Source organism: Capsicum annuum, chromosome 5, assembly GCF_002878395.1.
Source record: "Capsicum annuum cultivar UCD-10X-F1 chromosome 5, UCD10Xv1.1, whole genome shotgun sequence".
In the NCBI taxonomy this organism is placed as follows: domain Eukaryota; kingdom Viridiplantae; phylum Streptophyta; class Magnoliopsida; order Solanales; family Solanaceae; genus Capsicum; species Capsicum annuum.
This window is the reverse complement of record NC_061115.1, coordinates 26,445,112-26,517,200: the sequence shown is the minus strand read 5'-3', so window position 1 is coordinate 26,517,200 and position 72,089 is coordinate 26,445,112. Positions and strand designations below refer to the sequence as shown.

General features: G+C 34.5%; 2 protein-coding genes across 3 annotated transcripts; both read left to right on the top strand.

The window, feature by feature from the left end:
• The first annotated feature begins 43,999 nt into the window (after positions 1 to 43,999).
• LOC107870474 (zeatin O-glucosyltransferase) lies at positions 44,000 to 45,890 on the top strand. Its single transcript, XM_016717009.2, has one exon. It carries the CDS (start codon positions 44,114 to 44,116, stop codon positions 45,458 to 45,460), a length of 1,347 nt encoding a protein of 448 aa, XP_016572495.1. The 5' UTR covers positions 44,000 to 44,113; the 3' UTR covers positions 45,461 to 45,890.
• Positions 45,891 to 48,050: 2,160 nt separating this feature from the next.
• On the top strand, positions 48,051 to 56,236 carry LOC124898736. 2 transcript variants are annotated; one of them, XR_007055473.1, is made up of 2 exons: positions 48,051 to 48,366; positions 51,513 to 56,236. XR_007055473.1 is itself a non-coding variant. In XM_047412633.1 (2 exons), the coding sequence occupies exon 2, from the start codon at positions 50,188 to 50,190 to the stop codon at positions 51,037 to 51,039; it is 852 nt and encodes a 283-aa protein (XP_047268589.1). In that variant the 5' UTR covers positions 48,095 to 48,366; positions 50,178 to 50,187; the 3' UTR covers positions 51,040 to 51,504. The 2 variants fall into 2 exon arrangements, 1 of the variants encoding a protein (XP_047268589.1); XM_047412633.1 differs by lacking the exon at positions 51,513 to 56,236 and adding an exon at positions 50,178 to 51,504 and having other exon boundaries at positions 48,095 to 48,366.
• Positions 56,237 to 72,089: the final 15,853 nt, after the last annotated feature.

The following is a 72,089-nucleotide window of genomic DNA, read 5'->3' as shown; positions in this document are numbered from 1 at the left end:
TCTGCAAGCAATTATGGAACACAAAACAACAGGGGGAATAAGTGTGATTATTATCACTTCACTGGTCATACTAGAGAAACTTGCTATAAATTGATAAGGTATCCCAATTATTGGAAGAAAAAAAAGAGGAGGTTACAGTGGTAGCTCAAGAGGATCATATAAAGCTTTTAGTTCTGCAGGGCTCAACAATAAGTCACATGGAAAGCTTGGTGGATATGGTAATCATGGCAATCAATTTGGTGGACAGAAAAGTTCTCAACACTTAGTAAATAACATATGGTAACAATTTCCATGAAGGAATAGGGCAAGTTGCTTCAACTATTCATGAAAGCAATAAAGAAATACATAGTGCTATTCTACCCAAGGAAAGCATTCACAGATGGAGAATACAAGCAAATCACAAAGATGCTGCATAAGGATACATCTGAGAACAAGTAAGTCAACATGTCAGAAGTTAATATGATAGGTAAAATTGTTTGTACATTATTTTATCAAATGTCACAAAGTTGGATAGTGGATTTTGGTGCAATAAATTATATTGCAGCAAATAGAGAGGTCATGCCAAAATGCCGCGAAGTGGATGTTTCAAAGAAGGTTAAAGTGAACCTTCTAAATGGTGTTGAGGTTGATATATAACATATAGTCCTCAACACTCGGTAAATAACATAACTAGTAACAATTTCCATAAAGGAATAAGGCGAGCTACTTCAACTAGTTATGAAAGCAATAAAGAAATGCACAGTGTTGTTCTACCCAAGGGATAAGAATTCACGGATGGAGAATACAAACAAATCATGAAGATGATATTATATATCTGAGAACAAGAAAGTCAATATGTCAGAAGTGAATATGACAGGTAAAATTTTTTTTTCATTATTTCATCAGATGTCACAAGGTTAGATAGTGGATTATGGTGTAACACATCATGTTGCACCAAATAGGGAGGTCATGTCAAAATGCTGCAAAGTAGATGTTTTAGAGAACGACAAGTGCACCTTTCAAATAGTTCTAAGGTTGATATATCACATACCGGAGAAGCATATATTTTCAATGAAGGATCTGTGAGAGATGTACTATATGTGCCTTCCTTTAAGCTTAACCTATTGTAAGTGTCTAAAATGACTAGGCAATTTTTATATTTTGCGTCTTTCTACCCTGACTTTTGTGTCTTTTAGGACCTACATAGTGATAGGGTGAAGGGGATTGGTAAGGAAAGTCGTGGATTGTATGTTTTAAAGGAACATATAAAGATTATAAAACACAACACACACATGTTCAGGGTCACAAAGTTGTAGTAGAAATTGTTATGCAGGATTGCAATCACTGGCACAAGAGGCTTTGACATCCATCAGCACAAGTCTTAAGGTTGATCAACATCTTGAAGCATGATAAGGATGTAGAGGGTTTGAACAATTCTCATGTCTGCCCTTTAACTAAGCAGGCTAGAGTAAATTTCCCTATAAGTAAGACTAGAGTTGCTCAGTGTTTAGATATTGTACATATGGATTTGTGGGGATCTTATAAAATACCTACTTATGATATGAAGTATTATTTCTTGACAATTGTTGATGATCATAGTAGATATACCTAAATTCACTGGCTACGGTTGAAGTCTGAAACTATTATGGCTCTTAAAACTTTTGTTTGTATGATTCAAACATAATTTGGTGCATATATTAAGATTCTAAGAATTGATAATAGCACAAAGTTCTTTAAATCACAATGCATGACCTATTTAGATCTCTAGGTATTATTCATCAGAGTATTTATCACCATACACCTTAACAGAATGGTGTAGTTGAAAGGAAACACATACAAATCTTGAATATAGCTAGAGCTATAAAGTTTCAATCATAGATGTCCATCAAGTTTTGCGGTTTAAATGTGCTAACTTTAGTTTATCTTCTAAATGTTACCTTCTTCTTCTATCGAGGGTAAAGTCATTATGAAGTGATGTTCTCCACATCTCCATCCTTGACACATCTAAGGTTGTTGGTTGTCTATGTTCTGCATCTGTACTACCAAGAGGTGACAAGCTATTTGAGAGAGCTAAAATTGCAGTATGATTGGCTACTCTGCTACATAAAAGGGATATTTGTTGTTGGATTTAGCCACTAACAAACTATTTGTGTCTAGAAATATTGTGTTCCAGGAACATGGATTTCCCTTTGCAAATAAAGACACTGATTAAAATGCTACAGATTTTCTTCAACAACCATCAAGCCTTGATGACTATGCTGATGCAGATTCTTGTATAGAAGTTCCCTCTACACCTGATCTATCAGATGTAATGCTTAATATGTTATCTGCAGATGTGTTATCCTCGGGTGATTCAGTTGATAAATCTGATTTATCTAATTACATTATTGTTCCATCTTTGAATATTATCCTAAGAAGAACATCTAGAGTGCCTAAACAACCAACCTGGATGAAATATTATGATACACCTAGGAAGGGAAAAGGGATAAGATATCATCTTGCTAATTACTTATCTTATTAGAATGTCTCTACCAACTATTAGTGCTATCTGTCTAACTTTTCTGCACTAGTAGAACCTCAATGTTATAGCCAAGTTGTTGAGGATGAGAATTGGATTAAAGCTATGAAGTTTGAAATCAAAGAACAAGAAGATAATAATACTTGGGAAGTTATTGACCTGCCTCAAAGTAAGAATGTCATTGGATCCAAATGGGTATATAAAATTAAATATAAGGCTAATAGAGATGCTGAAATGTTTAAAGAAAAATTGGTAGCCAAAGATTATATTCAGAAAAAAGGATTAGACTATCATGACACCTTTTCTCCAGTAGAAAAAATGGTAACTGTAAGGTATGTGATTGCCTTAGTAGTATACGAAAGAAGGTGTATGTATCAAATAGATATGTATAATGTATTCTTACAAAGATATCTTAATGAAGAAGTATATATGGAGATGCTAGATGGTTTCAAGAAGGAAGGACCTCACAAAGTATGTAGATTGATTAATTCATTATATGGGCTTAAACAAGCCTTAAGGCAACGGAACATCAAGCTTATTGCAGGATTGATCAATGCAGGTTTCAAACAAAGTCCTCATGATTATTCTCTTTTTACTCTAAAAAGGAAGGAAGGCATGGTTTTAGTGTTAGTCTATGTGGATGACTTGTTAATTACTGGAGATAGTACAACGATGATATGTGAGGTCAAAGAAGTAATACATCAATAGTTTAAGCTCAAGGATTTAGGAGAGCTTAAATATTTTCTTGGAATTGAGATGTTGAGATCTGACAAGGGAGTCATATTGAATCAGAGAAAGTATATCCTAGGACTCATGTCTAAAATAGGACTTACTGGTGCTAGACCTGTTACTACAACACTAGAGTCAAATGCTAAGCTGACTTCAATGGAGTTTGATAGAGCTATGGTGCAGCTGCATATGATGTTCTCAAAGATTCTACATCCTATCAGGGATTAGTTAGGAGTCTGATGTATGCCACTATTACCAAACCATACAACATTTATGTTGTGCAGACCCTAAGTCAATTTATGTAGCAACCAAAGAAGTCTCATTTGGAAGACGCTAACAGAGTAGTTGGGTGCTTGAAAGGCACTATAGGTCAAGATATATGGCTGAAGAGTCAGACCACTGCAGATTTAACTTGCATGTGTGACTCAGATTGGGCCGCATGCCCTAAAATAAGAAGATCAGTCACTGGATATATTATACATTTGGAGGATCCCTAATATCTTGGAAGTCCAAGAAATGACAGATAGTATCTAGGAGTTTAGCTGAGCCAGAATATAGAATTATGGCTTCAACATTAGCAAAGATCACTTGGTTAGAAGGTTTATTTTCTAAATTAAATGTTCGTGTTGCAAACCTATCACTATTCTAAGTGACAGCAAATCTGCTATTAAATTAGTTATCAATCCCATCTTCTATGAAAGAACAACGCATATAGAGATAGATTGTGATTTCATTAGAGATAAGATAAAATTAGGGTTGGTGAAAACTTCATATGTTCCTACTCAACATCAGATGGATGATATAAAACCAAGGGTCTTAGTCAAGATCAACATCATCATTTATTGAGAAAGCTTGGTATGCTTAATATTTTGCACCCTTCATCTTAAGAAAGAGTGTTAAAATGTATATAGTTAGTTAGTTGTTATACATTGTTAGTTATTGTACTGTTACATTGAGTTTGAGACTGAAGCTTGGTAACTGTTACATTAGCAATTTGTCAAAGCTGGCAGAATTAGTTAGTAAGGAGAATAGGAAGCTTCTAGAATATGATGTGGTATTCTATAAATACATTATCAACACTCATTGTAACTGGTTTTTTTCAACTCACTAAACTAGATACAATTTTCTTCTTCAATGTAGCTAATCTCCCATAGAATTCTCTGTTCCTATCAATCGATCAAGTAGATTTTAACATAAAGCCCTTAATGTATTTTTGAATCTATCGTAGCGAGTGTAGGTTCCCGACAGGGGAAGCTCAAAAAAATTTGTGGACTAAGGCCAAAATTGAATGAAGGCCTTAAGTTTTTAAGAAAAATTAATTGTTTTTATAAAGTCTACCTTTAAAATTATATAATTGATTTCTTCTATTTTTTTTTAATTAATAATATAGTTAATGCATTAATTTCTTGAGACATAGTTCTCTGGACTAGATATATCAAACTTCTTCTAAATTTCTTTTATATTAAAATTTATTTTTTTTCTACAAATAATAGTTAATATTTTTTAAAAAATTATGTAGTCTATTATTACTAAAAAAATGAGGCCCCTTAAATTTAGGGGCCTAAAGTAACCACCTTTTTTTCGAAAGGGTAGAGCCGCCCCTAGTTCCCGAGAACCCCCACCTATTACTGTAGATCCACCACCCTCTCTGTGTTACCTTTGATAACAACTTTAAAGGTCTCATTTCCATCCATTAATGATTGATTTTATCACTTAAAATTGTTATATATAGCAATAGTTTATTAAGTTACCATTTTTGTTTCACATCAAGTAATCTTAATTTTGTTAATGGTTGATTATATCAATTAAAGATGAATTGATTAGTCCACTTACAATTTCAATTAATTTCATAGTAATCACATGATAAACTAAGTGTATTCTTCCTAAATAGAATAATCAATTAATCAATTTTATTTGAAATGATTCAAATTAAGCAATTATCAGTAATAACTAAATCGATTTAACTAAAATTAATGACAAGACCTTAGACAAAGGGACAAATGTTTGAGTTCTCCTAAAAATATTTTAGCATTAGTATTTTAAATTATTTTTCAGCATATATCCTATCTGTTTGATAACTTTCAACAGATGAGTCATATTTTGCAACAACTTAGTCATCTGTTGCAAAAAATGTCTATATTTGTTTGATAATTTTCAATAAATGAGTCATTTATTACAACAGGTGGTTAGTCATCTGTTACAACAGATGTCTACATTTGTTTGGCCATTTTTGATAGATGTCTTTATCTATTTGGTGATTTCCAATAGATGTCTTTCACTGTTTGGTCATTTTCAACAGATTATTCATATGTTGCAATATTTTAAACATCCATTGATTCACATTAAGCCATTATTAGTAATAACTAAATTGATTTAACTATAATTAAATATGAATTGATAAGTTCAATTACAGTTTCAATTAATCTCATAGTAATTATACGATCAACTAAGTGTGTTCGACCTGAGTAGAGTGATCATTTGACCAATTTTATTTGAAATGATTCAAACTAAGCCAGCATTATAAATAAATATATTAATTTATTAGTAAGTTTAATTACAATTTCAATTAATCTCATAGTAATTACATGATCAACTAAGTTTTTCGTCCTGAGTAGAATGATCAACTTACCAATTTTATTTGAAATGATTCAAGTTAAGCCATTATTAGTAATAACTATATTGATTTAACTAAAATTAAATATGAATTGATAAGTTAACTTACAATTTCAATTAATATCATAGGTAATTACATGATTAACTAAGTGTAATCTGCTGAGTAGAGTGATCAATTGACCAATTTTATTTGAAATGATTCAATTTAAGTCATTATTAGTAATAACTAAATTGATTTAACAAAAATTAAAGATGAACTTACAATTTTAATTAATCTCATAGTAATTAAATGATCAACTAAGTGTATTCGTCATGAATAGAGTGATCAATTGACCAATTTTACTTGAAATGGATAAAATTAAGCCATTATTATTAATAACTAAATTGATATAACTAAAATTAAAGGTGAATTGATAAGTTCAATTACAATTTCAATAAATCTCATAGTAATTACATGATCAACTAAGTGTATTCTCTTGAAAGGAGTGATCAATTGACTAATTTTATTTGAAATGATTCAAATAAAGTTATTTCTAATTATGGGTTAATTTGAATCATTTCAAATAAAATTAGTCAATTGATCACTCTACTCAGGACAAACACACTTAGTTGATCGTGTTATTACCATGAGATTAACTAAAACTATAATTGAACTTATTATTCATATTTAATTTTGGTTTAATCAATTTAGTTATTACTAATAATGGCTTGTTTTGAATTAATAGATGACTAACATCTTGTAAAAGATGAGTAATCTATTGGAAATGATCAAACAGATAAAGACATCTGTCGAAAATGACCAAACAGATATAGACATCTGTTGCAACAGATGACTAACATGTTGCAATAAATGACTCATCATCTATTGAAATTTGTCAAACAGATATAGACATGTGTTGCAACTAATGATGAAGTTGTTGTAACAAATGACTTATCTATTGGAAATTATCAAATAGACATGATATATGTTGAAAAACAATTTAAAATACTAAAGCTCAAATATTTTTAGAGAACTCAAACGTTTGTCCCCTTGTCTGAGGTCTTATCTTAAAGACTTGTCTTCAATTTTAATTAAATCAATATAGTTATTACTAATAATTGCTTAGTTTGAATCAACAAATGACTAACTTATTATAAACATCTGTTGCAACAGATGACTAACTTGTTGCAACAAATAGGACATTTATTGGAAAACAATTAAAATACTCGTTTTTAGGAGAACTTGAATGTTTGTCCCATAGTTTTAAAGATTTGTCTTTAATTTTAGTTAAATCAATTTAGTTATTAATAATAATTGCTTAATTTGAATCAACAGATGACTAACATATTGCAACAGATGATTCATCTATTAAAAATTATCAAATAGATAGAAAATTTATTGTAACAGATGAGTCATCTATTAGAAAGCAATTACAATACTAGGAAACTTAAACGTTTTTAGGAGAACTCAAACGTCTGCCCCTTTATCCTTTTGCATTTGATGTATGATATACTATTTTTGTCTTACTTTACCTGTTTCATGAAATTTTTCATGTGTTTCACTATTCGTTGTGCCCCTGTTGAAATTTTAAGAATTTTTTTAGGTCAAAGTTTGTTCGAATATCACTTGGACATTACTTCATAGGTGATTTTATAAGTAAAATTAAAATTTTTGTTGAATTTCTTATTTGGTATATCTGTTACTGCTATAATGGATAGAACCTACAACATGAATTCAACATATGAGTCATTTGTTGCAACAAGTGAGTAATTTATTGCAGCAGATGATTCAACTGTTGCAACAGATGACCCATATGTTGAATTCATGTTACAACACTATAATATGAATCCAACAGATGAGTAATCTGTTGCAACATTTGACTCATCTGTTGCAACAGATTATCCACATTTTGTTGCAACATATGACTCATCTGTTGAAACAGATTACCCATATGTTGCAACAGATGACTTATCTGTTGGATTCACCTTACATGTTTTATCCATTATTGAAAAAACAACAATAGCAGATACACCCAGATGAGAAATTCAACTAAACATTATAATTTTATTTACTAAAATCACTTATGAAGTAACACACACCATGAACATCAATATTTACCAACAACATCAATATTGTACAAACATAAATATTAACAACAAAAAAATAACAATCACCAATAAATCAATAGTTGTTTGTTAGATTTGGTCGTAATAGATGTCTCTGAAAAAATTGAAATTCAACTCTCGCTATTTTTACAACAATGTTCGAGAACAAGAACTACAGTAACAATAAGAAATCACATTTTACTCTAAAAGGAGAAGAAAAAAATACCACAAATTAAGATATTCTTGAGTCCCCATTGTAAATTTAAGCAACAAATATCAAAATTGTTAACTCATACTAGAAGAGAAGTTAACTCAAGTACCTTGTTTTGTTCATAACTAAAAAGCTCTAATTTTTTACCTGTGAAAATCGAAAAGAAATAATGAAGAACTCGAAGTTGTTGTCGCCGTAGAATGCTATCACGTCTACTGACGGTTGAAAGTCAAAAAGGAACGCGCAAGAACTCAAAACTATTTGTCGCCGAAGGTTGAAGTTGCAGAAGATTGAAGGGAGAAATTTGAAAAGTTGTTGGTAGGGAGAAGTTAGAGAGAGAAACTATCGAGAGAAAAAGGAGAGACGATTTATTTGTAGTGAGGGGAGTTTTGTAGATGTGGATTGACTTGTATTCTTAAAAAGTTTAGAAAGTTTCAAAAATATTAATTAAGTCTACAGTTAACTTAATCAAGTTTTCTAATTTGGTTTGACCCTTTAAGTTGGTCAATATCACCAATCCTTCATTCAAGATTTAAAGGACATCTTTCCTTCAGTTTTCTATAGTGACTGGTGAGTATTCTATTTATTTTTATCGATTTATTTTACTTTTTTTCTCTAATTATTTTTTAGAGTTGAGTTCATTTTTCGTAGTAATTATTGACTAACTTGATTACAAGTTTCACAAAATTTGATTTCGTTGAATTTTATACTGTTGAAGTTTGTGCCCTTTGATTTAATGTGTGAATAGGCAATTCAATTGAAATATTTATTTATAATATAAGATTAAGTAAAATGAAACTAATGGGTTTAGAAGCGGATGACAAGATTAAAGTGGAAAAAATTGGTCTCAGTTGAAAAAATAATTTTATATTTTTTTTAATTATGGAGTATATGCTTTTGTAAATATATTTGATTCTGAAATTTATGTAACTTCTGGAAAATAAGGACTTCAGATTAAATTTCTTAATAAGTTTTGAGATGAAATGAAAGTATCTAAAGGAGATGGGAATGATATTTACTGCTGAAAAGTGAGTATTTTTCTTTCATTTTATACCTTAAAAATTGAATACAAGTTTTCTGACCATATGGAATGAGCTATAGTCAAAAATGAAAAAATAAAAAAACTTTTAAAAATTTATCGCTGATTTTTCCTTTTCTTTTTTCTTCTCAAAGTTTATTAATTGATTCAATTTTTAATTTCTAATAATAGAACCTATATTTGTATATATTATAAAATTTAGGCAAAATCTTTCTTTGATAAAGAAATCTTATTCTTTTTTTTTGTATTTCTTTTAATTTATTTAATTATTTGTTTTAAAAGAAAACCATCTTCATAACTCACGTTTCTCCATCTTCATCTTCATAACTCACGTTTCTCCATCTTCATAACTTCTATTAATTAATATATTAGCAATACACATAACTCACATTATATTATCTTAATTATAAAGAGATTTTCTCATTTTCTTTTCTTTAAAAATTTTAAATTTATAAGAAGTGTGAACTAAAAAAGAGAAGTAAGTTAGCGACAACAAAAAGTATTTTTTCTATTTTCTTGGCCACTATTTAAACGAACATTGTAATTCTCCACAATTTTACTTTGAAGCAAGCTTTGAAATTTTTAAGTTCATGCTTTTGTCACAACTAAGGAAGATATTTGATCAATTTCATGTCTTTCTTTCTTCTTTTCATGTTGACGTACCCTTAATATTATTTTTTTGTGTCTTTTTACTTTCATTTTCTTGAGTAATATTACTTAACTTAACACAAGATATTGTAAGATTGGGATGAGTCCATTCATTAATGACTCCAAGCTAATATTGTCTAAAGACATTTTTGGAGATATATTTTATTTTATTTGCTATTGAAGATTCAGACTAATGTTAACATTTAACCATCAGTTTGTTGTATCTCAATTCAATAATTTTGTACTTTAATAATATTTTGTATGTTATTCAAAAACAAAAAAATTATATAATATCGTGTGAAAGTTATTCCTCCTCAAAATAAAGTTTGTCTAATCTTCACTGAGAAGTAATTCACTATTTTATAATTCTGTTTCATAATGAATAATTTTGAAAATATTACGCTTACATAAATTTAATGCTAATCAATATTATTTTAGTTTATATGCATAGTCACTATTATAAATAATATTACATATATATGATTATTTGATTCCAGAAATAAGAATGTGCATGTAATTTTTAGCACTTTCAAGAAAAAAAAAGACTTTTAAAATGTAATAGCACATCTATGTTATAGTGAAGTCAATAAAATTAATATTAACAATTAATTTGTTAATGTGAAACAAAAAGAAAAAAAAAAAAACATAAGGAGTGTGTTTGGTATGAAAGAAAATGTTTTTCATGGAAAATATTTTCCTTGAAAATGTTTTCCTGGAAAACAAGTTGGTTTCTTACCTGTTTTCTTATGTTTGGTTGGTGGATGAAAAATATTTTTTGAAAAATATTTTCTAGTGTTTGATTGGTGAATGAAAAAATATTTTTCAAAAAATAAATTTTATTGTTTAGCTAAAGAGTAAAATATATTTTAGAAAAATAATTTTTGACCTTGACAAAATACTTTTTTTAGGGTGTGTTCAATATGAAGGAGGAAAAATGTTTTCTAGAAAAACAAGTTGTTTCTTGAGAAAATTGAAGGAAAGGTGTCTTTTAAGTCTTGAATGAAATATTGGTGACATTGACCAACTTAAAGGGTCAAACATCATTAGAAAACTTGATTAAGTTAATTGTGGACTTGATTAATATTTTTAAAACTTTCTAATCTTTTCAAAAATACAAATCAACCCAACTCACACCCATCTTCAATCTAAATCGACAACTCTCTCTCTCCAGCTTCTCTCAACTCTCTCCCAACCAACAGTTCTGCAAAATTTCTCCCTTCAACCTCCGGCAATAAATAGTCGGGCAAGTTCCTTTTTTATTTTCAACCTTCAATCGACGTGAAGACTTCTCCGACGACAACAATTTCGAGTTCTTCGTCGTCCCGTTTTTTTTTTCACAGGTAAAAAATTATGAAGAAACAGAGGAACTTGAGCCAACTACTCTTCTAGTATTAAAATGTGGACAGAATAAAACCCTAATTTTTGGCATTTCTTCTTCTTGTTGTCGTACTATTAATTCAAATTTATTGGTGATTTTTTATCACAGTTGATGTTTTATGTGTGTGTGTGTGTGTGTGATGTATTGGTGTTGCAGGGTTGATTTGTTGCTTGTCTTGGTAAAAATAGTATTGCAACAGATGAAACATCTAATGTAACAGATGAAATATATGATGCAACAAATGAAAATCTGATGCAACAAGTGAACAATTTAATAGATCATTCATCTATTATGACAGACGACTCTTCTGTTTGAAAGAAATCTAAACAATATTGATCCAACAGATAACTGATCAGTGATCTATTTTTATTCTTTTCAATGGCTTACTCTTCATTTTGCAACAAATTAGGACTGTTTTATTCTTTCCAACGGTTTACTCATCCGTTGCAACAGGTCGGTTATATGTTACAACAGATAACATACCTGGTGCAACAGATTAGTGATCCGTTTTTATTCTTTCCAACGGTTTACTCATTTGTTGCAATAGGTTGGTTATATGTTGCAACAGATAAAATACCCGGTGCAATAGATTAATGATCTGTTTTTATGATTTCCAATAGATTACTCATCCATTGCACCGGGTCAGTTATATATTGCATCAAATAAAATACTAGGTGCAATAGATTAGTGTTATTTTTATGGTTCCTATAGATTGCTCATCCGTTGCAATAGATCGGTTATATGTTGCAACAGATAACATACCTGGTGCAATAGATAAGTTGTCTGTTGGAACTGTTATATTATTGTTATGCACTAATCAATTATAATCTATGTTATGTTCCTGTTAATTTAAGATAACATGGCTCCCAAAAGAAAAGAAATCGAATTAAGTCCAAGTAAAGGAACAAGTGCAGCAGCTCAGCTATATCCACTACTCTATGAGCTTTCTTTACAAGCGTTATCTCAATCAGGAGCAGAAGATAATGAACACCGGGAGGAGGAATCTTTCAAAAGAGATGATCCAAATGCTAATATCCCTTCCACCAAAGAGTTGGTCAAAACCTTCAGCATTGATCGTTATCCTGTGAGAATGCAGTGCGATAGTGCCACAGATTTAACGGGTGATCTCGTGGTTAAGTCAGTCATGGGAAAATCTTTCGACACCTTTAGAAAAATACTTTGAGAAAAAAAATTAGATTCTTATTCCAGGGAAAGCTTATTTGGGCAATATCTTGATTTGCCAGAGGACAACAATGCTTGTTTCTAGATGAAAATGGTAAATCATCTTCTCAAGCTTAGGTTTATGTATGAAAACAAAGATAAGATGGATGAGGTGTGGATAAATTACTGTGGCATGCCTGTTTGTTTTGGTTGGAAGGAGTTTGCCATAATTACCGGACTAAAATGTTATCCTTCTTCTCATTCTCAAGTTATACCTACTCTGACCTAAAAAAAAGCACCCTGCACACCCAAAACAGGAAAAAGGCAAGTCAAGTGATCGTGATGACCTGGTATCCATTATTGGTCCAAGCTTCAAAAATAAAAATCTGATAGAGACGTTGAAAAGTAAAGGACTTTCAAAGAAGCATAAACAATAATTGTGCTTGGTTTGCTTTGTACATAATATTCTTTGGGTGAAAGACGTTAACAACAACATAAGCCTCAGTTTAATAAATCTCACCGAGGATCTTGAGGCATTTAACAGCTATCCTTGGGGTTTTGAAAGCTTTAAAATGATTGTCGAATATTTGTTGACTCCGTTAATGCCAAAAACAGTCAACTTATATGGCTTTTCATGGGCCTTCATGGTAAATATTTATTTTATCATGATATGATTCATCATTTTTTTATTCAATAATGCTTTTGATTTATTGGCATTATGTTATAGGCTTGGGCATTTGAAGTCATTCCTTATTTGAGACAACAAGTGAACTACCAAGAAGAAGTTTCCTGTCCAAGAATTCTGAGATGGTTATTGGCCAAAATCGATAAAAATGCAAAATTTCTTGATCTTTTCAATCCTTCCAAGGAAGCAATAAGTCCAATTCTAATCAAGTTTTTGTTTTAATTAATGATTAAATGATTTCATCATCATTCTTAATATATGTACCGATTTATTTTAGATTGTCCATCCGTGGCTTGTTCTGACCAATCGAGAGTTGAAGATATCATTTTTCTTACTTTACGGTCTGTGCAAACTTTATAGGGCCCTAAGGTCGTTGATAGAATAAAAATAGAATTGTTTGGAGCAACAGCCATCACAAGAAAAATAATTTTAGAGGGTGGGGCTAATGATTCTCCTCTTACAGTTTTTGAAACAACAAGCCATTATGATTATGATCATAATGGTTGTACAAATTTTTCTCCAGATTTTGCCGCATCTAGCGAATCTTCTTCATGCAAATCTTAAGACTGCAAGGCGAAACACGATGGAGTGATTAATACTATTAATGCACTAACTGCTTCTGGAAAGGAAATGACATTTAAGAGGGGTGTTATTCCATCAAAGAGGATTTCATATCCAGACACTCCACTGGAGATCAAGGCTTCTAAGAGGATAAGGAACAACACTTCGAAAGCATATTCAATCATCAAAAAAAGCAAGATTACAATGCCTCTGTATTTTTCTTGCACCGATGTTCAGTGTGCAAAGGCCACAAAAGAGCAGCATGAGATAAAGACGGTGAATGTACATCATCTGTTCCAAAAAACAAATAGGCACATATCTATTTCAATAGATGATACATCTGCTGAAAATTAGCAAATAGATATATACATCTGTTGCAACTGTTATCTGATCTGTTGCATCAGATTTGTTATTTATTTCAACAGATAAGTCTTATATTGCAACAGATAGATCATCTGTTCAAAATTATCATACTGCTCTGATTTACCTATTCAAATTTGTCCCAACAGATAATCCATCTGATGCAACATAAGACTCATCTATTGCAACAAATGGAAAATCTATTTTATATCTCTACTTAGTATTGACAATTCTGGCTTTCCAGGTGGATTTCACAGCTACTGCCAAAGAGCAAATATCATAGTTGATAATCCATCAATTGCTTCCAAAGATGAAGAAAAGTGGAGCCTGTCAGTTTAGGAGAGCAGAAGAATTAACCATTTGAAGGGTTCAACATGTCAGACGAGGCTCCAAAAAAACTAACAAAGTTGATCAACAACTATTCAAAATGGATTGTTGATGGGTTGTTAAAGTATCATGCTGGCAGGTACATAAATCAGTTTTATGGATATTGGTTTATACAGTTCTTGTTGTAAGAACCTAACATTAACACATATAAATCATCATGTAGAAAATAAAATGACGAGCGCTACAAAGTGAACTTTGAATCTTAGTTTTGATATGTTCGACTTTGTTGTTGCACATCCCGGAATGAAGAATTGGTTCTATTTGATGTCACAGCCCCAAACTTACTGGAATGATGAGGTTTAAATGTCATGCATATTACTATTAATTAATATTTTATTTAATTACATCTGTAAGTTGATTTTTCATCATGTAATCTGAAATATTTGATAATATGTGCAGCACATCGATGTCATTTTTTTCTACCTCCGAAAGAAGGCTAAGTTGCAAACACAAAAACAATACAGATACACAACAAGCAATTGTTTGTACAAATTTTACATCAATAATGCCTATGATAGGTATTATCAACAGCAGTAGGAAGTTTTCTGAAATGAGGAATGCTTAATCAACATCATCAAAGGTTTTAGCATTCCGGATGGCTTAACTTGGCATTTGGTCAACGAAGTGTATATCCCAATCAATTGTGGTGATGAATTCCATTGGGTGTTGGCTGTCATCATTCTAAAAGAGAGGCACATTCGATTTTATGACTCGATATTGCAAAGGAGATGTTTCGGGCCGTCGTCTGAGATACAAAAGTTGGCCAAAATACTGCCTACTTACCTTGATATGAGTGACTTTTTAGACCAAAAGGTTCGTACTTATTGGTCGATAATTGAAGCATACCAGGATAAAATGGCTAATCCATTTGATATACAATATGTTGACGGAATTGCTCAATGATAACGCTCAAAATACACTCTTGAATGGGTGTAAATAATCATTGTCAATATAAAACCCAACTAAGTATAGGGAATAGGGTGTGAACTTCAATTTGTTTATGAAATGCTTTACTGGTAGTTTACTATTTCCAAAAATGGGGGTTTATGTTTCACAGAGAGTCAATTTTCACTTTCAATATTTTAGTGTTTGTAACCAAGATAAATGGGAGACTAGAGTTATTGTGATGCCTCGAGATCCCATCCCGAGACGTCACACAGTGCTTATGGACCCGAAGGACCACAAGCTAACCCTTTTCTAATATCTTTACCTGTACATTGCATAATATCTGAAAAATATGAAAACTTTCCATAAGGTTTAACACATCTATACATACTAAAAATTGAAAACTAAATACTAATACATCCGTCTAAAAAGCCTCTAACTATCTGAACTGTGGAGTTAATGAGACATGTCCCCAACTAACTCCGTCAACAGAAAATAAATAAATTCTGAAACAATAGTAGTAAACTGAGACTCATCCTCGAAAGAAGAGGACTCACTGCTACTGCTGCTGACTGGGACCAAACTGCTGAGGATAAATTGGATCTTGTGCCTCTGAACCTATGGTGTCAAATAAAACACCATAGCGCAAATGGATCAGTACAAAAATGCACCAAGTATGTAGACGGGGTAGACTAATGCAAGGGTTCATGGATGCACAATATCTAAACTGAATAATCATGAAAATGCCGCATGAGAACACATACATAATGTATAGAACATGAACACAATTATCGCAACTCTAGATACTGAAACTCAGCTACCACTTTACTGCAGACTGAACTCACTACTGACACTGAGATACTGAATCACTGACTCATCTGATATGGATAACTAAGGATTTGGATGTGCTTACATCAATGACTGAATTCTTGGACTTACTGCTTTCTACTGACAGGATTAGAGATCAACCTTTCAAACGGATGAATTTGGTAGCTTTATCAATGATAAGAAATATGATTATATTTGAATTTGACAACCAAAATACTCAATAGAAATCTGATACTGTGATCAAGCTTGTCTAACAGCATGTCTCTGAATATAATATCAAATAACTATATGTGAGACCAAGTCTATCTGATGGGATGGCCCATAAATCAATGGAACTATCTGAGTTCCTCACAATGATAGATGACTGTATCTAACAGTCCTGATTTCTGAAGACTGATTCTGAAACTGAAACTGAATCTGAAACTGAAACTGTGGGAAGTAGTCACTTAACCGACATGCTACGACTTACCACAGGTGGGGTCCAACCTGTGCCCCAGTTGGAAGGGTGTCATTATCGCGCCACTGGTAAAGACAACTCTATGTGGCCCTCATCTAGCAGGTCCTCAAACGAGAATGGTGGAGCCCTCATCTAGCAGGTCAAGCCACCTCATTTACCCTCATCTAGCAGGTATGATGTCTCTCATCCACCCTCAACTAATAGGTGTGTTGTCTCAACCCACACTGGCTACATAGTTCTGGAGCACAAGGATTGCTTCTAAGAATAACACCCTTACTAGTAGGTGAGTTCCCATTCTTGAGCTCGCTCGGTGCTAGTTTCTACTCCCAACTCAAAGACTCAGTACTGAATTCTCATCTGAACACTGGCTGAACTGAATCTGACACTGATTATATTACTCAAAAGGTCTGACTGAGTTACGCTGAGATCACTTGGCCCTTATGCTTCACCTAAGCTCTTTATCAAACCTATGGGGAACGTTCTTCACTTATTCAACCATTTCTACACCCAAAAGTCATGAACACATCACATGGAAAAACAACTTCAAGAGGGTCTATCACAAACATCACATGAATTCCACATACTAGGGTCAAAGCTCATAAATTTTGTAGGCAAACATAAATCAAAACTCAACAACACATTAAACATCCATTTGAACTCATACAAATCATTAACAACTCATAAACAAAAAAATCTTTTAGTTTTAAATAAGGTTCTTGAGCTTCTTGGATGAAAGGGACCCAAGAATCAACATCTACATACCTTAACCTTTGAAATTGGATGAACTTTAGTGATTGAAACTTTATCCACACTTGAAATAAATAAATTCTTGAAGCCCACACTATGAGGAACTTGATTCTTGAAGAAACCTTGAAGATTTATGGATGATTTTTGGAAGATTAGGGTTCTTGATTGAAACCCTAGTTATACTCTCTTGAGAGAGTTGAAAAAGAAAATGATTGAATTAGAGTTTGAATGAGGGTTCCTCATATTTATAGGGTCTCAAAAAGGGTGGGAAATGACCAAAATACCCTTACAAAAACTCCCCTGAATTGCTGGAAAAATATACTTGACGCCATCCGTGACAGGCCATTAGGTTCGTGATAGGACGTCATGAATGGTCATCACAAAAGGGATCCAAATTATTGATTTTCTACCCAGGGATGACGACGTCATCAGAAATATCGTCAGAATGTGATGACGTCGTCAAAAAGGGCGTCAGAAACGTGATAGCCCGTCAGAAACGTCGTCACCATTTTCCAGCTTGATATGCTGGAGTAAAATGGGCATAACTTTTTGCTCCGATATCAGATTTAGGTGAAATTGGTATCGTTGGAAAGATAATTCAACGATATTTCATTTGATATATAGAAAACCACCCAGTTCTTAATATACAACACTTTATGGTCGATTGAATTTGACCTAAATTTTGACGGTCACTAAAACTTGAACGATAGGAAAGTTTTCAACTCGTTCATGAGTTAGGGGACCTCTATGATCTTAATTCATGCTCAAATAGATTCCCACATGATTTCAAAGTATTTCATACTTGGGAGGATATTTCTTAAACATTTTGACTCAAATTTTTGCTTTACCAAATACTCTTTAAGGCTCAGACTGGAAGAGGATTTTGCGGGGCATTACATTATCTCCCCCTTGAGAATATTCGTCCTCGTATGTCGTTTGATAGAAACTGAGAATACGGTTCAACAAAAATTACTCAAGAAATGGAAACATCTCAGATCTGGACTACGCAACTAGAATGACTAACATATAGAGTTCTCATACTGGGCATGCATATATGATGCATGGAATACTCGACTGATGATACTCATAGCTGAATTCTCATAATACACATGCATATCTGATAAATGGACTTATAACTGGGATGATCTCATGAATACACGACTGAACACACGCTGACAAGCTAAACTTTTTCTACTGAATGTGCAAATCTAATGCATGAATGTCCAGCTAAGCTGACTTTTGAAAGCACGACTTGACAATGCAATAATGATTGATGCTAACTTTATAAGGAAAATCTGAACATGCATCGAGATGAATCTAATGGAATGTAACATCATAATACCATGGGTTATCTCTCCCTTGGGACTCTATGTCCCTCCAAAGACACTTTGCTAAAATACTAAAGTGGTGCATGGGGCACCTACAGACTGGGTCATAATTGACCAATCTAGATCTAAAATTTATGCATGACTCATGCTAACATATAAGATCAAAATTAGAGCAAAGGATCTATCAATGCATAACAAAAAGATGAAGGGCTCATAACATACCCGGGTCAATTTCAGGGGATCTTTCCCGATCAAGGCGAGCCTGAAGTGCATACAATCTATTATGAGTTGAAGGATGACTACGCTGACTTCGGGGACCTAGCTTAGGATAGTTTCAAACTTTGTGACCGGTCTTGCCACATCCAAAGAACACATCACTACCGACTCTACACACACCCTTATGATTCTTACCATATTTTTCACACAATGGGTAGGTACGAACACCACTAGTACTACTCGTAGCTTTGGAGCTTGGTACTCCCTCAAATCTGACACCCCCAAATGTAGGTGCGAGTACACTAGCTAAAGATGGAATTGGAACTAAAAATCTCCAACCATATTGAGAATTACTACCACCTTGAGACCCTGATTATGAGAAACCACAACTATCTATCTTGGCTCTCTTACTCACTCTCCTTCTCTCCTTCATCTTATCTGCCTCAATCTGTTGCGCATAAATCATTAGCCTAGAAAGATCCATATATCTATTGAGCATGGTAGCTCTACACTCTTTCAACATATCACTTGATACCCCAGTCAAAAACTTACTCATACTCGCTCTAGGATCAGCTATCAAGTCGGAGCATACTTAGTTAATTGGTTAAACTTAAGACAATACTCTTTCATTGTCATGGAGCCTTGCGTTAGGTTCATAAACTCTTCTACCTTATCTTCTCTTATTTCTAGCGGGAAAAACCTATCTAGAAAGGCACTATGAAACTCTATCCAAGTCACAAGAGCTGCATTCACCCCTCTACTTTTCTCCCACATCACTACCCAATCATGAGCAATATCTTTTAACCTATAAGATGCTAACTCAACACTCTCCTCCTCTAACACATGCATAATCTGGGTGATCTTCTTCATCTCCTTAAGAAACAACTGCGGATCCTCACCTACGACTGACCCAAAGAATTTGGGCGGGTTCATTTTCATGAAGCTTCTAATCCTGGCTGTGGCAGAATTCCCATCTTGCTGAGGTGGGACTATAGCCTGACAGTTACCATAAATATTAGTCACCGCCTAGGCTAGCACTTGGAAAGTTTTCCGAAACTCTGCATGTGACACACTCTCATTTTTAGGATCTACTGGCTAAGGGGGCTGAGCATTAACCCTATGGACAAAGTCTCTGCGAGGAGGCATACTCTGTAAATGAAATCATGAAGTAGATTAGAATGAGGAACAACTTGAACTCATGCTCACTTACACAAAATGATCACTGAAAGAAGAGGAACTGCTCCTAAGAACATTCTGTAGCCTCTTGTACATAAATGAGGCGCGCTATACACCCATGTACAAGAATCTACTAGATACAGCTTTTCAGACTCCCTAGGATACTCTTGAATATTAGGCTCTAATACCAAGTTTATAACGCCTTGAGATCCCATCCCAAGATGTCACATGATGCTTATGGACCCGAAGGACCACAAACTAACCCTTTTCTGATATCTATACCTGTACACTGCATAATTTCTAAAAAATGCAGAAACTTGCCATTAGGTTTAACACATCTATACATACTCAAAACTAAAAACTAAATACTAATACATCCTTCTGAAAAGCCTCTAACTATCTGAACGGTGGAGTTGATGAGACATGTCCCCAACTAACTCCGTCAACCGAAAATAAATAAAGTCTGAAACAATAGTAGTAAATGGAGACTTATCCTCGAAAGAAGAGGACTCACTGCTACTGCTGCTGACTGGGACCAAACTGCTGAGGATAAACTAGATATTGTGCCTCTAAACCTATGGTGTCAAATAAAATACCATAGTGCAAATGCGTCAGTACAAAAATACACCGAGTATAAAGACGAGGTAGGCTAATGCAAGGGTTCATGCATGCACAATATCTAAACTGAATAATCATGAAAATGCCGCATGAGAACAAATACATGAATGCACAGAACATGAACACAATTATCAAACCTCTAGCTACTGAAACTCCGATACCACTTTACTGCAGACTAAACTCATTACTATTACTGAGATATTGAATCACTGACTCATCTGACACTAATAACTAAGGATTTGGATGTGCTTACATCAATGATTGAATTCTTGGACTTACTGCTTTCGACTGACAGGATTAGAGATCAACCTTTCAAACAACTAATTTTGGAAGCTTTATCAATATAAGAAATATGATTATATTTGAATTTGACAACAAAAATACTCAATAGAAATTTGATACTATGATCAAGCCTGTCTGACAGCATATCTCTAAATATAATATCAAATAACTGTATGTGAGATCAAGTCTATCTGATGGGATGGCCCATAAATAAATAAAACTATTTGAGTTCCTCACAATGATAGATGATAGTATGAAACAGTCTTGATTTCTCAGGACTGATTCTGAAACTGAGACTAAATCTGAAATTGAAACTGTGGGACTTAGTCACTTAACCGAGATTCCCCGACCTACCACAGGTGGGGTCCAACCTATAACCTAGTTGGAAGGGTGTCATTATCGCACCACTGGTAAAGACAACTCTATGTGAACCTCATCTAGCAGGTCCTCAAACGAGAATGGTGGAGCCCTCATCTAGCAGGTCAAGCCGCCTCATCTACCCTCATCTAGCAGGTATGATATCTCTCATCCACCCTCAACTAATAGGTGTGTTGTCTCAACCCACGCTGTCTACGTAGTTCTTAAGCACAAGGATTACTTTTAAGAATCACACCCTCTACTAGTAGGTGAGTTCCCATCCTTGAGCTCGCTCGGTGCTAGTTTCTACTCCCAATTGAAAGACTCAAAACTAAATTCTCAATTAAACATTGGCTAAACTGAATCTGACACTGATCATATTACTCAAAAGGTCTGACTGAGTTACACTGAGATCACTTGGTTCTGTATCTGATGAAAAAGATATTGAATCATAGTATCTGACTGATGATACAGAGCTTAAATAGATTACTCGAATCGCTTCTGAGATTAGGATTGAATCACTTAAATACTATTAGAACTGAACTGATTACAGGTCTGAATCTAGGTTACTAGCGATACAGAGATTATAGAGATAACTGAGATTACCGAGCTTTATTAAGCTTCACAGTTTTCTGAGGAAACAGAGTTCGATAGTTCACCTAGTTCTGAGAATAATGGATCAATTGGAATTATCGAGAATCTGACATGTGCTTTAGACAACAGCTTTATTTTCGGGTATAAATACCCCCAGGACTCGATAACATAAAAGTAAGACATAATCATTCTTTATCACAAATCATTCATGCATCATCAGGGTCATCCATTCATCACTACCATTATTCATTCATCATTACAAGCATACATTCATCATTACAATCATTCATGTATTATCACAATCGTTAAAGACTCACTTCAAGTAGTTGGGCATCACAACATACTTTCCCTCTTAAGATCCTTAGGACATCGCATTAAGCGTTTAGGAAACATAGACCTCTATTCATCATCATCTACTAGCCTAGGGAAGACATGCTATTAGATTATACCACATTCAATGAGATCTTACATCAAGTACTTCATACCTATATCAGTCTTGTCATGTATTTGGATATCACTTGATTTGGGGGAAACTTTATACTAACACGTCACTATTTACTTACCAACCACTTGGCATGTATTAAAAGCTTAACATATATCAAAGAGCACAAAATTGGGGAATTTACAACCATCATAAATCGACTTGTTCCTTTGTTCCCTAGGGTCTTTCAACAACCACTAAACACGACCAATTTTACACCTACTTGGGGATTTCATGCTATCTTGGCACATTTCACTCATTAAGGCATTTTATCAAACACTAGGCATGCATGGACTAGCTCACAATTTGGAGTTTCCTATTCAACATACTATAGCGGCCCTTATGCTTTACCTAAGCTCTTTGTCAAACCTATGGGGAACGTTCTTTATTTATTCAACAATTTCTACACCCAAAAGTCATGAACACATCACATGGAAAAACAACTTCAAGAGGGTCTATCACAAATATCACATGAATTCCACATACTAGGGTCAAAGCTCATAAATTTTGTAGGCAAACATAAATCAAAATTCAATAACACATTAAACATTCATTTCAACTCATACAAAACATTAACAACTCATAAACATAAAAATCTTTTAGTTTTAAAAAGGGTTCTTGAGCTTCTTGGATAAAAGGGACCCAAGAATCAACATCTACATACCTTAACCTTTGAAATTGGATGAACTTTAGTGCTTGAAACTTTATCCACACTTGAAATAAATAAATTCTTGAAGCCCACACTATGAGGAACTTAATTCTTGAAGAAACCTTGAAGATTTATGGATGATTTTTGGAAGATTAGGATTCTTGATTGAAACCCTAGTTATACTCTCTTGAGAGAGTTGAAAAAGAAAATGATTCAATTAGGGTTTGAATAAGGGTTGCTCATATTTATAGAGGCTCAAAAAGGGTGGGAAATGATCAAAATACCCTTGCAAAAACTTCCTTGAATTACTGGAAAAATATACTTGATGCCATCCGTGACAGGCCGTCAGGTTCGTGATAGGCCATCACAAATGGTCGTCACAAAAGGGGTCCAAATTCTTTATTTTCTGCCTAGATCTGACGACATCATCAGAAATGTTGGCAAAATGTTATTACACCATCAAAAAGGGCGTCAGAAACGTGATAGCCCGTCAGAAATGTCGTCACTATTTTCCAGCTTGACATGCTGGAGTAAAATGGGCATAACTCTTTGCTCCAACATCGAATTTAGGAGAAATTGGTATCGTTAGAAAGATAATTCAAAGATATTTCATTTGATATATAGAAAACCACCCAATTCTTAATATGCAAAAAGTTATGGTCAATTGAATTTTACCCAAATTTTGACGGTCACTAAAACTTGAATGATAGGAAAGGTTTCAACTCGTTCTTGAGTTAGGGGACCTCTATGATATTAATTCATGCTCAAATAGATTCCCACACAATTTCAAAGTATTTCATACTTGGGAGGATATTTCTTAAACATTTTGATTTGAATTTTTGCTTTACCAAATACGCTCTAAGGCTCAAACTGGAAGAGGATTTTACAAGGCGTTATAGTTATGTTCACCATGGGTTTTGGGAATTGACAGATACTAGGTAATGCTTAAGACTCTTGAAGTAAGTAGAAATAGTAGAATATCCCTGACGATGATACTATATGACTTATCTCTCGACCTCACCAGACAATTTATTATCGAATTCTCTCGAACTTAGATAACTTATCTATTTCTAACAGAATTTTATCTTAGGTAAATTAATCCAGTTACGGCATCAATCATTAAACAGAAGGTTGGTAGCTTCTGAGTCCCTGTTGATAATTCATGTCCTTTAGTTTATTTCTCTGTTAAAAGCAAATAAGCCTAAGGCATAACCTATTATTTGCAACCAATAGATTCAAGTTAAAGAAACAGAATTTCAAGATGTCCTACTACTATTTGAATCCTTTAAATACCTAGCATCATATCAAACCCTAATCCATGGATCCCATAACTCTGGCTAATAGAATTAGTCGCTCATGATTTGATGAATGAAATAGCAAGTTGAATTCATGGTAATATGGATAAACTTACTGATGGATGAAACCCAATAAGTATTTCTTCAATTAAATCACAAGATGGAAACCCACAATAGTTGATAAGTGTTTGAAAAAAAAACAAGAAAAATATCTGATGAAAAAGATGAAGCAATTTTGCGTGCCACCCCCGAGTTAATTATCTGATCCCCTACAGGTCTTTAAATAGTCAACCCTAAATAAGGAAATAAAATTAAAATTTATGGTTTTATTCGGAATAGGTGACGACATTCTTGACGGCGCGTCATATGTATGACAGCGTGTGCAGGATATCATCAAAGTTTCCAGTAAATTACTATCTTCTGATTTTTCTGACGGCGTGTCAAATATGTGATGGACCATGAAAAATGTCATCATATCCTTACTAGAAATCAACATAATCTACCTCAGGTTGACGGCCACTTTTACAGACTGTCCTATGTTTAACGGCACTGGTGAAACGTCATCACATTTCATCTCAACTCCTCAAGTTTTGTCTAAGCTTGATGGCTACTTTGACAGCCCGTCATATGTCTGACGGCGCTTCTGAAATAGCGTCAGCTACACTTTAGCTCATTTGCACCAGATTTTAGCTGATTTATTTTTCTTTTCTTTGGGTTCCTCCCCAATCACTAGTATCTGCATTAAAATAATAAAAAAAAAAAAAACAACAAAAGTTGCTTAAGAATTCGTAATTATTCTAGGTTAAAGGCCTTAAATGTGTTCGCAATTGCGCAAACATCACTCAACAAACCATTGGTAGCCTGTAAGTTTAAGTGTCATGATTTATTTTCATTTCACAAATTTCATAATGCTTACATGCACCGCAAGATATGGATTATCTGTTTTTTATAACTCAAAGATTGCAGTCCTTTTGTTGCCACCTATGTCGAGTATTTGAGCGATGGATTACAAGTACCAAACGATGGACTTGATGCCGGATTACTCCATAAAATATATGCTGCTCTTTTATGGAAATACGGAGAAGCGAAAGCTCAAAATCTGTACGCAACCGACGTTAAAGATCCATAATGACCAAAGCTGAATTTCGTAGCAGCGGATGAACAACAACTTGTCCATATTGATTAGATCTTTATAGCTTGAGTCCGTCAATGTAATAACCTATCCTCCTTGGTTTAACTTGTTGATTTAGTTGTAGAGTAGATCGTTTGTACCCATAATAATTTTTTTTTACATTTCATTTATTTGTTGAGTTATTTCATGTAATTTTTGAAGACTTCGATTTATTTTATTCTGTCTGTGAATATAATTAGTCCTTAGTTTTGAACATATTAATTGAAATATAGTACTAGATTCAAATATCACAATAGATAATACATCTGCTGCAACAGATGACATATCTTATCAGACAGATTTAGACATATGTTGCAACATGAGCTGCAACATGTAGGTCATCTGCTGGAAATTATATAACTGGTCTTCCTACTTTTTTTATTTGCTCCAACAGATTATCGATCAATTGCAATAGATAAGTTATATATTGCAACAAATTGTATCTCTGTTGCGACAGACAAACTGGGATATCTGCATAACGCAACAGATGATCAACCTATTCCAACAGATAATCAATTTGTCACAAAAGGTACTAAATCTGTTATGAAAGATATAAAATCTATTGTATTATAAAAATTTAACTTGGCCAGACATAAAAATTATTGCCACTAATGTAAAGTGAATTGGCTTGAAATGAAAATTTGTTATCCTGTTTGTCTCTGTCTTTGTACATGTTCATTTTTATACACGGGCTTCAACCATTTAGTTAGTACCCCATATGTCCATACCCATTGTGTCTTTCCTGTAATGATATAGCACACACCGGTCATTTGTGTACCGGTCAGCAAATACTCGTGTATGCAAGCGAGTACGGCTCGCACGCTGCACCGGTTGTATTTCTTGGGAGCTGGATGTTCTTATTTCGACCTTTAAAATCCCATGATTCCTTTGCCAAAACTTCAGCCGACAAATAATCCATCGGCTTACTTTGCGTCAACAACTTGGGCAATAACTTTAAGAGTGGCTGCATGTGGGTTAAAAACGTCTTCTCACTGAAGACAGGTAAGTTGTAGTCATAAACCTTAATCTTTCCCTCGTATAGTATTACCTCAATAGTGAGAAAATATATGACATCCACATTCATGACTGCAAGGATTTTCTTTGCCTTGGTCCAGCCTTGCTGTGTAGATATGGCCTCTTCCCTCTAACATATTTAATCATTTCTTCATCCTATTAGAACGTAGAAACTAACTGATCAAATCTTGGGCCACCAGAATCAGCTATCTTACAGAGTTAGCGTACCTATCCTTGAAATTATTATAGAAGTTGAGGTCCATTATCCTATCGGTAGCATCATAAGCATCTGGGTACGCTAATTGCCTGCCCCTCATGAGGCAGAGAATTTCATCAACATACTGTGGTATAAGAAGATAATTTTTAAATAGGTTAGCAATTGTAAGGAATAAAAACACAGTCGAAAGAATCCGATGCAGTGGGTTCTCTGAATCAATTCACAGATTACCTAGCCAACGCAACTTATGCAACAGATGTGTATTATGTTGCAACAGAATACCAAGTTTTTGCAACAGATTACACATCTATTGCATAGATTCTTCTTCATGGAGTAGATTTGAAGGGTAGGTTAGTAAAAATAAACTTACTTTGTTCTCGTACCACACGCACATATTTGTCATATTCGAGAAGTCTTTGGAGGCAAATGAATGCATGGTGTATTCTTTTTGAACCTTCATCTTGATGAATTCTTCTAGTTCCTTCTTCTTCTCCTTGCCAAGCTCCAAGAATATGTCCACCTTCTTTGACGGCCCCTGAACTTCAACAACTATTGGAGCGGGGGGAGTTGCAATTTTTGCTGATTTTAGAATGGAGAGAATTTGTCTAATTTTTCTTCTCTTCCTCCTAACCTCCATTATAGGAGTGCATATCTCCCTCACCTCATTAGATGGTATGACACCCCTTCTGAATTTCAACTCCTCGGCAGCTTCAGCAATTGCCTCTAGCTTTTCAAGGAGTTTATCCTCTCTGTCCTTGCACACTTTACATTTGCAATAAGAATATGAGAGTAAGGAGAGGTGAGAGGGACCACTGTAAGGGTGGGAGATACCGGTGTAGGAGTGAGAGAGAGGACCTATGAAAGAGATATTTTCAAACATATTTATTTTTTACTGAGCACCAACATGCTCATAATCACGACTGAAAGCAGAAGCAGCAGCAAGATAGCTGCCACCATCACAAACAACTCCACCAGCAACACCCTCAGAAGAAGCACCCGGATCTATTGCAGTTTGAGGTTGGTCGTGAAGAGCTTCAACATTAGGCTGACCTTGCCTAACTACTCTTTTTATGGATGTTTCTCCATCCAATTCCTTCTTTATTAACTCCACCGTTGGGTCCTCTTTTGTATCAACAAAACCCAGAGTAAGAAAAAAGTAATCCCCGGCTCATCAATGGTAGGCACGATCCAAGGATACACAACCTATAAAAAAAGATAGGAGGAATTTAAATCATATAATAATAATTTACAGTCAGTTAGGTTACATGGAGCTCGGGTTATGTTAACACAGCCAACTTATGCAACAGGCGATCTAGCTACCACAACAGCCAATCTATATATTGAAACAGATTGATAATATGTTGAATCAGATTACCCATCTGTTGCATAATTTACAATAGATGGGTAATCTTTTGAGTAAGGTTCAGAGACCAGAGCAACATATGGTTAATCTGTTGTAAAATATGGATCGTTTGTCGCAAAAAATTACCCATCTGTTGCACCAGTTGCAGTTGATGGATAATTTGTTACAACAGATGGCCCATCTGTCGCAACAAATGGAATATCTATTTCAATATCTTTCTTTGAGGAAAATTATTTTAGTTGAAAGAAGACATACTGCATCATCCGGAGGGTTAAAGAGATCAGCCTCATTAATATTTTTTTTCTGCTCTCTACTGCAATCAACCACCTAAGGATCCTTAAATGAGGAACCTTATCCAGGTAATCCTTGAAATGCTTTTGGAGGGGAGGAATGGCTTCACATGCCCAAGCCTAAAAATTGTAAACAAGAAGCAAGCAAAAAAAAGTCACAAGTATATCCAATATAAATTAATTAATGAGTAAAAATAGTGATCAATTTTACCATAAAAGCCCAAGGAAAGCCGTATAATGTGGTCGTCTTTGGATTTAGCTCTTTCAGTAAATATTTGACAGTCAAGTAGTAGCTATCGTATCCCCAGGAATAATCGTTGAATTTTGCCAAAATCATCAACAAGCGCCAACAAATCATGTTTTATGACTTTCCTAACGTTTCTTGCCAATAAAATGGAATGGACAAACCAAACTAAGCACAATTTCTCCCTGTAGTGCTTTGGTATATCTTTATTCTTAAGATCCGCCATCAAATCCTCCACTTTATAGCTAGGTCCAACAATGCCCAACAACCCATCTTTTTTTACCTTGCATTTGTTGGACCCTTTGTGGGGTGTTTTCTTGATGGGAGGTTCTTCTGGACAATCACATCTCAAGCCCATCACAATGGCAAACTCTTTCAGTCCAAAACAAACCGGCATGCCACAGTAGTTGATCCAGACTTCATCCATATTTTTTCCGCCCTCCTTCGGACCTCCATCATCCCCTGCATACTTGATCCTACGCTTGAGAATGCCATAAACCATGATCATTAGAAAACGGATAGAGCGGGGCCCAGACAGCTCAAGAAAGTGTGCAAAGTAGCTTCTTAAAAAGTCCAGCAATGTTTTTCTTCTTCATAATACTCCTAAGTTCGTTAAAAGGTTTCCCCAACTGACATTTAAGTACAAGATCACCAAATACTACTTTCGGGATATTCATCGGCATCGTAACTCAAAACTTGTCAATACTAATGGTTTTGAGAGAATCATGCTGGAATTTTGATATTATTTCATGCCCCATTGATGAGGAGGAGTTATCACTCTCCTCGGCTTCATTTTACCCTGATTGAGATTGTTCTGGAAGTTCCTCTGAATCTATCTGTACTTTAGCCTTTTTTGTTTGGTGATCGGAAGTTGATCCACTTTCTCCACTTTAAGTTTCTTTTCTTTTGGGAAACATCTTTTAACTAAAAACAAAAGAAAAATAAAAAATACATTGCATTTAATGTCTGCATAATTTTTTTAAAAAAGGTGAGACAAATTTCAATAAATTATTCTTACCACATAACCAAAAAAAATACTCCAACGGACAACCCATCAGTAGGAATAGATGAGGAACCTAAATCTATTTGAAGACCTATTTAATATCTCCCAACAGATATTCCACCTGTTGTAACAGGTGGACAAATTTCAATAAATTATTCTACCCCATATTACAAGAAAATACTCCAACGGATAATCCATCAGTTGGAACAAATAGGGAATCTGTTTGAAGACCTATTTAATATCTCCCAATAGATCTTCCACCCGTTGCAATAGATAAACCACCACCACCACAACTAATTTCACCACCAATTCCACCAAGACCACCACCAATGCCACCAATACCAATACCAAGACCACTGACATCACCGACAAAAAACACAAATACCAATATCACCAACAACAGCCACCAACGACACCACAAACACCATCAAAAAATACCACGACAGCCAATAAAACACTGAGAGAAAAACTAGGGTTTTCTCGGGTGCTTCCTACTTTTTTAGCATCAAAACTCAAAATTGTTAACCCATTCTCGAAGATAATACAACTAAAAGTCTTCTTTTTCATCATTAACTAAAAAGCCCTATTTTTAGAATAAAGAACAAATGTAGAACTCTTGGCGAACTCTGTTACTTGTGAAGACAGAGAAAACGACGGATACAAGCGGGAATAAAGTCAAAAAAAACAATTATATGTAGTTGTAAATGTGAATAAAATTGATCTGTTTTAAAGGATTGAGCAATATATTGAGTAGTTGTTATTTGTATTGTTGAGAGGGAGAGGAGACTGTGAGAGAGAGAGAGAGAGAGAGAGAGAGAGAGAGAGCGAGAACTTAACATTTGAAATGAAATTTTTTTTGCATAAATGGATGATTTGTATGGGTTGATTTGTAATTTTGAAAAAGAATGACAAGTTTTAAAATTGCTAATTTGGTCCAAATTGATCTTAATTAATTTTAAAAATTTTAAAAGATATAGTTTTTAAAATATTGAGTTGATGAGAACTCATTTCAACTCAGAGTGATTAATCGACGACTAGGGTCAAAATGAACACAATACCAACACCATGCAATTTCAAAGATTCAATTAGATTTGTAGTTGACCCTGCGAGCTCATTCATTCATCCCTAGTTCCACCTAAATCAACTTAAGTACTATCACTATCCTAAAATTGAGTTGATAAGAAATCATTTCAACTCAGAGTGATCGATCGATGACTCGAGTCAGGATGAACGCAATACCAATGCCATGCAATTACAAAAACTTGATTGGATTTGTAGTTGACCCTGCAAGCTCATTCATTCATCCCTAGTTCCACCTAAATCAACTTAGGTACTATCACTATCCTAACATTGAGTTGATGAGATCTTATTTCAACTCAGAGTGATCAATAGATGACTCGAGTTGGGATGAACGCAATACCAACGCCATGTAATTGCAAAGACTCGATTGGATTTGTAGTTGACCCTAAGAGATCATTCATTCATCCCTAGTTCCACCTAAATTAACTTAGGTACTATCACTATCTTAACATTGAGTTGATGAGAACTCATTTCAACTCAGAGTGATCGATTGATGACTCAGGTTGGGATGAACGCAATACCAATGCCATGCAATTGCAAAGACTCGATTAGATTTGTAGTTGACCCTAAGAGCTCATTCATTCATCCCTAGTTCCACCTAAATCAACTTAGGTAATATCACTATCCTAACATTGAGTTGATGAGATCTTATTTCAACTCAGAGTGATCGATAGATGACTCGAGTTGGTATGAACGCAATACCAACGCCATGTAATTGCAAAGACTCGATTGGATTTGTAGTTGACCCTAAGAGCTCATTCATTCATCCCTAGTTCCACCTAAATCAACTTAGGTGCTATCACTATCTTAACATTGAGTTGATGAGAACTCATTTCAACTCAGAGTGATCGATTGATGACTCAGGTTGGGATGAACGCAATACCAATGCCATGCAATTGCAAAGACTCGATTGGATTTGTAGTTAACCCTAAGAGCTCATTCATTCATCCCTAGTTCCACCTAAGTCAACTTAGGTACTATCACTATCCTAACATTGAGTTGATGAGAACTCATTTTAACTCAGAGTGATCGATGATGACTCGGGTCGGGATGAACGCAATACTAGTGCCATGCAATTGTAAAGACTCAATTGGATTTGTAGTTGACCCTGTGAGCTCATTCATTCATCCCTAGTTCCACCTAAATCAACTTAGGTACTATCACTATCCTAACATTGAGTTGATGAGAACTTATTTTAACTCAGAGTGATGGATCAATGACTCGGGGCGATTTGAACGCAATACCAACTCAATGCAATTGCAAAGACTCGATTGGATTTGTAGTTGACCTTGCAAGCTCATTCATTCATCCCTAGTTCCACCTAAATCAATTGCAATAAAATCTGTGGTAACAAACGACTAAGCTATTGAAAATTTTCAAATGGGTCTTCATATCTGTTGCAACTGATGATATATCTGATTTAATTATCAAATAGATATTTGCATCTATTGTGATAGATGACTGAGTTGTTGGAAATTTTCAAACAGATATTTATATCTGTTGTAACAAATGACATATCTGATTTAATTAATTATCAAATGGACATTTTCATCTGTTGTCACAGATGAATGAGCTGTTGGGATTTTTAAATAGATATTTATATATGTTGTAACAGATGACTAAGCTATTCAAATTTCTAAAAAGATACTTATATATGTTGCAACAGATGACATATCTGTTTGAAAATCTTTTTTTCTCTTTTAATTTTAAAGCAAGCTTCTGGCCTGAGTAGATAATATCAAGTAGTAGTACTTACTACTAAAGGCAGTAAAAAATGTTTCTTGGATATCTCAAAAGTGAGTTCATTGAGTAGTCTTGTCTTTTCTTTTCAATGTCACTAGACTTAGTCTTCCTCGTGCCCTTCAAATTATTAATTAAATTAATTTATATTAATTAATGAATATTGAAAACCCCCATATCTACGTACACAAGACATCTATAGAAATCATCTCATCTCGTCCTTCAGCTGTAGTTTATTTTATTCAACTCACTTTTTTCTCTCCTTTTTAGGGTCACAGCCTTTTCTCTTTCTTCTCGTAAATATATTTTCAAATCTAAACCGATCCATATCTTTCCTTGACTAAAATTTCTGTTTTGATCCCCTTTTTGATATTAAGGTATGGTTCATTATCCTCTTTCATTCTCATCTTCTTCTTTGCAAGTTATTTACATCTATTTTTTTTATTTAATTTATATTTACCTATATCATATTTATTAAAAAAATTTGAAGGAACTTTTAAGTGTTGAATAAACAAACTGAGAATTTTTATTACAATATGCAAAAAAAGTCATTTGTTCGAAGAAGTTTAAAAGCCTTATTGGTAGTATCATTTTTTTTGTATGTAGTTTGTTTGTTTCTTTATTGTTGATGCAGTTATTGATGTTGTTAGTGGGGATGGCATTGTTGGACTTATGGTGTAGTGTTGTTGATGGTTCTAGAATAAAAGATGTTGCTTCTATGTTGTTGATGATGTTGTTGGAACAAATGTTGTTGTTTCTTTGTTGTTGATGTTTATGCTATTGTTGATGTTGCAACAGATGGAGAAACTATTGGAACAAATCAAACCACTAGAAAGGCTGGTTTGATGTATTCCATCAGATTCTACATCTTTTGCAATAGACACCATATTTGTTGTAACAGACTCCACATCTGATGCAATATATGGATAATGTTCTTTTTGTGACATCAATTTTTTTCCTCTTCTTTATAGATATAAGGAATTGACAGTTGATCAACTTTTGTCAGACTATCGCATGAGGCTGCAGTAAAGATGGCTTCGGAGGAATAAGCTGCTTATAGATGGAACCACTTCATATGTGGGTGGTATATATTACTAATGATGTTATTGTGGAAACACACATAGAGTGCACTGATTTTGTGAATGCTTTTTTGCTGATTAGTCATAGACCGTTCAAATAAGATGTCTGCAATTTTACAATTAAGATTGGTAGGTCTGAACTGATAAGGCTGAGGGACCATGACTATGGTTCTGATACCCTATTAAGATTTAATGACGGTTGTTGGTCATGTTTATTTGTCAAGCATTGAGAAGGGATCTAGTTTTGGTGTTATTGTAAAGATATTTAATAGCGATTGGAATAACTTTTAGGGTGCATTGGACCCTTAGAAGGCCTTCGAAGCTTAGCATTGCATCTAACAAGAATGGAAAACTAATATAGTTATTGCCTAGGCCAAAATTTATATGGTTAGGTTGCTCGCTCGGGGTGATGATTATATGCTAGAAGGTGTAGTAGGAGAATGCCTTCGAGGAAAAATAGGTGGTTGATGGAAGACTATATCATCTGAGAAATAATTAAAGAAGAGACATAGGGTAGAAAGTAACTTCTAGCGAATCTGGCCAATGGAATTATCTTAACAGATATAAAATCTAAATCAAGTGCAAATATGAAAGTGTATCCGATAATGTAATTTCGTATGTTGTGTCTTTGAAAGAAGAATAATGCAGATGGATACTTTGCTAGGAAGCTACGTGGTCGGGATTATCACCTAGGTAGAAAATAGGAGAAGACTAACAAAGCAGCCTCACGGGCATCAAGAGTTGAAATGATGTTTGGCGAGTCTAGAAAACTTACGCCTACAATAACTACAGTTAAAATAAGGAATCTAAGTAAAGGCGATAATTTCTGAATTTTAAATTTCATTCCATGCCTTCTTGTTTGTATTTTTTATTAGGTCCACTGTTCGTTGACCTTATAGGAACCACAAATGTGATTGAAAAGCAAATAGAGTATCATTGTTTCCTTAGCAATATGGTTATAATTGATTATGCTTGCCTTAACATGCTTTTAACATTCCTTGGAGAAGATCATATGCTTGCTGTAGTATGTGAATCCCGATAATTTTTAAGCTTGCCTCCAGCTTACTGATTCTGTATTCAAGTTGGTTGTTGTCGTCTTCGAAGTTAGTCAAGAGTTCCTCGTCTCTTGTGAGCTCGATCAGGGACACCACCTTCAAAGTTGTGGCATTCTAGAAGCCCTTCAGAACACTTTCTTCAGAATCCTTAAAGGATACATGGAGGGTCGTTGTATTTGTTTTAGGTCAAAATATATTGATGCACGTTGAAGATGTGGTTCCAACAGTTGAACAACACACTTTTATCGAGCATTGCTCAATGCATCTTGCTCAACTAAAACTAATTTGATAAATTAGTAAGCATGGAGTTACGTAGCGTGTGATCTAAACCGGCTCTACAAGCCTATCAAACGTTATGTAACTCTGAGCTTATAACCCTATTAAAAAATATGACCGAGTTAGTGCACAAATCGAATGAGCTTAATATCTCAGCCTTTCTGCTGATCGCTCTTCTTCAATTTAGATGACAAGATATCTGTTATACAAAAGTCTACACCATCACCAGACATGCTTTCCTGGGAGCAATTCTTCTGAAGATATCTATTGATGTCTTCGGAAGAATTTCTCCCAGGCAAGCATGTCTGGCGATGGTGTAGACTTTTGCATAGCAGATATCTGGTCATCTATATTGGAGAAGAGTGATCAGCAGAAAGGCAGACAGATTGGGCTAGTTTGATTTGTGCACTAACTCGAGCATATTTTTTTTGATAGGGTAATGAGCTCGGAGTTATGTAATGTTTGATAGGCTTAGTAGAGCCGGTTTAGATCACACACTACGTAACTCCATGCTTACTAATTTATCAAATTGGTTGATAAAAATGCATTGAGAAACGCTCGATAAAAGTGTGTTGTTCAACTGTTGGGACCATATCTTCAATGTGCATCAACATATTTTAACCTTAAGCAAACACAGCGACCTTCCATGTATCCTTTAAGGCTTATGAAGAAAGTGTTCTGAAGGGATTTTAGAATGCCACAACTTTGAAGGTAGTGTTCCTGATCGAGCTCTCAAGAGGCGAGGAACTCCTTACCAACTTCGAAGATGGCAATGACCAGCTTGAATACAAAATCAGCAAGCTGGAGGAAAGCTTGAAAATTATCGAGATTAACATACTACAGCAAGCATCTGATCTTCTCCAAGTAATGTTGAAAGCATGCTAAGGCAAGAAAACACAATCAATTAAACTATATTGCTAAGGAAGTAATGATACTCTATTTACCTTTCAATTACGTTTGTGGTTTCGATCAAGTCAACAGTAGTGGACCTGATCGAAAATACAAACAAGAAAGCATGGGATGAAATTTAAATTCAAAAATTACCGCCTTTGCTTAGTTTCCTTATTTTAACTGCAGTTATTGTTGGGGTAAGTTTTCTAGACTCGCTGAAATCATTTCAACCCTCGATGCTCGTAAGGCTGCTTTGTTGGTCTTCTCCTATTTTCTACCTTGGTGATAATCCCGACCATGCAGCTCCCTAGAAAAGTGTCCATCTATATTATTTTTCTTTTAGAGACACAATAGATGAAATTACATTATTGGATACACTTTCATATTTGCGCTTGATTCAGATTTCGCATCTGTTAAGATAATTTCATTGGCCAGATTCATTAGAAGTTACTTTCTACCCTATGTCTCTTCTTCAATTAACTCTCAGATGATATAGTCTTCCATCAACCACCCTTTTTCCCTCGAAATCACTCTCCTACCACACCTTCTGTCATATAATCATCACCCCGAGCGAGTAACCCAACCATATAAATTTTGGCCAGGGTAATAACTATATTAGTTTTTCGTTTTTGTTAGATACAGTGCTAAGCTTCAAAGGCCCTCTAAGGGTCCAATGCACCCTAAAAGTTAGCCCAATCTCTATTAAATCTCTACAGTGACGACAAATATTGATCCCTTATCAAAAATTGATACGCATAAACCAAAGCAACAATCACCAGTAATTCGTAACAGGGTATCTGCACCATCTTCATAGGTCCTCAGCCTTATCAATTTCAAACCCATCAAACTTAATGGTACAATGCAGGATTTTTTTGAATGATCAATGCCTAATCAGTTAAAAACTGTATTCACAAAAATATTGTACTTTGTGTGTGTTATCCCGGTGACCTTATCAGTAATATATATTTAACTCCCACATATATGATAGTGGATCCATCTGCAATCACCTTATTCTTCCTAGTCCATCTATGACTTAAATTGAATAAACAGATGACTAGCTAGTTGCAACAGATAGCCCATCTGTTTATGTTGTCAAACAATTGGAGACATTTGTTACGATAGTTGATCAACCTGTTGCAGAAATCAAACAGATATATATATCTGTTACAAAAGATTTCTAGTATGTTGTAAGTTATCTAACAGAAAGAATATATTTTGCAACAGATTACTCATCTGTTAGATTTATTTTAAAGTAATTTTCTTTTCTTTTCGATATACAATAATTTATAAATAGGTCCCTCCTTACAAATATGAATGATTCAGATTCATACAAGAATATTCATATCGAGTCCTTACGTTAACTTCAAAGGCAGTTTGATGAAATTCAGAGAGAATTGGCTGACTTCGGAGCAAGGTTGCCGGATGAAAAATGTTCGATTGACAATAATAATAATAGTAGTAGTAATAATAATTAGGTAATGTTTTTTATTTTAGCGCATGTATGTATTTTCCTCCTTTTGTATATCGGATCTACCCAAGGGATTCAAAAATCTATGAACATTTATTTCATTTTGTTGTCGACTTTGAATTTTTAATTCTTATTTAGTATTTAATAATAATCATTCTGTTTATTCCTTGTTCTCAACATGTCGACGGTTGGTGGTAGAGATTCAGCAGCAATTTATGTCTATAGAGGTTAATCTGCTACGACAGATCAATCATATATTGCACTTGGCGGTTATTAATAAAAAAAGGTTGTTGTTATTGAGAGGGTGAAAAGAAAAAGACATGACTTTCCGATTATTCAATATGAAAAATGTTTTGTAAATAAATAATAAAGAAATAAATGATAAACACAATTTATAACCACAATTTTAATAATTGATCGTGACTTTTCACCATTTTTGTTTATAAATTTGTTTTTTTAAAATTATTTATTATATAACAAAATGGTTATTATTTTATTAAGGAATTTGAAAAGGTATTTTTTTTTAATTTATAAAATAAAAAATTAAGCACATTTGGATTAATGATATGATGATAATTATTTTATTTTTTTTAAAAGTAGATTATATGTTGCAACAAATAAATTATTTGATGCAACAGGTTCACTATTGTTGCAACAGATGATATATCTGTTGTCATAGATGATTTATCTGATGCAACCGATATCGAATCTGTCGTCACAACTCAATAAAAATAGTTCTTGGAAAGAACTAATTTATAATAATAATCTGAAAAGTCATGACTTATCACAATATTTCTTAATTTAATTAAGTCATTACTTTTCACATTAATCAAAAATGTAATTAATAAATGGAGGTGAACAATTAGATTATATGTTACAACAGATAAGTTATCTGATGCAACATATTTTATATTTGTTGCAACAGATAATATATCTGTTGTTACAGATGTGTTATCTGATGCAACAGATATAGAATCTGTTGCCATAACTCAATAAAAATGGTTCATCAAAAGAACTAATTAATAATAATAATCTGAAAATTCATGACCTATATCACAATATTTATTTTCTTAATTTAATCAAAAATATAATTAATGTATGGAGGTATCTAGTCGTGCCTTTTTGCCTCTCATTCAAATTCAATCCTCTATAAATAGGTCCCTACTTACTCAATCATTCATTCAACTACACTCTATTTATTTATTGCATCTCGTCTTTCATATTACACTCTAGAAGATAAGATTATGGTTGACCCAGTCTGGGACGTTGCGTTTCTGCAAGACGCCGTGAATGAACTTCGAAATCAAGTTTGTGACCTGCAATGGGAACTGGGAGGAGTTAGAGCAAGAATGCTTCGCGAGATCCGCAGGCTGGGGAGGGCCTTGCTACTTCCGGTTAAAGATTGGCCTGCTGGAAATAATGATGATGATAATAATAATAATAACTAGATTATTATTTTTCTTTTAGTATATTATATTTATTTTTATTTATTTTTGTTTAATAAATAAATTATGTTTGATATTTGACGTTTTAATCCATATTTAATTTTCATCCTGTCTATTATCTTTTCAACAAACATGTTGATGATTTGACGTAAAAAGAAATAATTTAGAATCCAGTAGTTATATCAAGATTTATCTGTTGGGTTTGTGGCAGGGGTTGATGTGTTGTTCAAAACAGATTACTCATGTTGCAATAGATAAGAAGTCTGATGCAACAAATAAATAGTCTGTTTTAACAGATGACTAGTTTGTTGCTTTGCTTGGCTCTGATGTTTTAATTCATACTCTCTTCGTCTCAAATTACCCATCCCAAATTGAGTTGTCACATTGATTAAGAAAAATAATTAATAACATGTTTAGTTTACAATAACCCACTGATCAGTTGGTAGGATAGTAGACGTGTTTGAAATAACCATTGTTTGCTATTCAATCGAAATTTCATAATAGAAGAAAGCTTTTAACATCGGTCGACGTATAGTCCCCCTATTAAATGATATTTCCATTTTAATTTGAAGAAAAAGTGATCAATGCAAAGGGTAAAACATAATTTTTTTAAATCTTTTCTTAATTAATGAAAAAGGCAAGTAAAATAAGAAATCGAATTAGGAAATTTGGGATGGGTAATTGGACGTAAGGAATAATTTTGAATCCAGTAGCAATAGCAATAGTTGAAACATATTGGTTATCTGTTGGTTTTGTGGCAGAGGTTGATTTGTCTTGTTTCAAACAGGCTAATCATTCGTTGCAATAGATAACTAGTCTGGTGCCACAAATAAATATTCTGATGAAACAGATAATTAGTCTGGTGCAACAGATAAACATCCCGATACAATAGATAATACGTATGATGCAACAGATAAACAGTCTTATGCAACAGATAAATCTCCTGATGCAACAGATTACTTATCTGATGCACCAAATAATTGATCTATTTAAATTGTGGGCACTTATGATAGATTCATGATCGAGGTTCTATCCATTGTTGGAAAAACAGAAGTGTACCCAGATGACAAATACGAATAAAAATCATAATTTTACTTACCAAAGTCACCTATGACAGATAAACATCCTGATACAACAAATAATACGTTTGATGCAACAGATAATACGCCTGATGCAACAGATAAACAGTCTATGCAACAGATTACTCATCTGATGCACCAGATGATTGATCTATTTAAATTATAGGTAATTATGCTGGATTCATGATCGGGGTTTTATCCATTGTTGGAAAAACATAAGTGTACCCAGATGACAAATACGAATAAAAATCATAATTTTACTTACCAAAGTCACTTATGAAGTAATGCCAAAGTGAAAAGTGATGTAGTACATAAAATTTGACCTAAGAAATTAGTTAGATCGCAACAATAGCGTTGTACCAAAAACAACAACAACAACAACAACAAATGATCGACAAGAAGAAGAAAAAGATGATAATGAAGTAGAAGATGATGATAATGAAGAAGAAGATGATGAATAAAGCAGCAGAAACAGAAACAATGAATAAAAAATCGCTAAGAGAGAGAAAATAACAATGGATTAGAAGAGAGAAAAAGACACCTTTTTTCCCTCCATTTTTCGTTATTTTAGGTATACATTAGGATTAAAGTGTAAATTTAAAAACTTTTGGGTTATTTTCAAACTTTCCCAACCTTCTTAATCCATAATAAAGTAATTGTCACCTCCAACTAATAATTAAGACTTGTTTCACCTACACCTTATTTTAAAACTCTTTTGTCACCTGTGGCCCAAACCTCCTTGTTTTCTACGTATACTCTTTTGTTCTTTATTCAAATTGGCTAAGTATAAATTTTCTAAAAGTATTTGTATATATTTAACAATAACAATGAGAACGAATAAGATAAGAAGGCGGGATGAGAAATAAAAATTACTTTATTTTAAAAAAATAAATAAATTAATTAATTTTTTTTTTTGGGAGGGAGTGCGGGTAGAGGTTGCCAATATAGATAGTAAGGGTGGAGTAATAATTTTTTAAACTTTTTTTTAAAAAAATTATTTATTGGGGGAAGGGCTAGAAGGGGGTGGGGTCTAGGTAGGGGAGTAAGGGTGGGATAAAAAAAATATATATTTTTTTAAGGGAGGGCGAGGTTGGTAGGGGTGGGAGTGGGGTAGCAGAGGGAAAGAATTTTTTTTTTTTTTTTTAAAGAATATTTTGTTTGAAGTGAGTGGAATTTGAGTTTTGGGTTAGGAAATAGGGTAAGAAAAAAATTGAAATAGTTTTTTTTTGAATGAGGGTAATAGGGGTTGGAGTCGGGGTAGGTAGTAAGGGTAGGGTAAGGAAGAATTAAAAAAAATTAGAAAAAACTTTAAAAATATTTTGGAGGGGGAAAGATTTGGTAGGGGTGGGCCGGGAAGAGTAGGGAGTAAGAAAAAGTTTGACTTCTATTTAAAAAAATTAAATATTTTTTTGAAGGGGTAGGGAATAGGGTTTTGGGTAGGGGGTTGAGGTAAGGAAAAAGTTAAAATATTTTTTTTTGAATGGGAGGTGGTAGGGGGTGGGATAGGGGTAGGGGATTGATAGTCGGAGTAGAGATGATTGATTTTGAGAGTTGTATGAATATTTCATCTTAAAAATGAGGTTGAAAGAGAATTTTGAAAAATATTTTCCTTACTTTTTGAAGAGAAGTTATTTTCCTTAGATTTGAGAAAAATAAGTTGATTTGAAAAATATTTTTCAAAATTTTTAATCCAATCAAACGTAAGAAAATTAAAAAATATTTTTCAAAACATATTTTCCTTCATACTTAACACACCCCTTGAAGAACATAGAAATGGGCAAAAGGTGAAGAAATATTGTTTTATACTTTATTTTTGTTTTATGTAATGTCAAATGGTTAAAAAAAAGTGAGCATGTTATTTCTTTTTTGTTTTCTTTTGTAATCTACTGCAAATATGCTATTAGAGTGGATGAATGCACATAATTTAACATTTGAAAAGAATTAACATATGGGTGGAATAAGATTTAGAATATTATAAGTCGCTATTATCTATATTTTCTTTATATGTTTTCGACTGATTTAAATATACCTATAATTTTTCTCCTTCTTCAACTAAACCTAGTTTAATTTTATTACAAGCCACACTTATATGAAGCTAACGTGTTAAAATTTTATTAAAGATAAATTTGGTCATTGACATTTTTTTGTTAAATATGTTTACCCATATTTAGGAGATTAATAGAAACTAAAACAATTAGTAATATCCCTCATATACATTCCGTAACTTGACTTGACATGTTTGTCATTTGCATAATTTTTAAAGAAGAAATTAATAAGATTGTAAATTGACTTATATGAATCCTATTAAACTCACATTAAATATTATCATTACTTATTAAAGTTAATTACTTTTTTAGTAAATTACTAAAAATAAAATTTTAAAAAAGTCAATTATATTGATTCTTTAAATATGTCAACTATTTTAAAATAATTTTTTTTATAAATATATCAAATAATATTCATAGAAACATTTAAGATTTTTTAAAAGAACTACAAATGAATAAAAAGCTCACGCAACAAATTCACTAGTTCCAGTAATATGCCAAAAAAAAAAGAAAAAGAAATTACCAAGTAGAGCCAGGATCTCCATATTTTGGATCCGTTTGGCCATGAAAATTTTTCCCTTTTTGCGGAAAATTTTTTTCGGAGTTGAAAATTGTGGTGTTTGGCCATGAAAATTTTAAAAATAATTCTCAAATTTTTTTCTAAAAAGGGAAAACAGGTTTTTGTTATTTTCACAATTTTCCAACTCCAATTCCAACTTTTATTATTATTACATATAACTCCAATCTTTTAAATTTTTACGTAAAACTCTCCTTGTAACATTACTTTTTCAATATTACGTATATAGTAGTTTTAAAGAATAAGATAATTATAATTTAAAATTTAATGTTATCTTAATTAATATATATCTCTTTTTCTCTCTCATCATTATTTTTATCCCTTATTTAATTTTCTCCCTTATTTAAGACATTATTTTACTGTTAATTTATATTTATACCCATAAATATAAAAAGTATTATATTTATAATAGAAATATACAAAGTATGTTATATATAAAGTTTATATCATGTATATATATCATATACACACATATATAAATATACAAAATATTAAGAAACATACTAAGCATATTTATAATATAAATATACAAAGTATGTTATATATGAAGTTTATACCATGTATATACCATATACGCACATATATAAAAATACAAAGTATAAAGAAACATACTAAGCATATTTATATATTTATGGTATATGATATAATATACCATAAATATGCAAAGCATGTTTTACATAGAAATAATTTATTCCACACAGTAAAATCTTTCATGTATAAGAAAATTAAATAATTAAATTAGCGGCACCCTAAAATTTAATAACAACTCATCATTTTCGATTTTTTAGGAATGGAAAATGAAGGAAATAAATTAAATAAATTCCTTAAAAAATAAATTTATTTGAAAGATAATATTTATTACCTAAAAAATAGGAAACAGTAATCTGTTAATATAACATTCATATTTAAAATTTTCAAATATGAGAAAACAACTATTAATGTAAATATTATGACAACTATTAATGTAAATATTATGTATGTTATAATTGAAATTCATTAAATATGACCATGTATATGTAATTATTTTTATAATATTGGTTAATTGTGTTTTTTTAATTAATAGATAAATTTTTAGTTGGATAATTTTGATAGTTTGTAAAAGTTAGGACATAAAATAATATTTTAATTTTTTTTTTTAAAAGTCAAATTTCTTTTTAAAAAAGATATTACCAAACACACCTCTAACATCAATCTTAATTCGAACTCCAAAATATTTTAGTTTTGAGGCAAACGGCTACTTTGTTTGATTCTGTTGGAAAGTGTACCATCACATGCCTTACTTTGGTACATGTGCCCAAATAATAAAGTTTCCATTTCTGCTAGGCGTATCTCAGCTAATAAGTAATTTTGAAATAACTTATTTCATTATTTATATAATAGTGGTGGAATAAGTAATTTTATATATATAATGAAATAGATTATCTCGAATAATTTTGGGATGACTAATTTTAAGATAACTATTTTCTAATTAAATGACCCTTAACTTTTACTTTTCATTTTATTTTATATATCATAATTTAATTCGGTATAAAATTTATAAAATAAAAAAAGATTTGAACTTTTTATCAAATTATTTTTTGTTAAAAAATAGACTATATATTATTATTTTTAATTTAGGAAAACCTTATAAATGAGATTAATAAAAATAAATATATTATTATATTTTAAAATAATTATCACACATAAAATGAAATGGAAGAAGTAATTGATTCTACTGATTTGCTTTTGTTCATCAGATCTCATAGACTTCAGTTCATTCCTCTCAAAAAAAAAAAAAAAGAATTGAATCGTCAAACCCCTTTTGGTTCCATGGAGATTAACAGTGAAAATGTTGCAAACAATGAACAAATCAGTGAAGTAGTTGTAGTAATTGTTCCAACTCAAGCTCAAGGCCATCTCAATCAACTTCTCCAATTTGCCTGTCTAGTTTCCTCTTTCGGTCTCTCTGTTTACTATATTGGCTTAGCCAACTGCAACTATCAGGTCAGGATTCGAGCCAACGCCTTAAACCCTTCGGATATAGCCAAGATCCACTTTCATGACCTCCCAAATGGTCGGGGAGGCAAAATCCCATCAGTGTGGGATACTTGTATGCTTCTACAAGAGCCCATTGCTTCCTTCATTCGTGATATGTCCTCAAAATCAAGACGAGTTGTTGTTGTTCATGATTATTTAATGTCCTATAATGTTCAGGTTGTTTCTTCCTTGCCCAATACTGAATCCTATGTGTTTAGTTGCATTTCAGCTTTCTCTTCGTGCAGTTTGAAGATGTTAGACATCCAACTTGAAGATCAAGAATTGCTTAAAAAGCTACCCTCCCTTGAAGGAATTTTGACAGACGAATTCAGGGACTTATTAGCTTCTCAGCATCGGTATAAGGATATTAGATCAGGTGATATTCATAATACAAGCAAAGTAATTGATGGCAAGTATCTTGATTTGCTGGCACAAGCAGAATTTAATCTGAACAAGAAACAATGGGCAATTGGACCTATTCTTCCTACTAAACTCGATCATAGGAACAATATATGTTTTGAGTGGATGAACAAACAACCTCCAAACTCAGTTCTTTATATATCTTTCGGAACAACAACTTCATTTTCTGATAGACAAATCAAGGAGCTCGCGGTGGGATTAGAACAAAGCAAACAGAAGTTCATATGGGTACTGAGAGATGCTGATAGAGGAGATAGCTTTACTGGGGAAGCTAGAAGACTTGAGCTGCCAAAAGGGTTTGAGGAGAGAGTTAAAAATGTAGGTTTAGTGGTAAGAGGATGGGCACCACAACCAGAAATCTTGGCTCATTCTTCCACGGGTGGGTTCATGAGTCATTGTGGCTGGAACTCTTGCATAGAGAGTATTACTGTGGGGGTGCCTATAGCTGCTTGGCCTATGTACGCTGACCAACCGAGAAATGGTTTCTTGCTGACGGAAATGTTGAAAATAGGTCTCATTGTGAGGGAGTGGGAGAAACGTGAGGAGCTGGTGAGTGCATCCACCATTGAGAATGTCGTGAGGAAGTTGATGGCATCAGATGAAGGCGATGTGATTAGAAAAAGAGCAAAAGAATTGGGAGAAGCTGTAAGGTGTTCAACAGAGAAAGGGGGAGCTTCTCGAATGGAGTTGGATTCTTTCATCGCGCATATCACAAGATAGACTTGTATATCAACAGAATTTGGCAAGGCGGACGTTCTAGCTCTTTCTTCTTTGATTTTCTCTTTTCAAGTTGTTTGGTTACTCTAAATTTTCTTTAAACCTGTTATTTATCTGTTTCATGGCTCAGACTAATTTAAACTACCTTAAATTTCTTTGATCTTGGAATGCTAGGAGGGAAGACTAGTTAGATGTTATCAAGATGTTCATGATCTTATTTGATTTGATGTCACAAATTAGAAACTATCATTAAATGTGAAGTTCAACGCTAAGTGGAAACACATTTGAGGAGCAAGATCCTAATTTTCAGTAGTTGTTGAATACTCCAAATTAGTTCAACATAAATTATTTGCAAGCTGAAATAGCTGGACTTGCATATTTGTTGCCCACATGATGCAAATATGTGATATTTAAATTTGCTTATTATACTGGATAACATATCTACAAGTTCAAGTTTCATCACCATCATTGAAATGAACATTTACTATTTTGAAGATTAAAATTGGTGTATTTGCTACCATAATGAATGTCTGCACATCAAGAGAAAATGATCAAAAGCCCTGACCTTTATTTCAAATCTCAACTACACACTTATACTTTGCGCGGTCTTATAACTCCTGAATTATTTTAAAGTGGAATTATTATCCCAAAAAATTTGACAACCAGTCATTTTGGATAAGGTGTGATGCACGCGCCAACAACATTTTGACACGTATTTTTTTGTTTAAAATTAATTTTTATTTACTTCTTTTTTCATTTTTATCACTTTTTATCATTTTTCATCATTTTTTCACCATGATTTTTTCATCATTACTTTTCATCTCTTTTCCTTTTCAAACTTTATTATTCCTAATTCTATGCAAATAATTTTTCGACGATCTTGAAGTGAAAAATAATGAACAATACCGAATTTGAAATTTCCAACAATCTTGAAGTCGAAAATAATAAACAGCATCTAATTTAAAAATTTCCGACAACCTTGAAGTGAAACAATGACCATATAATTATTAAATTTCCGATGATCTTCAATCCAGAAACAACGAACAATACCAATTTCAAAATTTTCAACGACCTTGAAGCCGGAAACAATGAACAATACGGAATTTAAAATTTTCGATGACCTTAAAGTCGGAAACAATAGAGAATTTTGAAATTTTCGACGACTTTGAAGTCGGAAATAATGGATAATACCCATTTTAAAATTTATGATGACCTTGAAGTCGAAAATAATGGACAATATCGATTTTAAAATTTTCGATGTCTTGAAGTCGGAAATAATAAACAACATCGAATTAAAAATTTTCGACAACCTTGAAGTGGGAAACAATGAACAATATCAATTTTTAAATTTCCGACGATCTTAAATTCGGAAACAACGAAGAATACCAATTTCAAAAGTTCCGACGATCTTGAAGCCGAAAATAATGAACAATATCGAATTTAAAACTTTCAATAACCTTAAAGTCGGAAACAATAGAGAATTTTAAATTTTCAACGACTTTCAAGTTGGAAACAATGGACGATACCCCTTTTAAAATTTACGACGATTTTGAAGTCGTAAATAATGGATAATATCAATTTTAAAATTTCTGACAATCTTGAAGTTGAAAACAATGAATAATACCCATTTTAATTATTTCGACCAATTAAAGTCGAAACTAATTGATTTTGTGCTTGGAGATGAGGAAAATGATAAATTAATTTTGGATATTATTGATGAGTTTTGGATGCCATTGTTTGTAAAAAAGATGATGATGATGAAGAAGAAGAAGAGGAAGAAAAAGAAGAAGAAAAATGAAAGAAGAAGAAGAATGAATAAAGAAAAAGAATAAATAGAAATGAATAAAGAAAATAAAGAAATATTAAAAATAAATTTTTAATAAAAAAAGATCGTTCTCACTCTCTTTAGAGAGTAAGAGAGTGAAATACTCTCTTGCCATGTCAATATTCAGAGGGTTAATAATTTCACTTTAAAATAATTCAGGAGGGTAATAGGGACCCCCGCAAAATATAAATATATAGTTAAAATTTAAATTAAAGTGTGTAGTTAAAATTTCAATTAAAGAATAGGGGGTAATAGATCATTTTCTCGCTCATCAATAATAGTGGTCACTGAGTCAAGTTATCCAAATTAATTAGCAAGTTTGAATTTCACATGCTTGCATCACATTTAACCTTTTAAATAATGCATGTACTATAAATTTGTAATAAATTTCATCAGCAACGGCTAAAAGTTAGGATCTTCCTTGCCAGATGTGCTTTATATTTGATTAAAGTAAAGTTTTTAAATGGCGACAATAAATTAAATTATACCATGAGCAGGCTAGTACCATGCAGGGCGGATCTACGTGTCTCTTAGGGCTTCGTCCGAATCCTCTTCGTTGAAAAAATACGTTAAACATACACAATTAAATTTATTTTCTATGTATATATATATAGAGTTGAACCCCCTTGACACAAGCAGGATACTTGATTTAGTGGCAAAGGGGTTTCAGAAATTCGCCTTTGAAGGAAAATGTTGCGGGTTCGAATCCCGTTTGAGGTATTTTTTTTTTTTGTACTTAAAGGAACTAAGCTGCTGGAACAAAAATAATTCTAAAAAATTTATTTTTTTTAACTTAATTTAAACGACACCGTTTTAAAATAGAGGGGCAAAGTTTATTTTTAATTAAAATCCCACTCAATGTGAAATATTAAAAAATTCAATAACTTATACTAGTACTACCTAATCACTTTTCCTAATTCCATATCTATGTGACTTTAACCCTACAGGCTACAATTTGGGTTCATCTGCTCATCGTCTTCGAGCACCGCCGCACGACATCATTTGTTGATTCAAATTTTTGAGTTTCAACCTCAATCTCTCACCGGTGTCTTCCCCAATTTCACTAGTTGTTATGACTTCTTCGGTAATTCCTAATTTTTTTTTAAAATTTTAATATTCTAATCCTATTTCTATATTTGCTACTGCTAGTTGCTACTTAATTTTTGAATTTTTTATCTGTGTAAAGGCTTCTTCTTTTTACGGCTGATGTATTTTTTATGATTTGATGTGCTACTTGATTTTTGATTGTTATCTATGTAAAAGCATTTATTTTGTTCATTTAATTTGGTATAAAGATGATTGTTTTCTTTTTTATGTTGGTTTATAAGTTCTAATTAAGTTCTTACTTTACGTCTTTACGACAGTCTCAATGTTCTGTGAAGAATTTTTTTACTGTATTACCAAAATCAAATTTAGTCTCTCATATTGATATTCAATCTAACCAAGAATCAAATGCCAACCATTCAAAAGTAGCATTACCTTCTCAAGAAAATGCTGAAGAATTTGATTTGAGTTCCTTAAAGTTTGATCCGGGTGAAAGAATCCCAATATTAAAGTATCCTTCAAAGCATCGTGATCTTATTAGAAGAGCATATCTCCTAAATGGTCCTTATCAATCCCGTCTCCAGCTTAATGAGTATCCTCAAGATATTTCTGGATCAATGCGTCGTTTTAATCATGAATGGTTCGATGATGTGTATCATGATTGGTTAGAATATAACGTTAGTAAAGATGCAGCCTATTGTTTGTATTGTTATCTTTTTAAAGATAATAACATTCATCAAGGTGGAGGCGAAGTATTTTCAACTACAGGATTTAAAAGTTGGAATAAAAAGAAGGGTCTTGAGAAACATATTGGTCTACCAAATAGCGTACACAATTAGTCAAAGAAAAAATGTCAAGATTTATTACGACAAAAATAGTTTATTCAATATGCATTTGATAAGCAATTAAATCAACTTAAGCATGGATATTGGATCCGCGTGAATGCTTCGGTTGATGTAGCAAGACTTTTAATAACTCAGGGCTTTGCATTTCAAGGTCATGATGAATCTAAAACATCACTTAGTAGGGGGAACTTTCTTCAAATACTCTCATGGTATGCAAAAAAGTGTGATAAAATTCATGCTTATGTGCTAGAACATGCTCCTCAAAATGATCAAATGACTGCTCCATCGATTCAGAAAGATACTGTAAGTGCATGTAAAATAGAAACCGTTAAAGCGATTCTTGAGGAATTAAATGGTGACTATTTTTCCTTACTAGTTGATGAGTCTTTTGATGTGTCACGCAAAGAGCAAATGACTATTGTATTTCGATATGTTGATAGAATGGGGTTTGTGATGGAGCGACTTATTGATATTATACATGTTCAAGATACTAGTGCTTTATCTCTAAAAAAAGGCAATTGCCAATTTACTTGCTCAACAATCCTTGAGTCTATCATCTGTGCGTGGACAATGTTACGATGGGGCAAGTAATATGCAAGGTGAGATCAATGATCTTAAAATGTTGATTAGGCAAGACAGTAGATCGGCTCATTCTATCCATTGTTTTGCTCATCAACTTCAACTAACTCTTGTTGGAGTCTCTAAAAAGTGTATTGAAGTGGAAAAACTTGTAGTGTTGGTCTCAAATATTTTGAATGTGTTGGGGTCTTCTTTTAAGCGTATGAATGAACTTTTAGATCTCAAAAAGATAAAATTCAAAAGGCATTGGCTATGGGTGAAATCACTACCAGTAGGGGCTTAAAAATCAATAACTTGGTTTTTTAAGAGCTTGTGATACTCGTTGGGAGTCTCATTATAAGTCTTTTGCCAATTTTATTCTTATGTTTGGCTCTATTCTTGATGTTCTTGAATCACTTGTTCTTAATGCACGTAATATGGATGAAAGAGCCAAGACAATGGGACATCTCGAAGCTTGTCGAACATTTGAGGTTGCATTCATATTACATTTGATGAGGGATGTTTTGGCTATCATAAATGAGCTTAACAAATGCTTACAAAAAAAAGAGCAAGATGTTGCAAATGCCATGCTACTTGTTGAAGTAGCAAAGAGAAGGTTACAAGTTTTAAGGGATGATGAATGGAATTCTCTTATTGATAAGGTAACTCTATTTTGTAACAAACATGATATTTTGATACCTAACTTTGAGGATCCATATGTTAGCTCTTTAAGATCCCGTCGTCGACATACCGATTATACAGTCTTACATCATTACCGTGTTGAAGTATTTTGCAATATTATTGATTTGCAACTTCAAGAACTCAATGATTATTTTGGTAAGGTGACAACTGATTTGCTTCATGGAATTGCTTCTTTGAATCCAGTTAACTTATTTTCAAGTTTTGACATCAAAAAAATAATGAGCATAGCCGAATTATATCCAGATAATTTTGATGAATTTAATATGAGTATTCTTGAGAATCAACTTTCAAGTTACATTGTTGATGTTCGTGATGTTGATGAAAGGTTCTCCGATTTGAATGGGCTTTGTGATCTTTCCAAAAGATTAGTTCAGACAAAGAAACATTCAAATTATCCTTTGGTATTCCGCTTAGTGAAACTTGCTATATTTCTACCAGTTGCCACAACATCCATTGAAAGAGCTTTTTCGGCAATGAAGTTTATCAAGAATGACTTGCGGAGTCAGATGAGTGATATTGTTTTTAGTGATTTCTTGGTGCCTTATTTGGAAAAAGATATATTTGATAATATTTCTAATGATGCTATATTAAGACATTTCAAGATATGAAACCTCGTAGAGTACAATTGTAATAATGTATGTTGTTGCACTTTCAATATTAAAATATGTTTTGATTAGCTTCTTCGCGTGTTTCATTTTTTTAGAATATTCTGATTGCCTCCACTTAGTTATATACAGTTGAAGTGTAATAAAGTTTCAAAATATACATTAGATCCCTCACTGTATATCGTAGAATTTTACTATCAGGTCTAACAGGTAGTTGCTGCCATAAAAAAATGAGTTTAGTTTGTCTCAGATTTGAGTTATTGCCGATTCTTTTGATCTAAATCTTAATAGCATTAAATTTGGATGGCAGGTATTGTTTCTTTTTCCCTTTCTACTTTATCTATTTTATGCCACTTAAAACCAAATCCTTGTAGATTTTGTTCATGATCTCTTTAGAGAGAGAGTAACTAGGATGTAGTTTATTATGCGTATCGCCTCGTCATTTTTGCAAAAAGTTTGTCTTCTGTATTTTATAGGACCTTATTGCTGGATTTGATCAAGAAGCAGCTACTGCGGCACACTAAAGGCAAGTTTCTTTCTTTTTTATGACTAACTATTTTGCACTGTTGGTCTTTTCCTTTTTGGAATTCTATTTCCACTTTATTTTGCTAGCTGATTTTGATCCCATTAGATGGCTAGACAAGTCATTAAACTTTGTCTAGCCCACTCCTATCTAAACTAATCCGCTCATTTGCCAACACTATCGTCATCCTTACCTTTTTTTGAACCCCCTTGTTAGAAATCCTGCGTCCGCCACTTGTACCATGTATGCTCACTTGTTGCCTTATTATAACTGAGCATTTTTCATAGCCTTTACTTATGAAACTTGAGCCATGCCGAAAACACCATAGTTGTTATCATGATTATTGCCTTTTGCTCTTCCATATCGAATCTACATCAGATTCTGTTCTGCCATGGAAATCATGGTTACCATCTTCTGGCTCGCACAACTGATGAGATATGATGCACAAAAACCAAGAAAGCTACTGGTTAACTGTTTATGCGAGGATTGCGAGTGTGGTCTCCCTTGTGATGCATGTCCAGGAAGCTGTGAAATTCATTGAAGGTTGATGTATCTCCTATTGACATCTTATGCCTATGTAGTTGGATAACTATTTCAATATAATTCTTACAGTCTCTTCTTCCTCAGCTATACGCATTATATGGTCTGTTGTTGTTGTTACAAATTTATGCCAAGTATGAATAAAGCAGAACTTGTTACCATGAAATCATTTATGTAGATGTTTAATAAAACATTACATAAAACATTACATATGCTATGCATTGTTAGAGCTTGATTAGTTATTGAGCTATGCTCCAACTTATTAGAGAAGAATAAAATCATAAATTTATGATGTAGTATAAACAAGTCTAGGCCAAGAAACAGACAAGTGACAGATTTAAAGAAAATTGCAAAGTAAGCAACTTTCCTTTGCATTCCTACAAGAGATTGTCTGGTAAGGCTACGTACAATAGACCCTTGTGTTTAGGCTTCTTCGAACCCGTGAAAAATTTAGTGTACTTGCCCCGACCCGAATCGGGTCCTGACCCGAACTGGGGCTGGCCATGACGGGTATCTCAAACCTACCCTGGGCCGGAGACCACCCCTTTAGCCTTACCTCAAGAGCACAAAAATAATAAACAACAAAAACCAACCAAAATTAAGGATAGATAAGTTAAATGACAATACTAAGAATCCAAAACAAATGATCAACCCACACTTGTCCACAAAAGCCTCTAAAACTAGAATACCAACTAAGTCGGGACATGCACCCGACTACGACCAAAAAGGATCCAAAATGAAATACTGAGATAATACTAAAAACAATGAAATGATCGGGTCTTCCGCAAGATGGAGGCTCACCACTTCACAGCAGATCCACTAGACTACCAAATCACCAAACGCTGCTCAGGAGTAACAAAAAAACCCTCAAATCCTACACCATGAAAATCACCTAACGCTGCACAGGAGCAATAAACTAGCCCTCAGACCCTACACTGTGAAATAATGTAGTATCCAGGGACGGTCAGTGGGGCGAGCACTGACATGTAACTCAAGGGATAGGGATAGTCAGTGGGGCGAGCACTGACATGTAACTCAAGGGATAGGGATAAAATTAATGCAATTACCAAAAATCTAGTCATAAACCATATGCACCATATTCATATACATATATATAGGATGCCAGGTTAGGGACAAGTTCTATGAACATTAGAGTTTAAAGTATTAACCTAAACTATGTAGCTTGCTCCGTCCTAAATACACCAATGGGCTATATGGGTCCAGTTCCCCTGTCACAACCCAAATGGCCATGAGTGGCACCCACACTAATCTTTTCGTGGGAGAACCATCTAAACCCAACCATTACCCAATCACTTAGTCAATATTAAAACAATATCATCATCAGACCAACTTGACGACAATAATTCAGAGAAAATCATTAGTAATGTGGAAATCAAATAAACTACTTACTAAAATCCCCAAGATTCGAAAGTCATCGTACAAGATCTTCGAACAAAGATCATGTCTAAAGAGATATCCAAAAATAAAGTAAATAAAGAATGTTTCATTGCCCAAAAGATGGATAAGAACAAATAGGATGACCCATGGCAACCTAAAGATGGAGTGCTTACCCTTGGATCAAGATCTGCTATCAAACTTTAGAGGTGAGGTCATGTATGAACCTCTGGAACACTTTCTGCACTCAACAAAATAAAAGTACAGGGTAGTATCAGTACAAACCACTATGTACTGGTAGGTATCATAGGCCAACTCAATTTAATAGCATGTACACAACATAAATCAAATAACAAGTAGACAAACATCGTCACATAACAAAAATTCAATGAATTAATAATACAACAATAACAGATCAAATAGTTTTCACAACCAAGCCATAAAATCATCAAGAGTATCAACCATACTATAAACATCCACAGAATCAACACAAATAGGTACGCACATGTTATGAGACTTATTTTTGCCCAAATAGTCATGACCTGCAGGGAATAATCAGTGTTCATGTACCGTACTGGCATGGTACCTGATCCCCAATAATAAGTAATAACCGATCCTCCATAAACAAGTAATATCAATATACATATCCATACTGGTATGGTACCCGATCCACCATAAACAAGTAATATCAATATACATATCTATACTGGCATAGTAACCGATCCTCCATAAATAAGTAATATAAATATACATATCCATACCGGCATCATCACGACCCGAGCTGAGGTCTTGGCCGTAATGAGCATCCCGAACCAGAAAGGCCGAGTGCCCTTCACTATCTTTCAATCATGCATATATTCATATATAGAAAAAGAGGAAATGCAAAAGTACACAACAATACAGAATCATGGCCAATATTACAATTCAGTTGAACAAATTTGGAACGAAATTCATAAATCTCTAACAATATCTAACATTAGTCTGCAAAATCTCTAATACATCAAAGCCAACGTCTTGCCTAAAATTGGGACAAGGCCCCCCAGTTAGAGCATAAAACATAAAGAGATAACGAAGTTTAATAACTAGGCCTTCCGGAATAGAGAAGGCTCACCAATTGCAACTTCTGACATATAAGTCTACTGCTGAATGGGACCCCAGGATTGTGCCTCATATTCTAAAATATAGGGGTTCAATACATATGTATTGGTACACAGAGCAATCCAAATTAATGAACTGTTATACAATTATAAGTGAGAGCAATTTATAAACACTTTACATAAGTTATATGAAAATCATATCGAGATATTTGCAAAACTTAAAACATTTCTTTGAAATCCACGACTCACTCTTTTATTTTACTTCTAAACTAAGTGGTACACCCTATAACTCTACATCCCATGGGCTATATGGAATCCGCCCTTAACTCGGTAGCCAAGCATCCAACCTAAGTTTACCGCAAGGGTTGGAATCTTTATCTCTAATATGCCAAAGGGCACTAGGCCATCGTATGGTCCCTTTTGGGGACAAAATAAACCCGTATCGACAAAACACGATTTCTGACAAAGAGCCCTTACACTCAAATGCCTTCTTCGGGTAACCAACTAACTCTCTTTAAGCTCATTTTAAAATCTTTAAGACACATATTCTTTGAAATCAAAATCTTAAAATCTGACTCTGTTATGGCATTCATCTGTTTGGTATCGTTATACCACGACTTGCAAGTCTTATATCTAAGACATAAAATATCATGATACAATCCTTTTATTCAAAATATAATTTTTGGACCACTAAATCATTCAAACAGTACAAGAGAATTTGTATATCAAAATTTATGAAAAACTTATGCAAAGATTCTCTCTTTCAATTCAGAAACATGATGGTCAATTACCTTCTAGAAAAACATGTAATTCTTTCAATAATCATCTTTAACATTTACAAATAAGAAATATCCCTCTCTTCAATTCACAACCAACATAAATTTTATAAATGATTGTAAAGCCCTTGGTTTGACATGCAATTGAGTAACTCATAACTTGTAAATCTAGAAATAACACAATGAGAGAAGGAAATACATTATTCATGCTCTCAATTCATATATAAAGACTGAAAATACATAAGTGTAAACAGTGGTTACACAAATCCTTTTTGCCAGAAATATATTAGAAACCATCAGGGTATGCATAGAGCTGACAGTGATATATGCTTTGGGTGTGGCAAGCCAGGACACAAGATCAGGGATTGCCCACAGAGTGGTCAGCAGGGTCCGTCCAGTCATCCCCCAGTTACATTCGATCGCCCGACTCAGCAGGGTGCTACTTCCAGTACCACCAGTAGTCAGCGCCCAAATAGATTGTATGCACTTAGTCCCGACAGGATCAGGAAAATTCTCCTGATATGGTTACTTGTACGTTACAAGTCTTTTAATTACATGTTTATACTTTACTAGACCCCAGAGCTTCTCTTTCTTTTGTAACTCCTTATATAACCGTTAATTTCCGCGTCATTCTGAGGATTTAGCAGAACCCTTCTTAGTGTCTACCCCAGTATGTGTCTCTATTGTAGCTAGGTAGGTATACATGAACTGTTCGATCATAATATCTTATAAAGTCACTTTTATCGATCTTGTAGAGTTAGAGATAATTAATTTTGATGTCATTCATAGCATGGATTGGCTCTACTCATGCTATGCTTCAATTGATTGTATAAACATAGTTGTTCATTTTCAATTTTAACATTAACCAGTCCCTGAAAAGGTGGTTAGAATTACTGAAAGATTATGATATGAGTGTTTTGTATCATCTAGATAAGGCCAATGTAGTGGCAGATGCCCTTAGTAGATTGTCTATGGGTAGTGTTGCACATATTGATAATGATAGAAAAAAGTTGGTTTATGAGTTTCATCAGCTTCCAAATTAGGTGTTCCTTTGGTAGGCTCAGCTAAGGGTAGTATATGGGTTCAAAATAGTTTGGATTCTTCCTTGGTTGCCGACGTGAAAGAAAAGCAAGATAGGGATCCCAGTCTAGTTAAGTTGAAGGAGTCAATCAGAGATTAGAAAGTAGAGGTTTTCTCCCAAGGGGGAGATGGTGAGTTGCATTGCCAGGGTGGACTATGTGTTCCATGTGTAGATGGCCTGAGGTAGTGGGTCCTTGCAAAAGTGCATGGTACGTGTTACTCTATTCATCTAGGGGCTACTAAGATGTATCACGATTTGCAGGAAATCTATTGGTGGAGTGGGATGAAGATGGATGTTGTAGAGTTTGTAGTTAAGTGATCTAATTATCAGTAGGTCAAAGTTGAGCACCAAAAGATTAGTGGTTATATACAGGAGTTCAGTATTCCCACTTGGAAGTGGGAAGAGGTGAACATGGATTTTATGACGGGGTTGCCTCGCTCACGTCACCAACATGATTCGATTTGGGTTATTGTACACAGAATGACCAAATCAACCCATTTTTTACCTGTCCATAGCTCTTATTCATCCGAGGACTATGTCAAGCTCTATATTAGAGAGTTGGTTAGATTACATGGAGTCCCATTGTCGATTATTTCAGATAGAGGTACTCAGTGCATCTCTTAGTTTTGGAAGGCGTTTCAGAAGGTCCTTGGTACCCAAGTTCTTCTCAGTACAACCTTTGACCCTCAGATAGATGGTCAGGTAGAGAGGACCATTCAAACCTTAGAGGACATATTGAGAGAGTGCATTATTGATTTTAAGGGTATTTGGGATGACTACTTGCCTTTGATTGAATTCACGTATAATAACAACTATCATTCCAGTATTTAGATGGCTCCGTTTGAGGTTCTTAATGAAAGAAGGTGTAGATCTCCTATCGATTGCTTTGAGGTCTGGGAGACTGCAGTGACAGGGCTAGATTTAGTATTTGATACAGTGGAGAAAGTTTATCTAATCAGAGAAAGGCTTAAGACAGCCCAAAGCTGACAGAAGTCCTATGCAAATGTGAGGAAAACAAATCTTGAGTTTGAGGTTGGTGACTTGGTTTATTTGCAAATATCTCCCATGAGGGAGTGAAGAGTTTTGTCAAAAAAGGAAAGCTCAGTCCCCGATATGTAGGCCCTTATAGGATCTTGAGTCATTGTGGAAAGGTAGCTTACGAGCTTGAGTTGCCTATAGAGTTGGCATCAGTCCATCCAGTCTTCCATGTGTCCTTGTTAAAGAAGTGTATTGGTAACCCAGTGGTTGTAGTTCCCTTAAAAAGTGTAGATATTCAGAACAGTCTCTCTTATGAAGAAGTTCCCTTGTCAAAGTCCTTTGGTGAAACTAGTCTGGTGAGGGAGCCACTTGGAAAGAAAAAGTAGAAATATGAACCAAGTACCCTCATCTCTTCTCTGGAAACTCAGACTCAGCCTAAGGTATCAGTCTTCCTTAGATTTATTCTACTTCATACTCAGTTCTACCTGCAAATCATTCTCATGTCATTCAAGCATTCACGAATCAGTTAAGCCATGTGTCATATTTTAAGATTCAGTCATGTTAGAGTTGTGCATGTCAGTATATAACCTCAGTCTAAAAGTATTCTCAGCTTAACCAGTCTCATTCAAGGATGAATGTTCCCAAGGGGGAGATATTGTAATACCCCGTGCATTTTTAGCTTAATTCAGCTCTTATCTCTTACTTAAGACACTTAGAATTTAAAATAAAACTAAGTGTTGAGACTTACTCATTTCTAAAACTCCTAAACTTTGATGCTTTCATTCCCTACCTTCTCAGCCTTAGAATGTAGATTGTAAAGTTGACTCATGATCGGGGTTGTTAGAGATACATCTTGGGTGAGTTTCAGAATATTTAGGCAAGCGTAAGGAGAAGTTTGGAAGTCCAAAAAAGCAGCTGTGTACGATTAGAATGCGACGAACTCTCTAACCCATCCCTAGAGAGCATGCGATAGAGAATGCGGTTCACACTCCATTCCGGAGCTCCAGAGCATGCGACACACACTCTATAGCACGCTTCTGAATTTTTCTGCTTTTGATTCCGTGTATTGGAGGACAATAAAGCCATTTGTATCACATCAAAACCGTACTAAACATATAATTTCATCCCCAAATAGCATAGATACATCATTATTCACCTCTTTCCTCTCAGGAACAAACCCTAGCTCTTCAACATTCAAGGTCAATTCTTAAGAAACCCACTGAGAACTTCACGAATTCTTCAAGAAAGGTATGTTAGATCTTGATGCATGGACCCTTTTCATCCATGGATTTCAAGAACCCTATTTTCAAGTTCCATTATGATATTAACATGTATTTATGAATTTTATCCATGAACTTCCTTGAATTTTGTTTTTATACCATGTTTATAAGTGTTTTTCATTGGGATTATTTCTTGACATATTTGAAGATGAAAATTTCATGTTGAAATCCCTAACCCATGATTTTAGCATTGAAGTTATGTTACTATCATGTGTATTAAACTAATTCCATGCTTTAACTCACGACCCCATGTGTTTGATGGAATGCCTCATAGATAAATTTTGAATAATGACTATTTATGATGTTCTCCAAGTTGTATTATGGTTTTAAATGCTCTCATGTGTTCTTATTGATATTACTATCGAGTCCTGGGGGTTATGAATACCCAAAAACTTAGCTGTTTACTTAGTTTAAATACTTTCAGAAGGGGTTTCAAATACAGTAGAGCATTATTAGTTTAGTTAGTATATCATGTCAGCAAGCTCAGTTCAGTCCAGTAATTATAATCAGTTCAGTTGGGAGTAGGATTTAGCACTGAGATAACCTAGGGATGGGGGCTCACCTTCCAGTTGAGGATGTGACCTTTAGTAGTAGTCCATGTGTTCCAGAACCATATAGCCAACATAGATTGAGACGTTAACCTACCAGTTAAGGGTTGAGATATATCTCATCAGGGCCCTGCCTATTGAGGGTGGCCGTTAGTCCTTCGAGACAACACTTCAGTGGATCCAAATATATATTGTTAATACCCGTGGAATGGTACTGACACCCTTCCAAATGGGGTTACAGGTTGGACCCATTTAACTTATTTTGGGGCATGTTGGTTAGATGATAGCTCCCACAGTTTTAGTCCACTAGTCAGTCTAATACTCAGTTTCAGGTTTGCTTGACCATGGCATATAATCACTAGTTATGTAGTATTTGTATTTTTGTATGTCGATTTGTAGACTATCCCAGTTTTATGTTATATGCTTGGTCATGCATTCTCAGATTTTATAGCTTTCATGCATGCTATACATCAGTTATCTTATGCCATACTTACAGTTAGTTCTTTTTCATGCACATGATCCATGCATATCAGCTTAACCCCATTTAGCATACCAGTACATTCAAAGTACTGACCGCATACTCGTTTCTCGTAGTATGATGTCTCATATCATAGGTTCAGACGCTCAGGTTCCTAACCGCACTTAGACACTCCAGTGCATCCGTAGCAATAGCAGTGGTGAGTCCTCATGTTTTGAGGACCATTTATTTTTATTTTAGTTCAATTCAATAGTCGGTCGGAGTTAGTTGGGGATCTGTCCCATCAACTCCTCTGTCAATCAGTTAGAGGCTTTCTGACATTTTCAGTCAGTTATTCAGTTATAAGATGTTATTGACAGTCTTATAGATATTATTTTTAGATAGATGTTTTCAGTATTTCAATTTCATATTATTTTCATATTTTAAACCTTATGGAATTTTCAGCTAAGTTCCACATATGTTCTTTGTTATTTTATACAGTGCTCATGGCAGGTATCGACATGGGTTAGCTTATGGTCCTTCAGGGCTGTAGGCATCGTGTGACGCCCAGGGTGTACTCTCGGGGCATTACAACTACTAAGGGTGGTATCAAGTCAAAAATACCATGGGGTGTTACATTATCCCCCCTTGGGATCATTCGTCCCCGAATAATGGATCGAAACATAGATAAGCACGATTTCTAGCATATTAAGGAAATGATAGAGAATGTAATATATAATTTTTACCTTTGATGTTGCTGTCCATAGTCTCAAAGAGGTTTGGGTATCTATCTTGCATGTCATCTTCTGACTCCCAAGTAGCTTCCTTCTCATTTTGATTTTTCCACAATACCTTAACCAAAACTATGTCCTTATTTCTTAGCTTCCGAACCTGGCGATCCAAAATGGCAATGGGTTCTTCTTCGTATGACAAATAGTCCTTCACATTGATCTCATCTACAGGAAACACTAGGGAATGATCTCCAATGTACTTTTTTAACATAGACACATAGAATACTAGATGAACAGAAGCTAGAATTACGGGCAATTCTAACTCATAAGCAACCCCACCTATCCTCCTCACAATTTGATACGTATCCTATATAGCGACGACTAAGCTTTCCTCTCTTTCTGAAATACATGACTCCCTTCATCAGGGAGCCTTTAAAAATACCCAATCATCCACCTAGAATTCTAAATCTCTCCTTCTAACATCAGTATAGGATTTTTGGTGACTCTGAGCAGTCTTAAGTCACTCACTGATGACCTTTACCTTCTCCATTGCCTGATTAACAAGGTTAGGACCATACAATCGAGTTTCACCCACTTTATACCATCCAATTGGAAGCCTACATCTCCTTTCATAAAGTGTCTCAAAAGGAGCCATCTGGATACTGGAATGGTAGCTATTGTTGTAGCTGAACTCTATCAATGACAAATGATCCACCCAACTACATTTAAAGGCGATTAAAAAGGTCCTCAACATATCTTCAAGGGTCTGAATGATGCGTTCAGCTTGCCCATCAGTTTCAGGGTGGAAAGCATTACTCAAGTTAACTTGGGTGCCTAAACCCCTCTAAAAAGATCTCCAAAACTGAGAAGAGAACTGTGTACCTCGATTGGATATAATGGACCCCCCTTGTAACCAGACTATTTACTGAATGTAAAGCTTAGCATAATTATCTCCTGAATAATTTGTCCTCACGGGAATAAAATGAGCGGACTTGGTCATTAGATCCACAATCACCCAAATGGAGTCATATTGGTTTCGAGACTTTGGAAGTCCCGTAATAAAGTCCATATTAATCATCTCCCACTTCCACACAGGCAAATCTATCTCTTGAGAGGTGCCACCTGGTCTCAAATGCTCTACCTTGACTTGTTGATAATTCAAACACTTGGAAACAAAGTTAGGAACATCTTTTTTCACATTGTTTCACCAATAAATAGCCTTAAAGTCATGATATATTTTGGTAGAGACTGGGTAAACAACATACCTCAAAGTGTGAGCTTCATTAAGGATTCTCTCTCCCAATCCGTCCATGTTAGGCACACATAGCCAACCTTGATACCTCAAAACCCCATCACCTCTAATCTAAAATGCCATCACCTTCTGTTGACCAACATTATTCTTAATCTGCAACAAGATGGGGTGTTCGGCCTGCTTTTCCTTAAATTCAGTACATAAAGAAGATTTAGCTATTTCATGAATGAGTACTCCCCCATCTTCAGAATCTAGAAGTCGGACTCCCAAATTTGTAAGCCGATGAATATCTTTCACCATTTTCTCATTCCTTCCTCAACATAAGAAAGACTGCCCATAGACAACCTACTAAGGGCATCGACCACCACATTGGCCTTGCCTGGATGATAGTACAGGCTCATGTCATAGTCTTTCAATAACTCCAACCACCTCCTCTGCCTGAGATTTAGCTTTTTCTTTGAGAAAACATACTGAAAACTCTTGTGATCAGTGAATATATCAACATGCACCCCATAAAGATGATGTCACCAGATCTTAAGTGCAAATACCATGACTGCTAGCTCTAAGTCATAGGTGGGATAACTCTTCTCATGCACCTTCAACTATTTGGATGCATAAACCACCACTTTAATATACTGCATAAGCACATACCCAAGTCCCACCCAGGATGTATCACAATAAATGACAAAACACTCTGTACCCTCATGAAGAGTCAAAACTGGCGCAGTTATTAATTTATCTTTGAGTTTATCAAAACTACTCTCACATGAGTCAGACTATAAAAATTTCTCCTTATTCTAAGTCAATATGGTAAGCGAAGCAGCTATAGAGGAAAAGCTCTCTACAAACCTTCTGTAATACCTCGCCGAACCTATAAATCTCCAGATATCGATTGGAGTCATGGGTCTAGGCCATTTTTTCACGGCTTCAATCTTTTGAGGGATCAACCTTAATTCCCTCACCAGACACAATATGTCCTAAGAAACCAATAGTATTAAACTAGAATTCACATTTGGAGAACTTTGCATATAATTAATGATCTTTAAGGGTATGAAAGATGATTTGGAGGTGGGTGGCATGCTTCTCCTCACTTTTAGAGTAAACTAAGATGTCGTCAATGAAAACTATGATGAAAAAGTCTAGAAATTAATGGAACACCCTATTCATTAGGTCCATAAAAAATGCAGGGGCGTTAGTCAATCCAAAGGACATAACTAAGAATTCATAAAGGCCATATCGAGTTCAAAAAGTATTTTAGAAATGTTAGCCTCCCTATCCTTCCACTAATGATACCCCAAATAGAGGTCTATTGATTATAAGTATTTGGCACCTTGGAGTTAATCAAATAAATCATCGATCTTGGGAAGAGGTTACTTGTTTTTAATAGTGACCTTATTGAGCTGATGGTAGTCTATACACATACGAAGGAAGCCGTCTTTATTACGCATGAAGAGAACAGGTGCACCCAAGGGAGAAACACTCGAGCGAATAAAGCCCTTGTCTATAAGATCTTTTAACTGTTCTTTCATCTTTTTTAATTCTGTAGGATCCATTTTGTATGGAGGAATAGAAATAGAACGAGCATTTGGCAACAAGTCAATGTCGAAATCTATCTCCCTATCAGATGGTATCCCTGGAAGATCATCGGGAAAGACTTTTGGAAATTCATTAACTACAGGAATAGATTGAAGGAAAGGACTTTCAGTACTAGAAACTTTGACCTAAATAAGATGATACAAACAAACTGTAATACCCCGTATTTCTCAAGATTAACTTAACTCTTATTTCATGAGTTATCCAGCATAAAAATTTTGAAATGCTCATTATTTTTTAGTTTAGAGCTAGCCATTGTGTAGGAAATTGAATTAGCTTTCCAACGATATAAAGTTTGCCTAAATTCGATAATCGGGTAAGAAGTTATGGCTATTTTAAATTTCAATCATTATACATTGTCATTCAAGCCAGTAGCGCATCGTAGAGTAAGCCAAAATGGAAATTTTTAGTTTCAAGTTAGGTACCGCGATACCGATGCATCGCACCAAAGCTCATTTTCACATTTGTCAATTTCCAATGAGCCAACGCGTTTGTATCGCGTCGTGCCAAGATTCCAGGTCCCATCAAGTATTGCAATATGATTCCACCGTGTTGCACCACCAGCCATATTCCCAGTTGTTATTTTCCAGTGGCTTGGTGCAATAGCAGCATGATGCGCCAGGGCCCCAAATCAGGTTTTTCAGTATGAATTTTTAAGTCATTTTCAGGGGTAAATGGGTATTTTTCCACAGTGCTAATCAGTCTAAACACAAAATTTATCCCTAAATAACCTATTATCTCATCATTTATTCACTTTATTCAAAGATTTAAGTCATTTTATCTCAAAAGGGGCTAAGCTCTAGCTTTAAGAAACAAGGGCAAAAATTAAGAGTCTCTCCAAGAACCTTCAAGAATTAACAAATTAAGGTATGTTAGGTGTTCATCTATGTGTTCCTTTCACCCATAGAGTTCACGAATATGTTTTTAAAATACAAGATTGTTGAATTATGAACTTCCATGCTTGAATTGAATTGAATTCACGTTCATGTTATTGTTGGGTTTTAGTTCATGATTAAATTACAGGCTTTTATGAAATTAATCAATGTATGTGTTGAATTACACGATCTTCATGCTAAACCCTTCAATTTGCAAGTTGATTGATGTAGCCATGATAACTATAGGTTTTGATTATTGAATTACCTAAGAATGCTCCCCATGTGCTTGACAAAATGCCTATGTGAATGAAATAGTTCCATTGTAACATGATAGCATATATTCCCCATTCATGTATAAGTAGATGCTTTACAAGTGTTTGATTAAATGCCACAATGAGTGAACTATAGACAAGTATACATTGTTATGATTTTCAAGAGTATATTATGCTTTATTTTTTATGCTATTAAGTCCTTGGGGTATTTAGTACCAAACAATTTAGCTATTTGCCTAGAGCCAGTGTCAGTTATAGAATCTCAGTCATGTCAAAATCAGTAGTACCCTCATTCAGTTATAGAACTCAGTAGAACTTAGTTAGTTACCAAACTCAAGAAAACTCAGTAAACTCAGTATCAGTCCAAACCAGTTTAGTATACTCAGTTCAGTGTCTTTCAGTTGGGAGTAGGATTCAGCACCGAATGAACCCAAGGATGGGGGCTCACCTGCCAGTAGAGGGTGTGATACTTAGAATCAATGCTTGCTTTTCAAAACTACGTAACTAGCGTAGGGTGAGACATCAAACCTACCAGTTAAGGGTTGATAAAGTATTTTAACCTGCCAGATAAGGGTTTCACCATTCTCATTAGAGTACCTACCAGATGAGGGTAACTCTTCAGTGTCTTTACTCATGGCACGGTACTGACACCCTTCCAACTAGGGTCACGGTTGGATCCCAACTCTATTATCTTATTTAGGGCATGTCGGTTAGCTGATTACCTCCTACATTATTAGTATCAGTCTTCAGATAGAACCCAGTTTAGTTCTACAAAATTAGGACTGTTAGATATAGTCAATCTGTATCAGTAACTCAGTTATCAGTAACTTCAAATATCAGTTACTCAGTATCAGAATTTAGGACTTAGCTTCAGACAAGCTTAGTAACATAATTTATTTATATGCACATTAGTGCATACTCAGTATTTATAAGAGTATCAGTTATCCATGTACTCTCATGTTCAGTTACTCTATATCATACAGTCAGTTATTGTTCATACATATGAACCCTTGCATTCAGCCTTAACTCATCTAGCATACCAGTACATTCCACGTACTAATACATAATCTTTCTTTGAGCTATGATGTCTCATATCATAGGTTCGGATGCCCAGGTTCTTGACCATGTATAGATAGACTCATATTTAGCCAGCCACAGTTAATTCGCAGTGAGTCCTCATCATTCGAGAATGTTCCTTTATTTCATTGTTTTGGTAGACTCAGTATTTTAGTAGATGGATTTATTTGGGGGATTGTCCCATCAACTCCACTTTCAGACAGTTTCAGTTAGAGGCTTTTTAGACTAGCTTTCAAATAGTGTTCAATTTTTTAGATTATTTTTTCAAACAATATAATTTATCAGTATTTTAGATGTTTTGAACATTATGGAATTTCAACCTATTATTATGCATTTATTACAGAATCATAGTTTAGTTCTCATAACAGATATCAGTCATGGGTTAGCTTGTGGTCTTTCAGGGTTATAAGCACCGTCTAGTGTCCAGGGTAAAGACTTGGGGTGTTACAAACTTGGTATTAGAGCCTAAGGTTCAACAGAGTCCTAGGAAGTTTGAAAGCCGCATCTAGTATAGTCTTGTTCATGGGTTTGTAGTGCGCCACACTTATGGACAAGAGGCTATGAGATATTTTAGGATATAGTTTCCCTTTTTTAGTATTCATGTCGTACGAGTGAGCATGAGCTCAAGTTAAAATTTTAGTCTAATCCATTTCCTTCTTTTCATTTATAGAACATGCCTCCCAAAAATACTAACGAAAGGAGAACCAAAAATTAGTCAACACCTCATCCCATTCAGGAAGATCCCCTGGATGAGCATGTCTCCCATGTAGAATTCAGGGTTGCATTTACTACTTTAGCTGACTCCGTAGCACCCCAGAATGAATGGGTAGCTACTGTTCTGGCCAACCCAGTGGCCAATACTGATGCATCTAGGATTTGAGACTTCACTCAAATGAATCCTCCACTACTCTTAGGATCTAATCCAGAAGAGGATCCACAGGAGTTCCTCGATCAGGTTCAGAAAGTCACAGATATTATGGGAGTGACTTCTAGTGAGAGTGCTGAGTTAGCCGCCTATCAGCTACAAGATGTGTCACATACGTTGTTTAAGTAGTGAAAGATAGACAGGGGCATATATGCAGAACCCATAGAGTGGAAAGAGTTTGCTACTGCTTTTCTAGAGAGATTCTTTCCCTTAGAGCTGCAAAAAGCCAAGGTGTTAGAGTTCATCAATCTCAAGTAGGACAGTATGAGTGTGAAAAAGTATTTCCTTAAGTTTACTTAGTTAGCCAGGTATGCTCCCCGTGTAATAGTAGACAGTAGGTCCAAAATAAGCAAGTTCGTATTTGGGGTGTCAGATAGTATGGTTAAAGAGCACAGAACATTAATATTAATTAAGAAGATAGATATATCCAGGATCATGGTCCATGCTTAGCAGATAGAAGAGGCTAAGATTAGAGACAGAGAGAGAGGCAAAACAAGAGAGCTAGAATAGATAGCTTCAATTTCAATCAGACTAAGTCAGAGGGCGGTAACCATTCCTAGTTTTTTCCATAATCTTTAGTTCAAGCTCTATCCTCAACTAGTGTTCCAGTACCTAAGTTCAGAAATGGTAACAGCGATAGGGCGCCAGGCTCTAAATCTCAAGGTAGTGTCAGTTGTGCTCGAACAAATCCTCTTTGTCAGACATGTGGCAGAAACCATAAGGGTGTCTGCAGAGCTGGTAGAGATGTTTGTTTCGGCTATGGCAAACCAGGCCACAAATTTAGAGATTTTCCTTAGTCACGTTCTCAGGGTCAGCATAGTCATTCTTCAGCTCAGTCAGATCACCTAAATTAGCAGGGTGCCGCTTCCAGTGCCACCAGTGGATAATACCCAAACAAGCTTTATGCACTTTAGTCCAGACAAGATCAGGAAAATTCTCTTGATATGGTCACTGGTATGTTATAGATCTTTCATTTACATGTTTATGCCTTGCTAGATCCAGGAGCTTCTTTATCTTTTGTAACTCCTTATAATAGCCGTTAACTTTGGAGTCAGTCTAGAAATCCAAGCAGAGCCTTTCTTAGTTTCTACCCCATTGGGTAAATCTATCATAGCCCAACGAGTATACAGGAACTTTTCGGTTATGATATCTTATAAAGTTACTTCAGTAGACCTTATAGAGCTAGAGATGGCAGATTTTGATGTCATTCTAGGTATAGATTGACTCTATTCATGCTATGCCTAAGTTGATTGTAGAAACAGAATTGTTTATTTTTAGTTTCCAAATGAACCAGTCCTTGAATGGAGAGGTAGTACCACAATGCTTAAGAGTCAGTTGATTTTATACCTTAGAACAAGAAAAATGATATCTAAGGGATGTGTCTATCATCTTGTGTGAGTTAAGGAATCTATTTTAAAAACTCCCATTCTTGAGTCAGTTCCAGTAGTAAATGAATTCTCTGATGTGTTTCTTGAAGATCTTCCTGGAGTTCCTCCAATTAGGGAAATTGACTTTGGAATAGACCTTCTTCCAGATACTCAGCCCATATCTATTCTGCCATACAGAATGGCTCCAGTAGAACCTAAAGAGTGAAAAAAACAATTGAATGATATCCTAGATAAGGGCTTCATCAGACCCAATTTCTCCCCATGGGTGCACCAGTTCTATTTGTGTGTAAGAAAGACAGTTCTCTCAGAATGTGTGTTGACTATCGTCAGTTCAACAAAGTCACAGTTAAGAATAAATATCCACTTCCCAGAATCAATAACTTGTTTGACCAACTTTAGGGCGCCAACTAATTTTCTTAAATAGACCTCAGATCAGGCTATCATCAGCTCAGAGTCAGAGAATGTAACATTCCAAAAATAGTTTTCAAAACCCGGTATTATCACTTCGAGCTTCTAGTCATGTTATTTGGTCTTACTAATGCCCTAGCAGCCTTCATAGACTTGATAAATCGAGTGTTCAAGTAGTACTTAGATATGTTTATCATAGTCTTTATCTATGACATTCTTGTCTATTCCCGTGGCGAGAATGATAACACAGATCACGTCAGAATCATACTTCAGACTCTCAGAACTCATCAGTTGTTTGCCAAATTTAGTAAGTGTAAATTTTAGCTATGGTTAGGAGCATTCCTTAGTCATATTATTTTCAGTGATGGCATTAGAGTTGATCCTTAAAAGATCGAAGTGGTGAGAAACTGTCCTAAACCCATCTCTCAATCAGATATCAGGAGTTTCTTGGGTTTAGCTGGCTATTACCAGTGGTTTGTTGAATGATTTTCATCTATTGCATCCCCCATGTACAGATTGATCCAAAAGAAAGTCTAGTTTCAGTGCTTAGATTCTTGCGAGAAGAGTTTTCAGGAGTTGAAGGCTCGACTCACCTCAGCCCTAGTTTTGACTCTACCAGATGGTTCAGATGGGTATGTTGTGCACTGTGATGCATCCAGTGTAGGTTTGGGTTTTTTCCTTATACAGAGAGGTAAGGTCATAGACTATGCCTCTAGACAGCTTAATCCCCATGAGAAGAATTATCTGACTTATGATCTTGAATTAGCAGCGGTTTTGCCTTAAAGATTTGGAGGCACTAGTTGTATGGGGTGAATGTTGATGTGCTCACAGATCACAAGATCTTGTAGTATGTCTTTTCTTAGAAAGATTTAAATTTGCATCAGAAAAGGTGATTAGAGTTATTGAAAGATTATGACATGAGTGTTTTTTTATCATCCGGGCAAAGCCAATGTAGTGGCTGATGCTCTTAATAGACTGTCTATGGGTAGTCTTGCTCATGTTGAGGATAGTAAGAGGAAGTTAGTTCAAGAAGTTCATCATCTTGCCCGACTTGATATCCATTAGTCAATTCAGCAGAAAGTAGTGTATGGGTGCAGAACAGTTTTGAATACTCTCTAGTTTCCAAGGTAAAGGAAAAGTAGGATAGAGATCCTAGTATTGTTAAGTTGAAAGAGTCAGTCAGAGATCAAAATGTAGAGGCTTTCTCCCAAGGCAGGAGATGGTGTGTTGCGTTGCCAGGGTCTTTTATGTATGCTAGGTATAGATAACTTAAGGCAATGAATTCTTGCAGAAGCGTATGGTGCACGGTACTTGATTCATCCAGGGGCCACTAAGATATACCGTGATTTACGTGAGATATATTAGTAGAGTGGGATGAAGAGAGATATTGCAGAGTTTGTAGCTAAATTCTATACATATTAAAAAGTTAAGATTGAGTACCAGAAGCCTAGTAGGTCCATACTGGAGTTCAGTATTCCCATATGGAAATGGGAAGAAGTAAACATGGACTTTGTGATGGGTTTGCCTCGTACTCATCGTCAACATGATTTTATATGGGTTATCATAGATAGAATGACCTAATCAGCTCATTTTTTGCCAGTTCATACTTCCTATTCAGCCGAGGACTATGTCAAACTCTATATCAGGGAGTTGTTCAGGTTACACGGAGTTCCAGTATCCATTATCTTAGATAGAGGTACCCATTTTACCTCTCAATTTTGGAAAGCATTCCAAAAGGGTCTTGGTATCCAAGTTCACTTCAGTACAGCTTCTACCCTCAGATAGATGGTTAAGCAGAAAGGACCATTCGAACTCTAGAAGATAAGCTCAGAGCATGTGTTGTCGATTTTAAGGGTAGTTAGGATGACCACTTGCCTTTAGTCGAGTTCACATACAATAACAACTATCATTCCAGTATTTAGATGGCTTCATTTGAAGCTCTCTCTATAGTAGAAGATACAGATCTCTAATTGGTTGGTTCGAGGTAGGTAAGTTCATAGTAGTAGGGCTTGACCTAGTGTTTGATGCCTTAAAAGAGGTTCAGTTAATCAGAGAAAGACTTAGGGCTGCCCAGAGCCAACAGAAGTCATACACAGATGTGCGGAGAAAGGATCTACAATTTGAGATAGTTGATTTTGTGTTCTTAAAAATCTCTCCTATGAAGGGGGTAAAGTGGTTCGGCAAGAAAGGAGAGCTCAGTCCCTGATATGTAGGTCCTTACAGGATTTTGAGCCGTTTTGAAAAGGTAGCTTATGAGCTTGAATTGCCTCCAGATCTAGCCTAAGTGCATCTAATATTCCATATCTCCTTGCTAAAGAAATGCATTGGTGACCCAATATTCATAGTTCTCTTACAGGATGTAAATACACAGAATGATCTCTCTTTCAAAGAGGTTCCAGTCCAGATCCTTGATCATCAGATTCGCAGACTAAGGAACAAAGAAGTTCCCTTAGCCAAAGTTCTTTGGCAGAGTCAGTTTGTTGAGGGAGCTACTTGGGAAGCAGAAGCAGCTATGCGGACCATGTATCCTTACCTCTTCTCCGAAACCTCAGATCCAGCTTAAGGTAACAGTCTTTCTTAACTTTACTCAGTTCCATGTTTAACTATAATCATAACTTGGTATCCATTACTGTTGCATATTCAGTCATGAATTCATGAATCAGTTTAGTCATGTACTTATGCATCAGATATGCATGTTCAGTATGAAAACCCTGATTGTCAGTAGCTTCAGTCATAAATTCCATGCATCAGATATGCATGTTTAGTGTAAAAGCTTAATTTGTCTATAGTTCAGTCAAGTAGCCATGCATAAGATATGCATGTTCAGTGTGTAAACTCAGTCTATCAACATCTCAGCTTAATCAGTCTCATTCGAGAACGAATGTTCCCAAAGGGGAGATATTGTAATACCCCTTATTTCTCAAGCGTAACTTAACTCTCAATTCATGAGTTATCCAATATAGAAATTTTGAAATGATCATTATTTCTCAGTTTAGTACCTTCCATTACATAGGAAATTGAATTAGCTTTCCAACGATATAAAATTTGCCTAAATTAGATAACTAGGTAAGCATATATGGCTATTTTCAGTTTCAGTCGTTAAACATCGTCATTTAGGCTAGTAGCGTATCGCGGAGTAATCCAAAATGTCAATTGTCAGCTTTTAGAGAGGTACCATGAAACCGGCACATCGCTCCAAAGCTCATTTTCACATTTGTCAATTTCTAGTGAGCCAACGCGATTGAACCTCATCGCACCAAGCTTCTAGGTCCCATCCATTATTGCAACGCGCTTCCACCGCGTCGCGCCTCCAGCCACATTCCCAATTGTCATTTTCTAGTATCTTGGTGCGATAGTGGCATATCGCTCCAGGGTCCAAAACTGGGTTTTTTCAATACAAATTTTGAAGTTGTTCTTAGGGGTAAATAGGTATTTTTCCATGACCCTAATCAATCTAAACACGAAATCTACCCCTAAAAAACCCATTATCTCATCATTTATTCACTTTATTCAAAGATTAAGTCATTCTCTCTTAAAAGGGGCTAAACCCTAGCTTCAAGAAACAAGAGCAAAAATCAAGATTCTCTCCAAGAACCTTCAAGAATTAACAAATTAAGGTATGTTAGGTGTTCATCTGTGGGTTCCTTTCACCCAGAGAGTCCATGAATCTGTTTTCAAAATACAAGATTGTTGAATTATTAACTTCCATGCTTGAATTGAATTGAATTCATGTTCATGTTACTGTTGGGTTTTAGTCTATGATTAACTTACATGCTTTTATGAAATTAATCATTGTATATGTTGAATTGCATGATCTTCATAATAAACCCTTCAATTTGCAAGTTGATTGATGTAGC

Bases quoted from the DNA above. Each gene is read 5' to 3' on its own strand.
- LOC107870474 (XM_016717009.2), top strand. From the start codon at position 44,114: ATGGAGATTAACAGTGAAAATGTTGCAAACAATGAACAAATCAGTGAA.
- LOC124898736 (XM_047412633.1), top strand. From the start codon at position 50,188: ATGGGACATCTCGAAGCTTGTCGAACATTTGAGGTTGCATTCATATTA.